This window comes from Coregonus lavaretus (assembly GCF_964263955.1).
Source record: "Coregonus lavaretus genome assembly, chromosome: 22".
NCBI lineage: Eukaryota > Metazoa > Chordata > Actinopteri > Salmoniformes > Salmonidae > Coregonus > Coregonus lavaretus.
Genome location: NC_140009.1, coordinates 32,486,812 through 32,558,900, shown reverse-complemented (window position 1 = coordinate 32,558,900; position 72,089 = coordinate 32,486,812). Strand labels below are relative to the sequence as shown.

Below are 72,089 nucleotides of genomic sequence, written 5' to 3'. Positions count from 1 at the left end.
ATTATTTATATTTTTTAATAATGGATTTAATGGTGCTCCGTGGGATGTTCAAAGTTTCGGATATTTTTTTATAACCCAACCCTGATCTGTACTTCTCCACAACGTTGTCCCTGACCTGTTTGGAGAGCTCCTTGGTCTTCATGGTGCCGCTTGCTTGGTGGTGCACCTTGCTTAGTGGTGTTGCAGACTCTGGGGCCTTTCAGAACAGGTGTATATATACTGAGATCATGTGACAGATCATGTGACACTTAGATTGCACACAGGTGGACTTTATTTAACTAATTATGTGATTTCTGAAGGTAATTGGTTGCACCGGATCTTACTTAGGGGCTTCGTAGCAAAGGGGGTGAATACATATGCACGCACCACTTTTCCATTATTAATTTTTTTGAATTTTTTGAAACAAATTATTTTTTTCATTTCACTTCACCAATTTGGACTATTTTGTGTATGTGCATTACATGAAATCCAAATAAAAATCAATTTAAATTACAGGTTGTAATGCAACAAAATAGAAAAAAACACCAAGGGGGATGAATACTTTTGCAAGGCACTGTATACAAAAACCTCAGGAAATATATACACTACCAGTCAAAAGTTTGAATACACCTACTCATTCAAAGGTTTTTCTTTATTTTAAATTTTTTTGACATTGTAGGATAATAGTGAAGACATTAAAACTATGAAATAACACATATAGAATCATATACAGTGGGGAAAAAAAGTATTTAGTCAGCCACCAATTGTGCAAGTTCTCCCACTTAAAAAGATGAGAGAGGCCTGTAATTTTCATCATAGGTACACGTCAACTATGACAGACAAAATGAGGGAAAAAAATCCAGAAAATCACATTGTAGGATTTTTAATGAATTTATTTGCAAATTATGGTGGAAAATAAGTATTTGGTCAATAACAAAAGTTTCTCAATACTTTGTTATATACCCTTTGTTGGCAATGACACAGGTCAAACGTTTTCTGTAAGTCTTCACAAGGTTTTCACACACTGTTGCTGGTATTTTGGCCCATTCCTCCATGCATATCTCCTCTAGAGCAGTGATGTTTTGGGGCTGTCGCTGGGCAACACAGACTTTCAACTCCCTCCAAAGATTTTCTATGGGGTTGAGATCTGGAGACTGGCTAGGCCACTCCAGGACCTTGAAATGCTTCTTACGAAGCCACTCCTTCGTTGCCCGGCCGGTGTGTTTGGGATCATTGTCATGCTGAAAGACTCAGCCACGTTTCATCTTCAATGCCCTTGCTGATGGAAGGAGGTTTTCACTCAAAATCTCATGATACATGGCCCCATTCATTCTTTCCTTTACACGGATCAGTCGTCCTGGTCCCTTTGCAGAAAAACAGCCCCAAAGCATGATGTTTCCACCCCCATGCTTCACAGTAGGTATGGTGTTCTTTGGATGCAACTCAGCATTCTTTGTCCTCCAAACATGACGAGTTGAGTTTTTACCAAAAAGTTCTATTTTGGTTTCATCTGACCATATGACATTCTCCCAATCCTCTTCTGGATCATCCAAATGCACTCTAGCAAACTTCAGACGGGCCTGGACATGTACTGGCTTAAGCAGGGGGACACGTCTGGCACTGCAGGATTTGAGTCCCTGGCGGCGTAGTGTGTTACTGATGGTAGGCTTTGTTACTTTGGTCCCAGCTCTCTGCAGGTCATTCACTAGGTCCCCCCGTGTGGTTCTGGGATTTTTGCTCACCGTTCTTGTGATCATTTTGACCCCACGGGGTGAGATCTTGCGTGGAGCCCCAGATCGAGGGAGATTATCAGTGGTCTTGTATGTCTTCCATTTCCTAATAATTGCTCCCACAGTTGATTTCTTCAAACCAAGCTGCTTACCTATTGCAGATTCAGTCTTCCCAGCCTGGTGCAGGTCTACAATTTTGTTTCTGGTGTCAGCTCTTTGGTCTTGGCCATAGTGGAGTTTGGAGTATGACTTTTTGAGGTTGTGGACAGGTGTCTTTTATACTGATAACAAGTTCAAACAGGTGCCATTAATACAGGTAACGAGTGGAGGACAGAGGAGCCTCTTAAAGAAGAAGTTACAGGTCTGTGAGAGCCAGAAATCTTGCTTGTTTGTAGGTGACCAAATACTTATTTTCCACCATAATTTGCAAATAAATTCATTAAAAATCCTACAATGTGATTTTCTGGATTTTTTCTCCTCAATTTGTCTGTCATAGTTGACGTGTACCTATGATGAAAATTACAGGCCTCTCTCATCTTTTTAAGTGGGAGAACTTGCACAATTGGTGGCTGACTAAATACTTTTTTTCCCCACTGTAGTAACCCAAAAAGTGTTAAACAAATCAAAATATATTTTATATTTGAGATTCTTCAAATAGCCACCCTTTGCCTTGATGACAGCTTTGCACAATCTTGGCATTCCCATTAACCAGCTTCATGAGGTAGTCACCTGGAATGCATTTCAATTAACAGTTGTGCCTTCTTAAAAGTTAATTTGTGGAATTTCATTCCTTCTTAATGTGTTTGAGCCAATTAGTTGTGTTGTGACAAGGTAGTGGTGGTATACAGAGGATAGCCCTATTTGGTAAAATACCAAATACTAACAGTGGTGTCTGTTAGTAGCCCACGGTTCGAACCGTGGGCTACTAACAGACCCCACTGTGGAAAGGGGAGATTCTCACAAACACGATGGTGTTTTCCGTTTTGCTCTACGACCCCCAAAAGTGTCACAGGACTCACCTGAAGGTAACCAGTACCGGTTTAACAAAACAAATGGAAGTACAGTATGAAGGTAGTTTTGTGCCGACCCCAAAAAAGGGGTTAAATATGTGTAAAAAATAAATACAGTACCAGTCAAAAGTTTGGACCCACCTACTCATTCAAGGGCTTTTCTTTATTTTTTACTATTTTCTACATTGTAGAATAATAGTGAAGATATCAAAACTATGAAATACCAAACAGAAGTTGGCACATCGATAGTACTGACTTCAGACGAGTCTCCTGACACTTGTGGGGGTTGTAGTGCAAATCTGAGTCTCCCCTTTCCATAGAGTGGTCATAATAGTTTATAGGTCAAACCGTTCGGACACTATAGACATTTTTGTGAGAAGACCGATTTTTGGGACGTCTCATGGTCTGACAAACAACACCCAAGCTCTGCCACCTTTCACTACAGATGTGGAAGTGCAAAACTGGCAGGTGTGGTGGATTGAGATGCTTCCAATGCAAAAACACAGATCTTTAGCTTAAACTGACGGATTTTGATGTTATGTAACTTAGATTGATGCACCAGTGATTAATTACCTGCTGTTCTACACATTTTGCCATTGTTTATTACGTGTTCATATGATATCTGGGGGTGGGCCTGACCTCTAGCCCCCCTCTATTCCTTTACAGCTGTGGACTATATTATACAGTTTAGAATGTGTAATGTAGACTATATAAACTTTATAAGCTTTTCTGCAAGGTTGATAATTAAATGAAACAGGCAAGGAATACACAGAGCATGACACCCCCAACAGTAGGAGAACCAAAGGAAATGGAAATGTTGTCTATGTAGGAGTAAATGGCCTTCTCTCACTAATTTGACTGTCCTGTCTTCTCCTATCAGTAGAACACAGCCAAGAACACATTTGTCAATACATTTTATTTTGTTCAGAATCAGTCAATTGAAAAATGACAAATGACAAATTGTCAAACCATCCACTATCAACCACTAATTAATCTTCCTTTTTGGTGTTCAGCTAACAGCATCTGGTTATGAATATAAATTGTATATTTTAATAATGCATGGAGTTCAATATACTACATTGCATGATGATTTCACAGAAAGGAGAAGAAGACTAAGTATGTGGGCGGTAGACAATGGCCATCATTACCGGTTAGCTGGGAAGCACGTGGCTGGAATAGAAGATACAGTCAGTCACTGTTGTTGTCACCTTAATTTCCTGGACAGACTGAAATCTGAGAGCCTGTAAGGATGTGGCAGAGTTCATATAACGTAATACTGGGCACTTTGGGCTGTCACAGTTGTAGGATCTTATTTTGATCACCCAGTTGCAAGAGACATTTCCTGCAATGCAACTTGAGGTTCAAAAGGCTTCTGAAATTTGTAATTTCCACTTTGAAATTTCAGACTTAATTTTCCATTACAAAAAATGTATCAACCCCTACAAAAATGTATATTGATTATAATCCACATAATAATTCATAGTTCCTGTTGATGCAGGATTATTTTCTTGCTGTAAGAATCTGGCTCAAATTAAGATCCTACATCTATATTTATGCCGACACCACTTTCCTTATTACAGTGTATGCCAGTATTACTGTTGTTATGACTTGCCCTCATGGGTTGAGGATCAAACATTCCTGCTAGGCAAAGGTTTGATCACCCCCTTTCCTGGGGGCCAGTTTTATGACTTAACAGTCGGTCATAAATAGTTTGCAGAAAAGGACTCCTTTTGGTCTCTAGTATGGGAAGAAAGAAGTTCCCTGTGAGACAAAGGAAGTCTTCCCGCCAGGACTCCAACATCCAAAAGTGGATAATGAAACAATATTCCTACTTAAAAGAATGTGGGAAATGGTCAGTGGGGATCTAAAGAATAATCATGTCATATTGTTTATTATTTTGTGATGTCATTAAGGATGGTATCAAGTAATAACTGTAACTCGGAAAGTGTACATATTCTATCTATCAAGTTTACATCTAAATGTTGTATAAAATATATTATTAAGTATGAGAGTATTTTGGTGAAGATAGGAATGTGATTTTAGTCTTCTAATGAGATTAGCGTTTTTCATATAAACTATGCACAGTGACTAGCCACGCCCCGAGTGACATCAGAGATTGTGTAAACATGATGGAACGCCCTTTTACCCCGAGTGCATAAAAAGCCTTGAAAAAGAAATCAACCTTTAGACCAGCAGACGTGAAGCGTGAGCTAAACGTTGCAAATGGTTGAAACTCTACAGACCAGCAGAAGTGAAACGTGAGCTAAACGTTACAAAATGGTTTAAAACTACAATTCCATTACCAAAGGAAGACCAGCAGACATGAAGCGTGAGCCAAACTTTGCAAATGGTTGAATTTCTACAAGACCAGCAAGCCCCACGGCTTAAAATGGTGGAAACTCATTAGACCAGCAGACGTGAAGCGTGAGCCAAACGTTGCAAATGGTTGAATTTCTACCTGACCAGTAAGCCCCACGGCTTAAAATGGTTGAAACTCTACAAGACCAAGAAGCGTGAAGCTGAAGCTACATGTTACAAAATGGTTTGACTAGAAAGACCAGAAAACGTGAGACGTTAGTCCACACGTTTGAAATTGAGAAACTCTGAAACTCTCAACCTCTACACGAGGTGAAGAAGAAGACAATGCACTAGACCTTATCATTTCAGTCTGCAGCTGGCATGTATAGTCGTCTAGAGAACTTTCACTAAAGACACGAGTTGGAAAGGACAATCCCTCTCCGACAACCGTTGGTACATCTGAAGTATCCAGCCTACGACAAGAAAGTCTACCAAGGACATTGTGATCTCTGGTGGGCAAACCAGAGTCCTACATCATCAACTCAACTATCGAGGTCAGCTACACGTAAATACATGTTGCATTTCTAATCCGAATGAGCGTTATTAGGGTGCATAAGTATTATGATTACTGTGAGCATAGTCTCCAAAGTCACCACGATAGTTTGAATCTCTCTCTCCCTTCCACTCTGTCCCTCCTTCTACCCAAGCATTCATGCTATCGTTAGTCCACTAGGGACCTGTTTTCATTGTATTCCGTTAGTAATCAATAACCTATGTGTGTTTGTATTGTGTTATTATTTAGTAAGTTATTAAATAAATAATTAAGCCAATTTGTGTATAGCTGATTCATCAATAAGGTTAGGGTTCTTGCAGGTTCAAGGATTATGCGACGTTCAGAATGAGACTGATAAGAGGTAATTATTTAATAAGTGACTGTTATCGATATATATAACATATATATCTTCTAAGAGTTTAATTCGGGAGATGGTAACTCGTTAAACAACTTCTTCCATGGTGCCCCAAATTCCTAATTAGTTAATTTTTACACGAATAATTTAATCGAGTGACAATTAAACATAGTTAGGTGATTCAATAAATAACAGTCGTACATTAAAGTAAGTCACGTCACGACACTGTACACTACTTGGAGGAGGATGACAAAACTTATTGGCAAACAGACACATTCATTCACCACACTTCTGTTTTCCCTGCACTGCCACTATGGCATCTGGTAATCAATAAAAAATATGTTTAAAAAAGCAACAAACTCAAGTAGCCACAGATACCAATCATTCAGCCAGCAGCCAGCAGAGGAATGATACATCAGGCTATCTTTCTGTTTGCACTGTGTAGTAAAAGCTAGATGTGCTATCTCTTCCTCTCTTGCTCTCTTGCTCTCTCATCCCTCTCTTCCTCTCTTCATCTCCGTTAGAAACCATATAGGTCATCTTCTCTGGTTAAGGCCATCAGCCACAACTCATGTTGTTTTCACTTCCCTCATCAACTCATCCCTGACCACTGACTGTGTCCCCTCTGACTTCAAAATGTCCCGAATCGCTCCCCTCTTCAGGAAACCAACACTCGACTCATCTGATGTCAAAAACGATAGACCTGTATCCCTTCTTTCTTTTCTTTCCAAAACAATGGAGCATGCTGTCTCTGATCAACTCTCTCGTTATCTCTCTCAGAACGATCTTCTTGACCCTAACCAGTCAGTCTTCAAGACTGGTCACTCAACTGAGACTGCACTTCTCTGTGTCACGGAGGCTCTCCGCACTGCCAAAGCTGGCTTTCTCTCCTCTGTTCTCATCCTCCTAGATCTATCCGCTGCCTTCGACACCGTGAACCATCAGATCCTCTTCTCCACCCTCTCGGGGCTGGGAGTCTCAGGCTCTGCACACTCTTGGACTGCATCCTACCTGGCAGGCCACTCCTACAAAGTGATGTGGAGATCTGCTCCTGCAGCTGTCTGCACCACGTACTCACACTGCTGGTGTCCCCCAGGGCTCTGTTCTCGGCTCTCTCCTTTTTTCTCTATACACCAAGTCACTCGGCTCTGTAATATCCTCACATGGTCTCTCCTATCATTGCTATGCGGATGATACTCAACTACTTTTCTCCTTCCCCCTTCTGACACCCAGGTGGTGACACGCATCTCTGTGTGCCTGGCAGATATCTCAGCTTGGATGTCGGCCCACCACCTCAAACGCAACCTCTTCCTCCCGGAGAAGGCCTGCCTGCTCAAAGACCTCTCCATCACGGTTGACAACTCCAATGTGTCACCCTCCCACAGTGAAAACATTGGCGTGACCCTGGACAACACCCTGTCGTTCTCTGCAAACATCAAAGCAGTGACTCGCTCCTGCAGGTTCATTCTCTACAACGTCCGTGGAGTACAACCCTATTCACACAGAAAGCGGTGCAGGTCCTAATCCAGGCACTTGTCATCTCCCATCTGGACTATTGCAACTTGCTGTTGGCTGGGCTCCCCGCTTGTGCCATCAAACCCCTGCCTGGTTTTCAACCTTCCCAAGTTCTTCCATGTCACCCCGCTCCTCCGCACACTCCACTGGCTTCCAGTCGAAACTCGCATCCACTACAAAACCATGGTGCTTGCCTACGGAGCAGCAAGAGGAACTGCCCCTTCCTACCTTCAGGCTATGCTCAAACCCTACACCCCAACCTGAGCACTCTGTTCTGCCACCTCTGGTCTCTTGGCCCTCCCACCCCTGCGGTAGGGCAGCTCCCGCTCTTCCCAGTCCAAGCTCTTCACTGTCCTGGCACTCCAATGGTGGAACCAGCTTCCCCCTGAAGCTAGGACAGCACAGTCCCTATTACAAATTCCAAAAGGAGTGAGGAGCTAGAGAGCTGACATGCAACAGTGTGTTTTATTGCAGAGCAACATGTCCACAAGAAACAGTTGAACCCAAGGAGTGTTAGATTGATACTCAAGCAGTATAGCATGAGTACTACTGATCTTAGATGAGGGACCTATGGTACTGGGAGAATCATGTTATGGCACCAGCGAGCTGAAAGGTCATCCCTTACACTCACAAAAGGCCAAGAGAACCATTATCTCAAGACAGAGCCGTGCTGTGAGACATTGTGCAGGAGGATCCATCTCTGGTGTATGATGTAGCTGGCATAATGGTGATGCCTTTGTCATGAGCAAAATGCTCAGTTGATTCTCATTGGCAATGGGTCTCAATCTGCTGGTCATAATCTGCTGGAAATATTTTATTGTACATAAAACTACAGAGTCATACGCTGCAGGGAGAGGCCCCTTGAAAACTGTAGCTTCTGAGATCTGAGAAGCATAATACAACATTGAAATTCAATTGTTATAGCAGTGTTTCCCACACCGAACAAGCCAGAAAGTTCCAGTCTAACTGTGCTCCCAAACCATTCGCGTGGCAGAAAAGTAGGCTGCAGTACCATTATGTAAAACATGGAACTCTTAGCTACAACAGGAGCAGGGGACTACAGTATATAGATGAACTATCTCCAATTGAAGCTAGGTGGGCGGCAGGAATATTTACAGTGGTAGGCCTATTGTTCCATCTGCTGTAATGAGTCTGGCTCAGAGATTAGGTTAGCACTTCAAAGCTACTGTCAACTTTGACCTTTTTTGTTGTTGTTGAGGGAATGAGACTTTACTGAATGGTAATAATAATGAACCATTCTAACAGCATACATATCTGGTACAGCCGTAAACTGTGGCCATACTGTAGATAGACAAATGCAATAGCACAGGGGATAAATTGTGTGGAATTTTGCGTTGTGGTTAGGCCTAGGCTACTCTTCCCATGTGTTCATTTCTGTATGTGGAGATTGCACATGCAGTACAGTACTCTGAATGATTTTTGTGTTTGAATAGGCCTACTTATTTTGACTGACAGATTATACAGTGCAATTGTATGTTCTCATACAATCTTCATAATTTCTGTTGTCAAAATGTTCACGGTAATTACATTTTGCAAAGTGCAGAATTCAATTCAGACCAATAGAAGCGCTGGCATATGCAAACAAAAACAAACAAAAAAGATGAGAGAATATACAATGAGACATGACACAAATAATGTCACCTGGCAATCCTTTTACTATGCTTATTCCATAGAAGTGAATGGCCTCTGCGCTAACAGCCATATTGCACAAGTTCACATCTCCCTCTACTGGGCATGTTCAGAATATATGGTTCCTTTTTGCTCCTCCCTGTATTTTACACTAGTAGTCGCTGTAACACAAGGTACAACCATGCCACACTACTCCCTTTGGAATTGCATTTGACAGTCTGTCAGTGAAAAAAAAAAAGTGTAATCTCACTTTTGATCTAGATTTATGGAATTTGTAGAAAAGTCATAATCTGCATTTGAAGGGTCCATTGAAGCAATATTCTACATGACTGAATGTTAGAAGTATTCTTAACCCTCAAGCTACCAACATATTTTACATACATCGATTACCAACTATTGGAAAAAGCAACAATCACAGCAAAATATCAACTTATTTCTTATCAAAACATCATTATACATGTAATTAATGGTATCTGAAAAAAAGACCAAAATAGAAAATGTACTTTTTTATTTTATATAATGTGCATTTGTTTTCTCCAAAGTACAATAAACATTCATATTATAAGCTAATTTACCATCATTTGATTATAGTATCATTTAGTATTCAGAATTTTAAAGAAATTATAAATGTTGTCATATTTATGTAGTAAAAACTACTGCCATTTAAAGGGGCAGTACACCAGAATTTGAAATATACTTAATTTTATTGACAAAAAGTGATTCAATTCACTTCAAAAAGTGATACTGAGTTTTCTTTATTTACTTACCCACAGCCAGCATTAGCATCACTGTTAGTGAAACAATGGGAGTGGTACTGTAGGGGCTATCCCACTGGGCTAAAACTGGTTGAATCAATGTTATTTCCACATCATTTCAACCCAAAAAATCTATTTGATGATGTTGAATCAACGTGGAAAACTGATTGGATTTGCAAAAAGTCATCAACATAAGGGTATTTCATATTTTTTCACACAACTTTTAACCTAAATCCAATGAAGTGGTTACATTTTTTGTTGATTTCACGTTGAATTCACGTAAGTTGACAACTCAAATGTAAATCAAAACTAGACGTTGCACTGACGTCTGTGCCCAGTGGGATGGCAGCATGCTTAAAAAAGCATATCCAAATCCTTTAAGTTGCTTTAAACCAAATGGTATAGCACCCAAAATATCATAAATTGCAAATAAAGAATACTGGAGGATATTATAGGAATTCTGGTATTTACAGTATATAACATTTTCAGTATAATTTTTCTGATAATACACACCAATACAGCACTATGTGTACATTCAGAGGGTAGCTAGTTTCTGTACTACAGTTCTACCAAGTATTCATACCAATGACAGACTTTTATGAGCTGTTTTGACTGCAACTAAGCATATACAGTGGGGTCCGAAATTATTGATACCCTTGATAAAGATTAGCAAAAATGACTGTACAAAATAAATAATTCAAATACTGAGCTATATTGTATGCTAAAATAAATGGATAAATTATATATTTTTATACTAATACAATTGCTCAGAGAAAGAGATTTTGTTTAACAAGTAATATTTCTTCTGAGCTCTTCAATTCAAAGCACAGGTTTTCAATGGGTTTCAAGTTCGGAGACTGAGATGGTCATTGCAAAATGTTGATTTTGGGGCCAATTTACAATTTCTTTGCAGATTTTGATGTGAGTTTGGGGTTATTGTCTTGCTGGAAGATCCACTTGCGGCCAAGTTTCAGTCTCCTGGCAGAGGCAACAAGGTTTTTGGCAAAAATATCCTGGTACTGGGTAAAGTTCATAACAAGGGCCCCAGGACCAGTGGAAGCAAAATAGCCCCATAACATCAAAGATCCACCACCATATTCTACAGTAGGTATGATGTTATTTTCTGCTAATGCATTCACATTTCGATGCCAAACTCACCACTGGTGTGCGTGGCCTAAGAGCTCTATTTTTATGTCATCAATCAGTTTGCTAAACAGCATTGGCATTTGGATTAGAACCGGTGCTTTGGTCAGATGACATGAAAATAGAGTTCATCATTATAGCGCAATAGAAATGTAAAGGTAATTTTCGATTGAGTTGACATATGCAGCCTTTAATGCGTAAACAGTCTCCTCTAACATGGCATTCAGTTTTTAAATTCAATATTCAATATACAAATTTAATATTTGTATATTCAGTTTCAATATGGTAGATTGCATTCATTGTCTGTGTATCAAGTTTACAAACTATAATTTAATATATTCAACTTCTCAGATGTATTCAGATTCAGTTTTCAAATTCAGTTCTCTAAATTCAGATTAAAAACCAGAGACAACATCCTGGTAAAAAAAAAAATATATATACCTTAAGGAGTCTTAAAATTCAAAATCAAATAGCTGAATAATCCTTGGTATGACCATCTTAAAACAATTCCATATGTTAGCTTAGAACCCCCCCAAAATGGCATGTTTAATATATTTTCTTCCTATGAATTTGGCTCTAGCGTTTGAACCGTTTGGGCAATAAGCTATTATGACCCCATTCCTGAATGCTGGAACATAGTCGTGCCTTCTGTTCCCCGCTCTATGACGCTCACAGGATGAGCAGGACACATTAGTAGGGAGTTTTCAGGAAGCTAACACAAGTCTTTAAGTCTCTAGCAAGGTTACTCATCAAAAGTGTGGACCTCGGTTACATTTCACCCTTCTTTGATTTCATACTCTTACCCAGACAATGTTACTTTTCAGGTCTCTACATTTTCTGGCGCATAGGAGACCTGGGTAAGAACCCCATGAGTCAAACTAACACGTATTCAGGTCTCAGGCAAGGTTGCTCATCACATGCATTGATCACCAAACCACCTCTGTTGCACTCTCATTAAATGGGGTGCATAGATCCTTCTGCTTCTGAAAGTGTTGATGTTGTGCAGTAGGCCTCAGTTTGAACCCAGTGAGTTATATTGGTGCCGTGGTCTCTGAGTATGAGGTCAAAGGGGGGGTGAAATGTAACCGAGTTCCATGCTCTTTTGATGAGTAACCTTGCTGGAGACTTGAAGACTTGTTAGCTTCCTGAACTCATCCCTATTGGCTTTAGCTAAGTGGACTAACACAGTCTTGAGACATGCAGGAGATCCGGTTCGAACACAGTCAGTCACAAGAGCTAGATTAAATAGGGAGTGGAACAGCTATCCTCAGAAGGGCTATGACAGGGCTATTCAACTACCGGTATATTGTTATGGGGGCCAAATTGCATTTTGTCACACTCCCTTCTAATGTGTTCTATGAGCATCATAGAAGGGAACAACAACCATGTTCAAGAGAGTCCAAGCTTTCAGGAATGGGGTAATAATAGCTTATAGCCCACTGTTCAAACGCTAGAGGCAAATTCATAGGAAGAAAATAATGTAATATACCACACCGGCTTCAGAAACCACCAGAAACCTGTTTAAGAAAGAGAGCATTTGATTCTATCTGTACTCTTCTACCATTCCTTGCTGGCAAAGTACCAGGATGTTGTCTCTGGTTTTGAATGTGAATTTAGAGAACTGAATTTGAAAACTCAATCTGAATGCATCTGAAAAGTTGAATATATGTAACTTTGGTGAACTTGAAATTATAGTTTGTAAACTTGATGCACAGACAATGAATGCAATACCTACCATATTGAAACTAAATATATAAATATTGAATTGGAATATTAAAACTGAATGCAATATTAATTCATTCAATTCAGTTTTAAGTCATGAAATATAAGTTCAATGTATGAATTCAATGATTCAATTTGTGCATTACAAATTCAAAAATATTGAATTTAAATGATATATCTTAATACAAATAAAAACATATTTTATTCAAATACAGCTTCTGTTGGCACTGAAATCGCTCCATACTATAACACTAAACAATAATTTAGATTTATTAAGAACAGGTTGATTGACAGTCATAAATGTGAAGAATTTAATAAACCACCTTTGGACTATGATAGAAAATATGCCTCTGGGGTCAAAATGACCACAGTTGGAAGCTTGAGGGTTAATAATGTTTTATTTTATTTTGATTAAACATGATTTGACATCCCATTGGTAAACTCTCATGGGACGTTCATTGATGGGCTGCCATGGAGACCCTGAAGAAGGCACAGGGAGTTTATACATAGAGTGTGCGACACTCTTTATTTGTTTTTACTGGCATAGAGACCTGACAGCAGACATTGCCATATTTAAATTTTCAAAGTTAAATTTAAGGATATAATTAAGGAAAATGCATGAAATGTTGACATAACAATGTAGGCAAATGTATGTATTCATAAGGGATCATTTATGTATTTCTACATAAGTCTATGTTAATTAAATCAGATGTGGAGGCTAACTAACTTCTCCACAGTTTAATGTTGTATTTGTACACGTCTTACCTACGTGTGTTACCTATGCCTGTAAGCCCTGCAGGAAACTGACTAACATCTATGAGTGAGAAAATCATGCAGGTCTTTGAGAAGTGTGTCTGCCACTGGACAATCCCAACATTATTCAACACCAACAGACCATCACTGTTGGTCAAGGGCCCTGACATTTTTATAGAAGGAAATTCTGGTTTCTGAGTAGTAACATACCTGACCAGTCGTTAGCAAGCTCTGATAAGCACAGAAAATGTACTATTGATGGCCATTGACAATCGTATAAATGTCTGTTTTACATTAGTTAACTTAATTACTTAAATTTAAATTAGTTTTTAAATGGTTGTTCCTTAGCTCTTAAGGTTACTTTAGAATTCTAAAAGGTTCTTGAAATGTATGGAAGCCTGTGGATGTGTCCATTTCATAGCACACAGCAAATTGGCCAGTGTTAACTAGTGTTGATTTTTCAGTGTAACATTTCTAGTGTTGATTCAAGAGTTAAATTAACATTGTAAAGAGTGGTGTAAAAGAACCCAAGTGTTGGTGTTAATAATCAGAGTTTAACCAAAACCATGCCCATTATTATCACATTTCACAGCATGCTCTATTGCAGGTAGATTTTTAGAATTGTTTCAATATACAGTATATGTTTTTGATTGAATCATTAATCTTATGCTACTCTAATATAAATAACATATATTTTTCTAAACTATTTTAATCTGTTACTTGGACTTATTGTACTCGTCACTGAAATGGTTGTTCGAGTTTAGATGTTTAAGGTTGTCTCATATCTTAGTCTTCTCAACCCTAGCAGTCACTTTGAATGCAGGTTGCAGGTCAATAAAAATTCCAAATGTTAGATATCCCGACTCTGGCTAGATTCCAATAGGAATTACACATCACCTTGCAAGCCAGCATAATGTGACTTGCAGGCCAGATGTGGCCTGTAAACTATGAGTTTCAGGCCACTGCATTAGGGTAAAACTAGGCCCTCAAAGCAGGCCTCATGAAATATGTATTGTATTGTCTTAAAGAATAACATTTTAATGACAACATATTAACTTAGGATCTCACTTGGTGAAGGCCACAGGACTGGAAATGAATGAATGCAACAACCATGTCTCTGTCACAAGCAAACATAGTCACGGATGGTACTGGTAACTCTAAAATTAACTCGAAAGGCACCCTGGAAAATATGCAAATAAGGCTTAAAACACTACAGCAGGGCTATTCAATTCCGGTCCTGGAGGGCTGAAACATATATAGTTTTGGATTTTTGTATGGTTCTTTTAAGAACTATCCCATTTTTGGTTCTTCAGAGAACCTAAAATGGTTCCCCTATGGCATCGCTCTCAAGAACCTTCTTTGGTTCCAACTTGCACCTTTATTTTTAAGAGTATCATACCAGGCACACGAATCAGGGACAGATTTTTCTATTTAATTTTAACTGAAAGTGACATTGATAATGGTTGTGTATTATCAATTTGGCGTAACTAAGGCTAACTCAATACAGTCTACTGAGTCTAGTAATGACATCAGAGTGTAGTGAATGAAATTCCATTTCACATTAAGGCTCATGTTTTTTTGTTCTGGGTCAATCTCACACAGTCAATCAGTACTATAGCAGTCTGACCTCATTATTACCCCATTTGGAGAGAAAGGGCACATGAGTCATGGGCCACAGCATATCTCTAAGAGTGGGGTGAAAAACACTAATCTAGCAGTCCATCTAACCCACGTGCTGTGTTTTTTCATCCACGCTATGAGGTCATAGGCAGAGACTTCCTGAACACAGGGTTCATTCACAGAGTCCTCCAGTACTCCAGCCACCAGAATTAGGCTCCAAACATGCTGTCTCCTGGCAACAGGGCTTACAGGGCTATAGTCAACTCCCTTGTTGTTATTTGTTTGAGGGAGGGGTGGGGTTGTGGGGTTGTAAGTGGGTGTGTGTATGTGTGTGTGTGGTGTCACTGAGTTTGTATGTAATAGATGAAGCTGTGGTAAAAACGAACATGAAGAGAAGATAACAGAAACGGTCACCCCATTGATGTGCCAGGCAGGGGGTACAGGTATGGGGTAGTGTAGCATGAGTCAGTGACTGTTAGGGTCTCCCTCACAAAAACCACAAGCAGTCTAAAGACAGACATCAGTGACAGTATTACCTTGCCAACAACCAATGGAGGAAGCAAACATAAGGAAAATCATCAATAAACTTCAGGATAACGATGACTTGGAAGTATTCAAATGTACCTACTGTACATGTCAAATTAACTGCAGAAAAGCCTTACACAAAAATGGCAAGAACAGTAGTTTTATTGTTTTATGATTTATTGCTAGTTTAAAAATACAAGTTTTGCTTCTGGAAAAATAGATCAGAAAATTACACCGTTTTAAGGAACATACATACATACATCAGATATAGAACAGAAAACGTACAATATCGATTATTAAGCAAAATGAAGACTATGGGGGAAATGATTGCCTGCACTCAAGATGCAGAGATGTGTAAAACATCTGAAACATAAATATAACCTGTTTCTCAAATGCAAACTTCATTTCAACATCACTTATATTAACACAGACAGAGTATAATACCACGTTTAGACAGCTATTTATGGCTTTTTGTATATTAATAAGACACTGGATTAACAAAACAAAAGAAAAAGCAAGAAAACAACTGATGCAGTTCATAAAACATATTTTCTACCATACTCTATAACTTTGAAATTAAAAAAGAGGTTTAACAGAAGCATTTATACAGTTGTAAGCAATTATCTATTTACAGTTAAAGGGGGAAAACTATTCCTTAAAGTATACATTCAGGATATTTCAAACATACTGTATGCTGTACATTGAGAGAATGGCTCGTACAGGCAGATTCAGTCTCTGGATCATTAACTTTTAAATCTCAGTACAAACAGCAATGGCGTGAATGACTGGACACTGTTCAGGTTTACACTTTTTAAAATATATATAATCTAAGTAAAGCATATTTTCTAGGTTTTCAATGGGGTTCATGTCTGGAGAACGAGATGGCCATTGCGAAATTTAGATTTTGTGGTCAATTAACCATTTCTTTGTGGATTTTGATTAGTGCTTGGGCTTATTGTCTTGCTGGATGATCCACTTGCGGCCAAGTGTCAGCCTCCTATTAGAGGCAACCAGGTTTTTTTTGGCTAAAATGTGCTGGTACTTGGTAAAGTTCATGATGCTGTTGAACTTAACAAGGTCCCCAGGACCAGTGGAAGCAAAACAGCCCTACAACATCAAAGATCCACCACCTGATTTTACAGTAGGTATGAGGTACTTTTCTGCATATGCTTCTGTTTTTCAACGCCAAACCCACCACTGGTGTGTGTGTCCAAAGAGCTCTATTTCCTGTCATCTGACAGTAGCACCGGTTCCAATCCAAGTGCCAATGCCGTTTATCAAACTCCAGTCCAGACTTGATCCCCATTGATAATCTGTGGTTTGAATTGAAGAGGGCAGCCCATTAGAGCAAACAAAGCATATCAATGATCTGAAAATATTCTGTATGGAGGAATGGTCTAAGATCCCTCCCAATGTGTTCTCAAATCTCATAAAACATTTTTGAAAAAGGCTGTGTCATTATCCTTGCAAGGGGAGTGTGCTAGAGTATTGAAAACAGGGGTGGCAATAATTTTGACCTGTCTTTTTATTATTTTTTATTATTATTTGTTAAACAAAATCTCTTTCTCTGAGCAATTGTATTATTATAAAATAATATCATTTCCAAAAAATGTTAGCATACAATATAGCTCGGTATTTGTATTATTTATTTTATAACGTCTTTTCGCTCAGCTTCATCAACGATGTCAATAGTTATGGACCTGACTGTACATGCAGGAAATCCTATTGATTATTATGCAAAACCCACCATTTTGCTCAAAAAAGCCTTTTCATGTTTGAATGTACATCAAAATACACGTATAATGACACTGAACAAAGAAATCACAACTCATCTTCGAAATGTAGGATTATCTTGGAAATGTAAGGCACAGTATGTACAGTACAGGTATGAATACTTGGGATGTTATTGTATAGGCAGACACTTATTAGCACTGCCTATACTGTATATTGTTGATTGTCATTGCGGAAAAACAAAAAATTATATAAATTACACAAAAAACTATAGAAATAGGTAGGCAATAATATATGTTATACACATATTATGTACATTTTTCTCTCTGTATGAACCAAAAATGCAAAAGATTTTGATAAATGTTACAATCAAATAGGCTACTAATAAGTTGGGCACCCATGAGCAAGCATACAGTGCCTTCAGAAAGTATTCACACCCCCTTTTCCACATTTTGTTGTGGTACAGCCCAAATTTAAAATTGAGATGTTGTATCACTGGCCTAAACACAATACCCCATAATGTCAAAGTGGAATTATGTTTTTAGATATATCTTTTTTTAAATTAATTAAAAATTAAAAGCTGAAATGTCTTGAGTCAATAAGTATTCAACCCCTTTGTTATGGCAAGCCTAAATACGTTCAGAAGTGAAAATGTGCTTAACAAGTCACATAATAAGTTGCATGGACTCACTCTGTGTGCAATAATAGTGTTTAACATGATTTTTTAATGGGTACCTCATCTCTGTACCCCACACATACAATTATCTGTAAGGTGCCTCAGTCGAGCAGTGCATTTCAAACACAGACTCAACCACAAAGACCAGGCAGGTTTTCCAATGCCTCGCAAAGAAGGGCACTTATTGGTAGAGGGGTAAACATTTTAAAAGCAGACATTACATATCCCTTTGAGCATGGTGAAGTTATTAATTACACTTTGGATGGTGTATCAATACACCCAGTCACTACAAAGATACAGGCGTCCTTCCTAACTCAGTTGCCGGAGAGGAAGGAAATCACTCAGGGATTTCACCTTGAGGCCTTTGGTGACTTTAAAACATGTACAGAAGTTAATGGCTGTGATAGGAGAAAACTGAGGATGGATCAGCAACATTGTAGTTACTCCATAATACTAACCTAATTGACAGAGTGAAAAGAAGGAAGCCTGTGCAGAATAAAAAATATTCCAAAACATGCATCCTGTTTGCAACACAGCACTAAATTAACAAATGTGGCAAAGCAATTAACTTTTTGTCCTGAATACAAAGTGGTATGTTTGGGGCAAATCAAATACAACACATTACTGAGCACCACACTCCATATTTTCAAGCGTAATGGTGGCTGCATCATGTTATGGTATGCTTGTAATCGTTAAGGACTGGGGAGTTTTTCAGGATAAAAAATTAAGGGAATGGAGCTAAGCAGAGGCAAAATCCTAGAGGAAAACCTGGTTCAGTCTGCTTTCCACCAGACACTGGGAGATTAATTCACCTTTCAGCAGGACAACAACCTATTCAGCAGGACAATAACCTCGAACACAAGGCCAAATCTGCACTGTGTTCCTGAGTGGCCGAGTTACAGTTTTGACTTAAATCTACTTGAAAATCTATGGCAAGACCTGAAAATGGTTGTCTAGCAATGTCCAACAAACAATTTGACAGAGCTTGAAGAATTATGAAAAGAATAATGGGCAAATGTTGTACAATCCAGGTGTGGAAAGCTCTTAAAGACTTACCCAGAAAGACTCACAGCTGTTATCGCTGCCAAAGGTGCTTCTACAAAGTATTGACTCAGGGGTGTGGATACTTATGTAAATTAAATATTTCTGCATTTAATATTCAATACATCTGCAAACATTTCTAAAAACATGTTTTCATTTTGTCATTATGGGGTATTGTGTGTAGATGGGTGAGATTTTGTAAAATATTTAATCAATTTTGAATTCAGGCTGTAACGCAACAAAATGTGGAATAAGTTGGGGTATGAATACTTTCTGAAGGCACTGAAAGACTATTGTAATCAAATGTATTGTAGGCATACACTCAAAAACAATCCTGCTAAGACATCTTTATAACCTGCTAATTTTGTAACTGGGAACAATACGCAATTCAATTCCCCCTAATTCTTTCCTGTGTAAGGATTCGCATTTAACTATTTGAATTTAAGCCTTTTGAGGCTAATTCAATATTCAATAATTAATTGAGAAATGTGTAATCCTTTTTCTCTATGGAGTTCAAAATAATAACCTGTATTAAAACACTGGCCCAGATAAGGCCTCTTTGGCAAATCAACTGCTTATACTGTAATATACATTTTAGTTACATTAAGTTCATCACATGACCCAAACATAATGAGGAAAAAAACATTAAACATTGAAATAAAGACAACACACCATGTAAGAATACACATACACAAATATTCCCCTACTAAACAGTGCATATAATAACTTTGAAAAGCAAGAATATGGGGAGATGAAAATTCAATCAAATATTTTTGGGGTTATTAGCATGGCATTGTGCATCTCCTTTAGAGTAGCGAGATGAGATTATCAAAGTAAGCTCAAGAAGAATTTCAGTCGTTAAATTTCATAACACAATACACATATCACAGTGTAATGCTGACATGTTGGCATATTTTATGAATGGTGTCATTGGTTGAAGTGTCAACAAGATGGATTAGAGGGTGAAAGTTCATTGAACGGTTTGCATAAGGTTTTAACACCGAGTATTGCCACAGCTACTGCAATGATTGTGACTTGCTTATGAATTTTCACCCTCTTATACATTACACCAAAAAAACAAGGCACAATCTAGTTTCTGATGACCCTAAAAACTAAGAAGATTGTCTTTGGTAGAACGTTCTTTGGCATTGGATAAAAGGCACTGGATTTTTAGCTGAGAAACAGTTATTTGAAGGAAAGGGACTGAACAGCCACACTGCTGGTAGCTGATAGCTGGCGTTGACAGTTGATATGGAGATGGGCAGTTGGGAACACAGGGAAGAAGAAGTTTCCTTGGCGACACAGAGCGAGCTGCAGCTGTCCACGTCCTGTTTCCTGTCGTCTATGTCTGACCTCTGGCCTGCACGCCAGTCAGATCCTTCCTTATGATCTCGTTTACTACAGGGAGGAGAAGAGAAACAAGTACAGGGTGTTAGTTAGTCAGAGTATAAAAGGTATTTGATGTAATACTGTACTGTCAGCTGTTCTTCCCAGGCAGCATTTCACAGCTCCAGAGGGCAATTTTCACTTATAATAATAATAATATGCCATTTAGCAGACGCTTTTATCCAAAGCGACTTACAGTCATGCGTGCATACATTTTTGTGTATGGGTGGTCCCGGGGATCGAACCCACTACCTTGGCGTTACAAGCGCCGTGCTCTACCAGCTGAGCTACAGAGGACCACTTCTCTTACAACAAATGCTTACAAAGGTATATTACGTCGTAGAAAAGGGCATAACATCTTGACAAAAACATACTGATCCTACAGTAAAACATCACCAAGTGAAACAATACCAAGAACTACTGATTACTCTGTTTCCAGGTTGGCTGTAGCAGTGATAACAGAAGATGCCACAACAGTTCATGAGCTGCATTGGCACAGAGTGTCCACTAGGAGGAGACCCTCATTGTTCCATTCTACCACTCTTTTTATTCCCCATTACTTCCTGTTGTTCTGCTGACAGCCAGGTGACACACAACACAGTAAACTTTCACAGCTTCAGCGTTCTAAAAATAGACTCAGTCAAGGTGTGTGGAGATATGTGTGGAGTGCTTACACACGCACCACGTCGTGTATAAGGTGGGGGAAACACATTTTACACACATTGTGATGTGATGAAATCTGTCCAAAGTTAATGTCTGGGAGCTCTGTGATGAGGGTAAATAAATATGTATTAAATACAGATGACCATCATTAAAGGCCCAGTGCAGTCAAAAACATGATTTTCCTGTGTTTTATATATATTTCCACAAAGTTTAGTGATAATGTCATTTTAGTGTAGGAGCTGTTTGAATTTCAACCTGTTTTGGTTGGATGGAGTTTTGTCACCAGGCGGTAAATTAGTTAATAGACCAATAAGAAAGAGAGTTCCAAACCTCTCTTGCAATAACAGCTACTGTAGTTTTCAGTTTTCCCCTCCCCACTCAAGACCACTCCCAGACAATTCTAGAACAATTCTTGCTTGAGAAATTGCTCTTTGCTAAGAAGCTATTTTTGTTTCTTTTTGACAATTTTATTTGAAAACAATCATAGTAAAGTACTTAATTGTTACCCAGAAATGATTTGATATTGAGATAAAAACAGCTGCATTGGACCTTTAAGTAATTCAGATATATTACTATTTGAAAAAGTCTACAAACATTGATTGTAAGGTTTCTCATTTAGCTTTACATGATCAGTTTGTATGGGGACCATTACAACATATTTATAGGCCTATCGTGAAATATAAAAAATTATGCCTATACTGTGGCTATTCTAGCAAGGTGTCAAACTGAATAATAGTGTCAGATTGCTACTGTAGCCGTAGCTTACACTACAACAGTATTTGATCACACTTTGATTCACATTGACAATAGGGAAACCTGTAGTAAGCTCAGAGGAATGTCCAGCATGATGAGAATGTACTCTGTCCAGATAGGCCACATCCTCCGTACTGCAGTCTGTCTGTCTTTATCAGTAACTAACAGCTCCAACAGGCCTGGAAGCACACTGTGTATACTGGCACTATGACATAAGAGCCTGGTGCCATGGCTTCTTGTTGTGACTTTTAGGGAACATTTTAAGGCATGCCCAAAATGGAGGAATAATAATGTGAAATTGGTTGACAATGACATCAACTGAGTCAAAATGCCTTTTATTCTAGTAGATCCTTGATTTTAAAAGCTAACCACATTCATGTTTATGTGTGGTATACTATAGCAAAAATGTTTGAACATTCACAGGGAGGTTGGGTCTCAATTAATACAGTAGTTTCACTGATATGAAGCATCCTAAAAAAAAACTTTTCACTTAAAAGGGATGAATGAGGTAACATAATAAGCAGCACCATGTTCTGTATTGTTTTAGAGTCGGGTTTAGGGGAACTCAATATCCAACAGGCTTTTAGGAGGCCTTTTTAAAGCCTATATAGTGGGATAAGGGAAAGGGTGCTGCCATTAAACAGCAAGTTAAGCGAAAACAGACACCGTCAACCAACCCACACAGACACACTCATCCCTGGCTGAGCAGTGGTGTGTACCAAAGTAACTCCCTCAGAGACTCACAACAGCCCTCACCCTAACTAATACTCAGTGAAACTGGTTGCAAAGTATCCACTAATACTGGCACCCTGTTTGTGTAGTTACAGTTGAGATAAAACAGGTACAGTTAAGATAAAACATGATTCTGTAGTTTTCAATAACATTCTCATGTTATTGCAAGTCACTGAGTTATCTATCAGAGATGCATTTTTTGCCTGACAAACAATTCAGAAGCTGATCTAAAACAGCTTGCCAGCAGAGCAAACTGTAGCCCCACTTCTATCATTAAAAGTAGCTGCTAGTCTATCCTCCTTCCACTCCTCTCAACTCCTTCTGTCTCTGATCATCTGAAAGAGAAAATAAACCATAGCTGTTTACAGCAGCTCAACACTAAGCACACTTTATGGAGCAGAGCAGAGCTGCATCTGAAACAGGGAGGGAGGGCAAACCAACTAGAGCAGCCAAACCAGCCCGGTTGCTCCAGCTCTCTCTGCTGTCGTCAGAACCTCAACGTCCATGTTTATTTGATCCTCTAGTGGAATTCCCTTTGACACCTAATGCCTTAAAGAAACGTTCATCTCCCCAACGGTGCCACAGGATTTTCCTGAGTATAAAAAAGATGGCTTAGAGAGGCAAGTGGTGCTCCAGAGCAAGGCATGCTGGGCAGTTATACAGTAGAGAGCTTTAACTGAGCCTCGTGAAGGGTTGGCACGGCCTGGCCATTTGAGGCTGGCCCAGGGAACACTCAGACTTGACCATACAATAGGTGAGTGTCTGGCTTTAGAGTCCTGTACCAATAAACATGTTTGTTTACCAACCAGGGGTGGGAGAGAGACACACGCAGTACAGTAGCTGACTCAGTCACTTCACACTGCCTCCTATGAGGTGGTGGTGGTGGTGTGTGAGTGAGTGAGTGAGTGAGTGAGTGAGTGAGTGAGTGAGTGAGTGAGTGAGTGAGTGGGAAAAAAAGGGAAATTCTCAGAATACAGTACGCTATAACCCAGTTTAGTTTCTTAACTCTGGTTCTCTGTGTGGGCATGTTGCTATTGTTGTCGTTGATCTGCTCGCTCCTTAGTGGGACGTAAGTGACCTGAAACGAATGTGTGTTCACCAGGCTGTTATTGTGTGCTTTATCTTTGAACAGTAGCTCGCTCTCTCCTTTCAGCTGCTGGAATATTTTCACCTGCTCCGCTGCCTCTGTGGTTAATTCCAGTCAGTTTCACTACAACAACAGCATGAGGAGGCATGGAAAGATGCAGGTACAAGAGTGTATCCCGACTCCCATCCTTCACAAGTAAATCACTTTCTAAGTTGTAGACAGCACCTTCACAGTATAAGACAGTGTAAGCCTTTATCTCGGTCACACCACAGAGATTACCAAGATGATACAGTTCTATAATCGAAACCACAGAATCATGACACTCCAGAGTTTAAACCTTTTCGAAATGAGCAAGGTGTGAAAGAGACATCTGAGTGACTCATTTGAGAATCTTATTTCTCTGAAAACGTCTTTGTGAGGTTCAAATAAATGAATGTTTAGGGCATAAACCACACCTTGACATCTAAGTAGTGAAAGACAATGGGACTTTTTGCACTCTCCATCTTCCTGTGCTTTGTTTGTAGAAAGGGTTTGAAGGTGGAGCGGGGGTGGCCCCTAGGTTATGTGTACAGCTACAGTACGTAACTACAAGTGGCACTGGGTGGGTGAATTCACACCCTACAACTGAAGGATGTGTTTGAGAAAAAGTATTCTACTGATGCTCTCTCAAAACTGCACCTATAGCCAACACACTATCACAGATTATCGTGAAATACAGTAGACACAAATGACTTATTCAAAAGTCTTGACAGGCATGCAAAAAAAATACAAGTGTCCACCACACGATTTTCTAAATAACAAAATGTTTGTGTCCACCACACAGTTTTCTTCTTCATAATGCATTCGTGTCCAGTACACGATTTTCTTCATAACGAATTCCAATTTGTTGTGGCTAAAGTTAGCTAGGTTAGCTAAGTGGCTAACGTTAGCTAGGCTAGGGGTTAAGGGTTAGGAGCTAAGGTTATGGGTTAAGGTTAGATTTAGGGGTTAAGGTTAGGGTTAGGTAACATGCTAGCTAAGTAGTTAAAAATTAGAAATAAGCTAAACCTGAGATATGGCTTCATCCACCTGGCAAAACTCATCTTGACCTTCCAGAATACAACACACACGTTTTCTACTGCCAAGTAGGCTCAAAACTTATTCGATAAGCACATCAAGTCCAACACACAAGGGGAAGAGGTGACAGATCTAGGCTAACCCCAATTTGGCTGGCTCAATATTCAGGTATGCTATCCACGCACAATCACACAGCCTAGCCTATGGCTATGATGCTGCCCTCAGCATAAGACAATGACGAGAAAACCCTCTCAATTGGGTAAAAGGAACACTATTATTTTTCTTGCTGAACATTGGACTTCGTTATTATTATATTGCCTATGTTCCTGGACATTTAGACATTGATGACTCCATGCCAATTAATGAAAAATTGACAATATATTGAAGTGCCATACATTGAAGTGCCATACAGACTGGGGTTGCTTCCTTACGGGGCAACAGCACATTGCATCCCTATGGGCTAAACTGTTCAAGATAGATGGCCAGTCCCATATGGGCTTCCACACAATTCCTTTTTGCTAGTTTTTTTTTCTTCTCCCCTATGTTTAAGGTAATTTAGAGCATATTGCTAATAATAGTGAGGATATCTGACTGTTTAGGCTTGCATTTCTGTTGCTATATTTAGTCCCCAAAAAATCTTCATTACCCACCCTAATTTATCAAGTCTGCAAACTCAAATGTAAAGGTCTGAAGGAGTAAATGATTAGTTATTTTATCTTTTATTTAATTTACTTTTTACAATACCTTAAGACCCCCCAAAATATATGCTTTTAAGAAATGTAATAGATAAGGGGAGGGAAGGGGGAATGACCATTTGCATTTCTAGTTATAGCCTAATGTTAGCTAGCTAACATTTAAACTAGCTAGTTGGTTAACTTTAGCAACCTGTAGATTCATGCAGGGTAGTAACGTTACAGTATAAGTTGGGATTATGGTTCATTGTTTAGCTAGCTAGCTACCTATATGTCTAAACAAAAGACTCCAATATGCAAGTAACCATTTCAATGTACCGTTTACACCTTCTGTATCCTGTGCATGTGACAAATACATTTTGATATAGTGTGTTTACCAGAGACGGTAATGTGAAGAACAACATGACCTGCACCAAAGTCAAATTAGGATATAATGTTAGGCCAACGAGACAGATTCTAAAATTCTCAGGTAGAAAACCCTGCTTTTATTTCAAAACACTCACAACCATAAGCTATTTTCTATAATTAGCTCGCAATTAACTTGTAAATAATGATCTTGTTGTGAGTTTACTTTCCTGTAATAATGAATACAAATTAGCTAAAGTTAAGACGTTGTCAGCTATATGATATGGTCATTATTTTAACTGGCTAGCCAGTTAACTTAACGTTTGTTAGCTCGCTAACAAGCTAGAAACTAACCAAAACATTGTTTAGAAAGTTGCTTTTAGTTGCCTGGTTTGCTAGATTGACACATACTAAATTCATTTTTAAAAGGATGGGTTTATTGTTGTTAAAATACACCAGTTATGCTATTTTGGAACACCAGGCAGCTGATGTCATGCAGCCTGTCGTTTTTGTGATTATACTTTTTCATAACGACAATGACAAGTTTGATGTCGGACGACAATAGAATGTTCATGATGTCACTGCGACAACTGTATACAGACATGTCAAAAGACGTACAGTTGAAGTCGGAAGTTTACATACACCTTAGCCAAATACATTTAAACTATGTTTTTCACAATTCCTGACATTTAATCCTAGTAAAAATTCCCTGTCTTAGGTCAGTTAGGATCACCACTTTATTTTAAGAATGTGAATGTCAAAATAATAGTAGAGAGCTTTTATTTCTTTCATCACATTCCCAGTGGGTCAGAAGTTTACATACACTCAATTAGTATTTGGTAGCATTGCCTTTAAATTGTTTAACTTGGGACTTGTGGAGGTCTACAATTGTTTTTTCTGAGGTCTTGGCTGATTTCTCTTGATTTTCCTATGATGTCAAGCAAATAGCCACTGAGTTTGAAGGTAGGCCTTGAAATACATCCACACCTCCAATTGACTCAGATTATGTCAATTAGCCTATCAGAAGCTTCTAAAGCCATGACATCATTTTCTGGAATTTTCCAAGCTGTTCAAAGGCACAGTCAACTTAGTGTATGTAAACTTCTGACCCACTGGAATTGTGATACAGTGAATTATAAGTGAAATAATCTGTCTGTAAACAATTGTTGGAAAAATTACTTGTGTCATACACAAAGTAGATGTCCTTACAGACTTGCCAAAACGATCGTTTGTTAACAAGAAATTTGTGAAGTGGTTGAAAAACAAGTTTTAATGACTCCAACCTAAGTGTATGTAGACTTCCGATTGAACTAAATTAATTCATAATGATCAATACAAATTTGGTAGATGACCCCCGGATTCTATGGGATGCCGCCAAAGATTAAAAAAACAATGCAACTGCATTTGCATCTGGGTTGAATAAATAACAATTAAAGAAGATTGCAGAATTGGAAATGTTTTTAACCGTGTTAGAACGTTCTCAACAAACTATTTTCAGACCAAGTAGCTATAACTCTTTCCAAAGTCAAGACAGAATTTAGTTTATTGATAAGACAGAGAGAAGAATTTGCCATCCTTCGAGTAAGACTCAACCATTACTTCTATGGTAATTGTCCCAGTCGTTTACTGGCCAACAAGCTAAGCTGTAAAGATCAATTAGCTGATATAGCAACTATTGAAAAAGGTAAGGATGCCACCCAGTGTTCTCACTATCACCCCCTACCTTTGATAAACACAGACATTAAACTGTTTCCCAAAATGTTGTCGTCCTGTCTCGAGACTTACCCAAATTGATCCACACGGACCAAAGCAGGTTTGTTAAAAAGCATTTATCCTCGCATAACCGTTGACTATTACATATCACAGATGCTTCATCAGAAACAACAGCTCCTTGGGCTGTTTTATCTCTCGATGCAGAAAAAGCTTTTGATAGATTAGAATGGACATACTGTATCTCTGGTCTGGAACATATGGAAATTGGCTCCAATTTCATTAATATGATTAAAATACTATATGCCAATCCCTCAACCATAGTTGTAACAGGCAATATCTGCTCTGCTCCATTCAGAATCACTAGAAGCAGCAGACAAGGAGATCCAATTTCACCTATGCTATTCTTATTATCGATGGAACCTCTGGTGCAGGAAATTTGTCAATCGAAGGAAATAACACAAATTATCTCATATCATTATACGTAGACAATATTTTACTATATCTAGACAATGTATCTCAATAGCTCCCAAACGCATTGAAGATCATAGATAAATTCAGTTTCCTCTCAAGTTATAAAATGTATCTAACCAAATCAGCACTACTGTCTCTCAAAACCCAGATGGAGGACTTCATCCCAATCGTTTCCCATTTTAAATATTTGGGAGTAGATCTACTTCTTTAGATAAAACCATTGACAGAAACTTTAACAGAACGCTTAAATTAATTCAATGTGACCTCAGTAGATGGAATAATATCCCAGTTGCTTTAACCAGCAGAATATCTATTGTCAAAATGAATATATTGCCACGGCTGAATTTCTGTAGTTCAATGCTTCCCATGGCTCCCCCTTCCGGCTATTGGGATAAGATTCATAGTGCGTTTTCAAAATGTATATGACAAGGTAAATGATCCTGGATAAAATGTATACATTTACAAAGAGGGAAAGTCATAGGAGGACTATCCGTACCAAACTTTAAATTGTATTTCCAGGCTCTAGCATTTCGCCCCATCCTAAATTGGTTTAGACATGATTATTCTGCCCCCTGGCTGAGTATAGAGAGACATATGGTGTCTCCTATTGCCCTGGAAGAGGTGGTCTTCACTGATATATCCCTTAAACAATGTAAACTATGCGTTGGTCCTATTATTACTCACACAATTTCTATTTGGCACAAAATTGAAAAACAATGTAACTAGGAATCAAAATGGCATGCACATACTCCAATATTACACAATAATGCCTTGTGATCTGGAGGGCGGACTTTTGCAACCCCCTCAATGGTCCAAATGTGGAATCCATACCCTTACCGATATTATGGACAGTAATGGTTTGAGAACATTCCAAGATTTGAAAGATACATACACATTACCAGGCAACTCCTTTTATCGATATTTACAATTTAGGTCAGCTATGCTGGCCTATGGAGTCCCTTGGGAAATCCAACTACCTAAACATCCAATGATGGGATTTATAAATAAATTATCTGGGGCTCCCTAAAGGACAACTTTTGTAAAGCTCATATTCTGAGCTAGCCATTAAAGTATGGTCCACAGATGTAATTGAATCTGAACCACGCTTTAACTGGAACAGAATATGGAAAAAAATTACTTCATGCATCCTGTAATCTGAACCATCAATTTATACATTATAAGTTTGTTCACAGACTGTATTTAACACCAAGTAAACGTTTTACGATGAAAAGCATGGTTTCCGGGTGGGCAGGGAGGATGCGGGTGGGTGGATTGGGACTGTCACGACTTCCACCAAGGCTACCCCCCCTCCTGGTTTGGGCAGGCTTCGGCGTTCGTCGTCACCGGAGTACTAGCTACTGCCGATCCCATTCTCATCACTCCACTTGTCATTTCTTGTCAATCACACACACCTGGTGCTCATTCCCCTAATTAGTATGTGTATAAGTGTTCCCTCTGTTCCCCTTGTCTTTGTGAGTGATTGTTTGTTGTGAGAGCGTGTAGCTCGGTTGAGCTACTATTCTTAGTGTTTATGCCAAGGTGGATGTTTACCCTTGTTAGTTTCGTTTTGACGCTTGGAGGGTTTGATTTATGTAAACGGAATAAACTCTGGACTTCGGTATTTTACCTCCTGCGCCTGACTCCTTCCTTCACACCTCGTCACAGAATCACTCACCCGCTGAATGGAGTCAGCAGGAGAAGACCGCATGCCTGGAGTTGTGGCAAGGGTCCAGGAGCACTCCTCGATGCTGGCCAGCTTGGGGGAAGCGATGTGGAACGAGGGTGGTACCGCGTTGGAGGACTACGGGGAGTTTGCTCGCCTCTTTTGGGCAGTTTTTGATCACCCGCCTGAGGGTCGAGAGGTGGGCGAAAGACTGGTTCATCTGAGGCAGGGGACGAGGACCGCTCAGGACTACGCGCTGGAGTTCTGGCCGCTGGCAGCGGGGTCCGGGTGGAACGAGCGGGACCTGATCAACCATTTCCGGTGCCACCTAAGGGAGGACGTCCGACGGGAGCTAGCCTGCCGGGATGCCATGCTATCGTTCTCCCAACTGGTGGACATGGCCATCCGGCTGGACAATCTGCTAGCAGCCAGAGGACGTCCTGGTAGGGGTCTGCCTGTTCCCACTCTGGACGACTCTGACCCCAAGCAGATGGAACTGGGGGGAGCCACCGGTCGAGAGAGCGCAGGAGGACAGCGACAGTGCCACTCTGGTGGCACGAAGGGACAATCCACCTCACGTCGCAGTCAACGTTCTTTTGGGTCTAGAGGCGGTAGGCAGGGTACTCACGCATCACCCCAGGTAACGAACACCCAAACGTGTTCAGAGCCCTTTGCGGCGCACTGTACTTTATCTATCTCCTTTCCAGATCACCTGAGGCCGTTTGGACGTACTGCCAAGTTCTCTAAAACGACGTTGGAGGCGGCTTTTGATAGAGAAATTAACATGAAAAGATCTGGCAACAGCTCTGGTGGACATTCCTGCAGTCAGCATGCCAATTGCATGCTCCCTCAATCGAAGGAAATAGCACCAATCTGTGGCATTGTGTTGCAACAAAATCTGTGTCCCCAGCACAAGGTGCACCTGTGTAATGATCATGCTGTTTAGTCAGCTTCTTGATATGCCACACCTGTCAGGTGGATGGATTATCTTGGCAAAGGATAAATGCTCACTAAGAGGGATGTAAACAAATGTGTGCACAAAATGTGAGATAAATAAAGTTTTTGTGTGTATGGTAAAGTATTCTGTGCTGATAAAGTATTCCTTCTAACCCCCCCCCCCCCAAATTGTAAAGTGGTTATCCCACTGGCTATAGGGTGAACGCACCAATTTGTGAGTCGCTCTGGCTAAGAGTGTCTGCTAAATGACGTTAATGTGCCCTTGAGCAAGGCACTTAACCCTAATTGCTCCTGTAAGTCGCTCTGGTTAAGAGCGTCTGCTAAATGACTAAAATGTAAATGTAAAAATGTATGGAACATTTCTGGGAACTTTTATTTCAGCTCATCTGACGTTGTTTCAAAGGTACAAATTCAATATATTTGTCTATGTTGAAAATTCGTTACCATGATGACATAATCCTGTGGTTAAAATTTCACACTCAAAACAACAGTTTACGTAGACTTTTTCAAATCCAGTGTATTTCCCACATAGATTCCACATCACAATACGTTGACAAATTACGTTGAAACAACATCGATTTACCAGTTTGTATGTTTAATGAGATTTTTAGGGAGATGGTGAATTGTTCTAGTAGCTACCAGAATAAAAGTCCAGAATAGAGGGAAGACATTAGAGAGAGAGATCTTGGTAGGGAGCTCTCAGATCAACACCTTGTAATAGGGAGGAGCAAACACAATCCACCTCTCCCAGTTACTCTGTGTTGAATCAGAAACAGTAAACGGTGTTGCTGTTTACCGAGGGAAACCCTGTTAGGCCATCTAAAACAAAATTCAACTCGTCCACTGCTGGCCCCTATTCTCAGTTACATTTTTTCCATCCGAACTCAGCCCTTTCCTTTTTCCTGCTGCTGCTGCCTCCCGACTCCCACCCTTAGCGCTATCTTATGGAGATCAGACCGGATTTTCTGGAGGAGAGCAGCTGCAAATAGGATTTTCTTGTGCCAGGTTGGCAGAATCTTGGGCCAAGGATGGAAAAAAGCAAATCCTCCAGTGGGTTCCCCACAGAATTGAGGGGTGTGGGGCCAAGGGAAACCCCAGCCAAGTATAACAAACAAAGAGGCTTTCCTGGGCTCTCTGAAGCAGCCCATTCCACTGTTTGACAATGGTTGCCATGGAACTTGTTTTTCAGATCATAACAGTGTCAACCCATCCAGGCGGTCGGTCCAGAGAGCTGGCTGCTTAATTTTGTCATTTTCTTCTGTGTCAATTTAAAAAAATATATAAATCAGAAGTCTTATTTCCTGGTGTGTGGTGATGCCAGAGAAATCCCCCTCTCTCTCTCTTACTGGGTTGTGCTGAACTGAACAACAGGATGATCCTTCAAACCACAGATCACCAGGGTTACAACACTTCCACATGGTCTGGGACATGACCTGTCACTGACGAGGACTAGCTACCTCCCAAACCAAAGAGTGGTTTAAAGGGACAAAATTATCAGGTCTGGCGATCACACTGCAACAACATGTAGTATGGATGTGGTCTGTTATTCTGATCTCACAGGGTAATAATGGGGCTGACATGGGTAAGTATAAATATATGATTCATAATCCATGTTATTTCCACCTTGAGTGGAAAACTTAAGAGGGACATACGTAACTACATCTCCTGGCCTGGCAACTTGGGAAGGATTGTTGTTAAAGTGCACGTGATTAGTGAAGAATTTATGTTTGTCCATAATTTGAACAGGATTGACCTGTTATGTGAACCAAACTTTCGTTTTATGGTGAAACTATTTCTTTAAAAATATTTTTTCCTAAAGAAACATTGACATCTAATAGTCAAATCATAGTTTAAAAGCAGGTGAGCTGCTTCTAATATTTTTGGCAATTTTCTGGTAGAAAACTGAGCTCGTCAAGCATAACACGTCAACCCTTCTAACCATAGATAGGCTAGGATGTTATTCTTTTAATTTTTTTGTATGCTTGCATTCAATTGTCCCTCCCTGTTGCACACAACAAGCTTCCATTCCCCCTGTCACAACGGGATTAATGGCTGAATTAAAATGAAATTGTCAACCCTGTTACGGTAAACCTTGTTACGGTCAACCCTGTTTCTTTAATTGGCACTTAATTGGCACATACTATAGTATTTTTTTATTTAATAATTTTTTACGCTACAGAGGTTTTGTTTAATTTCAGTGTGCCAGTAGTTTTTAAAGTAGCGGTCACAAGCCAAAGTGGGTCTCAGAAAAGTGTGCACAATTGTGTACAACGTCATCCATTTCATATGATATGGTACAGCCTGAATTTTTTTTACATAAGAAAATGAATATATTCCTGCTATTCGTATATGTTATGAATTCCAATTCATACAATAGGTTACACTTTTGTAAGTGCTTAACAAACGTTTGGACACACCTACTCATTCAAGGGTTTTTCTTTATTTTTACTATTTTCTACATTGTAGAATAATAGTGAAGACATCAAAACTATGAAATAACACATTTGGAATCATGTAGTAACCCAAAAAGTGTTTAACAAATCAAAATATATTTTATATTTGAGATTCTTCAAAGTAGCCACTCTTGGCATTCTCTCAACCAACTTAATGAGGAATGCTTTTCCAACAGTCTTGAAGGAGTTCTAACATATGCTGAGCACTTGTTGGCTGCTTTTCCTTCACTCTGCGGTCCAACTCATCCCAAACCATCTCAATTGGGTTGAGGTCGGGTGATTGAGAAGGTCAGGTCATCTGTCATCAAGGCAAAGGGTGGCTACTTTGAAGAATCTCAAGTATAAAATATATGTTGATTTCTTTAAAACTTTTTGGATTACTACATGATTCCAAATGTGTTATTTCATTATTCATTATAGTAAAAATTAAGAAAAACCCTTGAATGAGTAGGTGTGTCCAAACTTTTGACTGGTAATGTATATATATTTTTTTTATCAAATTACACTACCCAAAAGGCACTCTATTTGTGGAATGACCCGAATACTGTATATGAGATTTAGATTTTTTCACTGGGAATGTTTCACAACACTGACCAGACGGGAAACAGGGCAGAGATTACTACACATGTCTCATCTCACATTCAGGTTACATGTGTTTCAATATTCAACAGCTACATACAATTAATTGGTTACAACCTATGCTGTTGTGATTCAGATAATAAAAATAACATGGATGTTACACTACCATGCATCATTCAAGAGCATTAATTATATTGATGTATAAAAGCCTGGCACTAACTTACACTCACCGTCATCAAGGTACATCTGATCCAGGTTCTCCTCCTTGACTGTGACCCGTCCTCCAGGGAGGCTGGCTCTCTGCTCCTCTCCAGGGGGGCATCTCTGGGCCTCCATCCCACCAGGGGAAGACCTGCCCTTGGGCACCCCCTTGGGCACGTAGGGCTGCTGCTGGATCACCGTGGTGGGGTAATGTTGGGGGGAGTGGGCCGAGATAGGGGAGTGAGCTTGGGCTCCAGACTGCTGAGGGTAGCCATCACAGTAGATGATGTGCTGCTGCTTGTCAGGCTGGAGAGGTGGAGGGTCGCCTCCCCGGAGCAGGTGTTGGTTGGTGGGGGAGAACTGGATGATGGAGGGGTGCTGGCCCTGGCCCCCTCCATGCTGCTGCTGCTGGGCCCCCAGCGGGGACGACTGGGCTGGGGAGCCCGTGTGGACCAGGACGGTGCGGTGTGGGTCAGGCATCACCCCCATCTGCTGGTAGAGCCCTCCAGGACTGCCACTCAGACTCTTGCCCCCACGGGAGTACACAATGGCTGGGCTCTGCTGCTGGAAGCAGGTGTCTGGGACGGGGGTGGGGAGGCCTGAGCGGACCTGCTGGCAGGAGGCCATGCTGGAGACCAGGCCGTTGTCTGGGTGGATGATCCCACGGAACCCAGGGCTGTGGTGGTAGTAGGACTGGGGGGACACACCCAGAATCTGGGTCATGGATAAAGGATAGTCATCCACAGGCTCTGTTTTAATGGACGGGACTGTGGGAGAGATGGAAGACAACAGAGATATGAGTGGGGGTTAAGTTATACTGCTTAAAGTAACTATAATATACTACACCATGCATATATCTTAGTGACATATTACTGACATGGAATAACATATGACTTGATATCATTCCTACATCATTGTATTGCTCTTTCACAGAAGCACCTAAAATAGCACACAGTTCTCTCAGACAGTCACAGTCACATGATGGGTATTGCCTCCTTATTGCTGATGCTTATGGTACCATACCTGCCAGTGGAGTGAATGTGAAGTGCTGTGGCTGGCTGCGCTTCCTCTTTCCGTTGATGACATAGAAGTTCACTTTGGCAGAATGGCAGATCGACAGGTCGCGATAGGAGGGGATCTCAACAAACAGCAGACTCTGCAAAATGACATCATTTTCATTTCATAATAATCTGTCACATTATTAGTATAGATTATATTCAGAGTTTAACCACTGTAGATGTGCAAACAATGAAATTGGTGACAAAGTCTGACATTATTATCATAAAAAAAATAAGAAAAAAATAACAAACAATCCACTCAGTATAATCAGTGCACTGGTTTGACCACTGTTTCAGACATTGAGAAGTGGGACATCTGTAAAAGGACTGATACTTACAGGCTGACATTTATCTTTGTCAACGGTTGCCTCCATCTCCCAAATCTGCTGTCCATCTGCAGGGACAGAGAAGGGAAGAGTTGTTTCAGGTCATATACATAATTCAGGGTGAATTACAACATCATGTTGGACACAGCAAAAACAGGAACACAGTACAGGGAGAGGTTATCTAAAACCAATGGTGAGAAAATGTGTGCCATTGCTACTATGCTTTTGATTAATTGCAAACATGCTAAGTTGCAAACCAATTAAAATTTAATTCTAACCAGTAAGAATGTATATCTCAGATGTATCAGTGTGTTTATAGTGAATTAATGAGCTCTATTGTCTCTTCAGCAGGTTGAGCCTGCGTGGGAGGGGATTCTCCGCTTTGTCTCAGAACACAATGCCTTGTTTCAACCTTCACGTCACTGTCTGCCTGCCACTAACCCATAGGCCATATGATTAACATGCAAGAGGAGTTAGAGGACTCTTTGTGTCACATAGATTATATATCTACTCTCACCACTTCCTCTTTCACCACTCTGCTCAGCTACAGCCAAAGACAGCTACAGATTTATCATGAAGTGAAACCATTACCTGAACCTATATTTACCATAATATATTGTAAGAAATCATACATAAAATCACATATTTACTGTGTGTCTAGTAATATTGGAATTATTTTAGAGGTAAAGAAAAGTTAGATTCTAAAAAGGTACACTGCTGGAGAGCTTTGGCCCAATGGTTGATACGCACTGGTGATCAAAAATAGGCCAAACCTGTCTGGGTATGAAGGGATTTAGAGGATACTACCCCACTTTTATTTATTTCATTTTTTATTTCACCTTTATTTAACCAAGTAAGCCAGTTGAGAACAAGTTCTCATTTACAACTGCGACCTGGCCAAGATAAAGCAAAGCAGTGCGATAAAAACAACAACAACACAGAGTTACATATGGAATAAACAAAAACAAAACGTACAGTCAAAAACACAATAGAAAATCTATATACAGTGTGTGCAAATGTAGTAAGTTATGGAGGTAAGGCAATAAATAGGCCATAGTGCAAAATAATTACAATTTAGTATTAACACTGGAGTGATAGATGTGCAGAAGATGATGTGCAAATAGAGATACTGGGGTGCAAATAAGCAAAATAAATAACAATGTAAATAACAATATGGGGATGAGGTAGTTGGGTGGGCTAATTACAAATGGGCTGTGTACAGGTGCAGTGATCAGTAAGCTGCTCTGACAACTGATGCTTAAAGTTAGTGAGGGAGATAAGTGTCTCCAGCTTCAGAGATTCAGTCATTTGCAGCAGAGAACTGGAAGGAATGGCGGCAAAAGGAGGTGTTGGCTTTGGGGATGACCAGTGAGATATACTTGCTGGAACGCATACTACGGGTGGGTGTTGCTATGGTGACCAATGATCTAAGATAAGGCGGGGATTTGCCTAGAAGTGATTTATAGATGACCTGGAGCCAGTGGGTTTGGCGACGAATATGTAGTGAGGGTCAGCCAACGAGAGCGTACAGGTCACAATGGTGGGTAGTATATGGGGCTTTGGTGACAAAACGGATGGCACTGTGATAGACTACATCCAATTTGCTGAGTAGAGTGTTGGAAGCTATTTTGTAAATGACATCGCCGAAGTCAAGGATCGGTAGGATAGTCAGTTTTACGAGGGCATGTTTAGCAGCATGAGTGAAGGAGGCTTTGTTGCGAAATAGGAAGCCGATTCTAGATTTAACTTTTGATTGGAGATGCTTAATGTGAGTCTGGAAGGAGAGTTTATGGTCTAACCAGACACCTAGGTATTTGTAGTTGTCCACATATTCTAAGTCAGACCCGCCGAGAGTAGTGATTCTAGTCGGGCGGGCGGGTGCAAGCTGCTTTCGATTGAAGTTGGGCTCCCGAGTGGCGCAGCGGTCTAAGACACTGCATCTCAGTGCTTGAGGCGTCACTACAGACCCCCGGTTCAATTCCAGGCTGTATCACAACCGGCCGTGATTGGGAGTCCCATAGGGCGGCGCACAATTGGCCCAGCGTCGTCCGGGTTTGGCCGGTGTAGGCCGTCATTGTAAATAAGAATTTGTTCTTAACTGACTTGCCTAGTTAAATAAAGATACAATTTTAAAAAACAGCATGCATTTAGTTTTACTAGCGTTTAAGAGCAGTTGGAGGCCACGGAAGGAGTGTTGTATGGCATTGAAGCTCGTTTGGAGGTTTGTTAACACAGTGTCCAGTGAAGGGCCAGATGTATACAAAATGGTGTCGTCTGTGTAGAGGTGGATCTGAGAGTCACCAGCAGCAAGAGCGACATCATTGATATACACAGAGAATAGAGTCGGCCCAAGAATTGAACCCTGTGGCACCCCCATAGAGACTGCCATAGGTTCAGACAACAGGCCCTCCGATTTGACACATTGAACTCTATCTGAGAAGTAGTTGGTGAACCAGGTGAGTCAGTCATTTGAGAAACCAAGGCTATTTAGTCTGCCAATAAGAATGCAGTGATTGACAGAGTCAAAAGCCTTGGCCAGGTCGATGAAGACGGCTGCACAGTACTGTTTTTTATCGATCGCGGTTATTATATTGTTTAGGACCTTGAGCGTGGCTGAAGTGCACACATGACCAGCTCGGAAACCAGATTGCATAGCGGAGAAGATACAGTGGGATTCAAAATGGTCGGTGATCTGTTTGTTAACTAGGCTTTCAAATACTTTCGAAAGGCAGGGCAGGATGGATATAGGTCTGTAACAGTTTGGATCTAGAGTGTCACCCCCTTTGAAGAGGGGGATGACTGTGGCAGCTTTCCAATCTCTGGGGATCTCAGACGATACGAAAGAGAGGTTGAACAGGCTAGTAATATGGGTTGCGACAATTTCGGTGGCTAATTTGCTTTACACCATGTGATATGTACAGTATGACAATAATCTCACTGTATACCAAAACTCTCATAGTATACTGTAGGACATTGCTTTTTTGTTTGATATTTTTCAAACAATATAAACCATACATAGACAAAAGACAATAGGCAGACACACACAAACATTGATAAAATCTATAGAATTAGTGAAATGTGTCTCTTGCATAATAAATTATGTACATTAGTCTATACTGGATAAGTGTACGTTTTTGTTAACTGTAATTTCGTTAGTCATGTTCCAACACTCCCTCCATCTTGTGCCAATATCAGTTATTTTTAGGTCTTGGTTCCAAAAGTTTATAAGAGATTGTCAGTTGGATAGGCTTTCTGCAAGGTTTTGTATATCTTACCTTTCATGTATCATTTCTGACTCAAATAAAATTCCCTCAACAAGATTTCAGCTCGAGATTTCGTGATATAAAACTTTTAAGTTGCATGTATTTGAAAATGTCTATATTGGTCAGTACAAAATTGCTGTTTAATTCTGTCATTTAAGTTTCTATGCCTTTAGTCTCTATGTGGGCCAATTTATCTGTGAATTCTGAAAAGCTATCCAAGGATTGTTCCATAGGGGTGTGTTTTTAGGAAGTGATATTGGTTCTTGTTGAATACGTTTAATTTTCTTCCATATTGTTATAGTGTTCTTAACTATGAAGTTGTTAATGTTCTTAGCTACATCCTTTCAAAACAGACACATTAAAATATTCTGGGGAGGTGCATACACATCTTCGATAGGTACCCATTGTTCCTCTTTAGTGCATTTAACAATATGTCGCAAGTAAAAGCTTTGGGTGGTGAGATACAAATCCAAGTTTGGAAGGTTAAAACCACCTTCAGACTTAGGGACATGTAAAACGTTCCTATTTATTCTATGAGTTTTATTTGCCCATGTAAAGTCTTATGGCCGAGTATACTTTTTTAAAGAATGTCTTTGGTGGGGTGATTGGTATTACCGAAAATAAATATAAAAAGCATGCCATTCTAAAGAGTTTTATTATACATGTAAGATTTATGGGAAGATTGCTCCATTTAATCAGATCTGCTTTCATGCTGTTGAGTAATGGGATAAAGTTATCTTTATATATTTGTTATCACTTATTAAGCTTCCTAAGTATTTAATATTTTTTGTGGTCCACTTGAAGGATTGCTATAGATCATGAGTTATTATTTTTCCTATTGCCATTATTTCAGTTTTTCCACGTTCATTTTATATCCTGAGATTTTAGAGTATTCTGAAAATATTTTTAACAAGGGGGGCATTGAGTTTTCAATATTAGTCATTGTATATCAAGAGATCGTTGGCGAATAAGTTTAGTTTATATTCATGTTTACCAATACTGATACCTGTTAAGTTTGGGTCCTGCGCAAACAGGAGGGGGGAGAGAGGACATCCCTGTCTCGTGCCCCTTTCTAAAGCAATTTCAGCAGATTATATTCATATAATATTTTTTATGAAATGTATTATTTCACAGGAAAGTTAAAGGCTTCCAAAGTTTTGAATAGAAAAGGCAATTCAAGGCTGTCTAAAGCCTTTTAGGCATCAACAGCCATTAGTGATAAATCTACATCTTGTTCTTTAGCGTATTGTATTATATTGAAACTATTTTTTATAAACCCTGTTTGATTAATATGTATCAAGTCCGGTAAGACTTTTGCCATTCTGTTGCTTATGAGTTTTGTTATTATTTAATTGTTGAAATGTATTATTAAATTTATGGGTCTTGTAATCTGCAGGGGACTCCCCAGATTTTCCTGGTTTTAATATAACTGAAATAACCGTTTGATACATTTAACTTGGAAGCACTAAACTGAGTGACATGTGTGTTGTCATTTGAGTAAATAGGGGTGCTACTTTATCCCAGAAAGTCAAATAAAATTCTATGGGAAAGCCATCCATACCTGGAGATTTTCTCGGCGCAAATGTTTTAACAATGGTTAATATTTCATTTCGGGTGATTTCTATTTTTAGTGATTATTTTTTGTCTGCTGGGTTATTGAGTCTAAGAAGGCTGTAGGATCAGTCCAACTGTTATTTAATTCTGATTTATATAGATGTTCATAGAAGCTTTTAAAATAGTAATTAATAGTGTTGTTGTTTCTATTTAAAGCATGTCCCCTTATCTTTTAAAATGAAAACTGGTTTGGCATGTATTTGTTTTGTGAGGGCTGTTTAACAGGTTTATTACATAAATAGTATGCTTTTTTTTGTTGAACCTGTAGTTGTTGGCTCTCTTCAAAAGTAAATGATCATATTCTTGCTTAAAGGAAAATTGCACCCAAAGACTATATTTTGGTATTTGTTTCATTAGTCCAAAATGTTGTGCTTGTCAGCAATCAAGTTTTCAAGATATGTAACATTCAAAATAAAGAAAGCATCCCCGTACGATGCATTTTGCATCATATGATGCAAAACGCAGAATCATATGATGCAAAATGCTTCATACAGGGATGATTTCTGTATTTTGAAAGTTACATACAGTGCCTTCGGAAAGTATTCAGACCCCTTGACTTTTTCCACATTTTGTTAAGTTACAGCCTTATTCTAAAATTGATTAAATAAAGAAATGTCCTCATCAATCTACACACAATACCCCATAATGACAAAGCAAAAACTGTTTTTTAGATATTTTTGCACATTTATTAAAAGTAAAAAACAGATACTTTATTTACATAGGTATTCAGACCCTTGCCATGAGACTCGAAATTGAGCTCAGTTGCATCCTGTTTCCATTGATCATCCTTGAGATGTTTCTACAACTGGTTGGAGTCCACCAGTGGTAAATTCAATTGATTGGACATGATTTGGAAAGGCACACAAATAAAATAAAATGTTATTTGCCACATGCGCCGAATACAACAGGTTTAGACCTTACAGTGAAATGCTTACTTACAAGCCCTTAACCAACAATGCAGTTTGAAGAAAAATACGTTTTAAGTAAAGAAATGGATAAGTAAAAAATAATTAAAGAGCAGCAGTAAAATAAAGTAACAGTAGGGAGGCTATATACAGGGGGTACCGGTACAGAGTCAATGTGTGGGGGCACAGGTTAGTCGAGGTAATTGAGGTAATATGTACATGTGGGTAGAGTTAAAGTGACTATGCACACACCTGTCAATATAAGGTCCCACAGTTGACAGTGCATGTCAGAGCAAAAACAAAGCCATGAGGTCGAAGGAATTGTCCATAGCGCTCTGAGACAGGATTGTGTCGAGGCACAGATCTGGGGAAGGGTACCAAAACATTTTTGCAGCATTGAAGGTCCCCAAGAACACAGTGGCCTCCATCATTCTTAAATGGAAGAAGTTTGGAACCACCAAGACTCTTCCTAGAGATGGCCGCCCGGCCAAACTGAGCAATCGGGGGAGAAGGGCCTTGGCCAGGGAGGTGACCAAGAACCCGATGGTCACTCTGACAGAGCTTCAGTTCCTCTGTGGAGATGGGAAAACATTCTAGAAGGATAACCATCTCTGCATCACTCCACCAATCAGGCCTTTATGGAAGAGTGGCCAGACGGAAGCCACTCTTCAGTAAAAGGCACATGACAGCCCGCTTGGAGTTTGCCAAAAGGCACCTAAAGGAATCTAACCATGAGAAACCAAGATTTAATTATTTGGCCTGAATGCCAAGTGTCACGTCTGGAGGAAACCTGGCACCATCCCTACGGTGAAGCATGGTGGTGGCAGCATCATGCTGTGGGGATATTTTTCAGCTGCAGGGACTGGGAGACTAGTCAGGATCGAGGGAAAGATGAACAGAGCAAAGTACAGAGAGATCCTTGATGAAAACCTGCTCCAGAGTGCTCAGGACCTCAGACTGGGGCGAAGGTTCACCTTCCAACAGGACAACGACCCCAAGCACACAGCCAAGGCAACACAGGAGTGGCTTCGGGACAAGTCTCAGAATGTCCTTGAGTGGCCCAGCCAGAGCCCGGACTTGAACCCGATCGAACATCTTTGGAGAGACCTGAAAATAGCTGTGCAGCGATGCTCCCCATTCAACCTGACTGCGTTTGAGAGGATCTGCAGAGAAGAATGGGAGAAACTCCCCAAATACAGGTGTGCCAAGCTTGTAGCGTCATACCCAAGAAGACTCGAGGCTGTAATCGCTGCCAAAGGTACTTCAACAAAGTACTGAGTAAAGGGTCTGAATACTTATGTAAATGTGATATACATTTGCCAACATTTCTAAAAACCTGTTTTTGCTTTGTCATTATGGGCTATTGTGTGTAGATTGATGAGTGAAAAAACCCAATTTAATCAATTTTAGAATAAGGCTGTAACGTAACAAAACGTGGAAAAAGTCAAGGGGTCTGAATACTTTCTGAATGCACTGTATATTTTGAGACTATGTCAACAATGGAATAATGAAACAAATACCAGTTTTCCTTTAAGTTCAGAAATGTTATTTTCTTCTTTACCTTCTAAGATAGAAATTAAAATTAAATAAAATGTAACACTAACTCAACTTTTGCAGAGTATGAGATTATCATTCCGTGTTTTGAAGATGCGCAGTAGGGCATTACTTGATACCTCAAGGTTAGGTCTTGCTCAACAACGTAACATTAATTACATTTTAGTCATTTAGCAGACGTTCTTATCCAGAGCGACTTACAGGAGCAATTAGGGTTAAGTGCCTTGCTCAAGGGCACATCGAGAGATTTGTCACCTAGTCGGCTCGGGGATTAGAACCAGCGACCTTTCAATTACTGGCACAACGCTCTTAACCACTAAGCTACCTGCCGCCCCATTAATGTGTTGAACATATTTGATGTGCTGGGAACATCCCAACACAGGTGTTGTTGCTGCTATCTGCATTTAGCTGTGTCATTTAATGTTATTACATTACATTGCAGTCATTTACAGTTAACTGGAAAAATAGTATAGGTCAACAACTCAGGTGTTAGAAATTACGCTGATGATGACTTCTTGTCATTGATGATCATAAACTTTCAAAAGCAAGATAACAAACTGACATGTCAACCGAAACACACAAATAACCCCAAATGTTTTTTTGTTATCATCACCATTTTAGACATTTAAACTAGATTTGCTCTCTATTAAAAAGAAACAGCCTAAGTATTTTCTCAAAAGGAAAGAAATTCACTGTTTAGCAGCCTGATATCTGTTTAATGCTATGTGGGAAACTTTTATGTCAGACTGCAAATGAAACGCATATGGCTGAAATGAGTCAGAAAGAGAATGGGGGATTCCATACGTCTTGCCAAGATTTCTTTATTTTATTTTTCTCTCGTTTTATGATCAACTCGCTCCATTTCAGTACACAGTAATGACAGGTGATGACTGTTGCTTTCTTGGCGTTTTACATTTGTTTGTGTTTTGTTCCCAAACTACTCTACGGGATACCCCTTGACTTTTCTTTTTTCTCTGTTAATTAGGAATGGAGGCAGCCAGAAAAACTTGAAGAGGCCCAGCTTGGCTTGACTGGGGGAATCCTCGGTAACACTTTATTTTAAGGGTCCATAATAAACCATGTATAAGGCATTTACAAACCGTTTGCTCACCTTTTATTAATCATTACTCCCTAATTTGTAAGTGTTAGTAAGCTAGTTATTCATATACAGTGGTGTGAAAAAGTGTTTGCCCCCTTCCTGATTTGTTATTTGTTTGCATGTTTGTCAGACTTAAATGTTTCAGATCATCAAACAAATTTAAATATTAGTCAAAGATAACACAAGTAAACACAAAATGCAGTTTTGAAATGAAGGTTGTTATTATTAAGGGAAAACAAAATCCAAACCTACATGGCCCTGTGTGAAAAAGTGTTTGCCCCCCCTGTTATAACACAACTCAGCTGTGGTTTATCACACCTGAGTTCAACTCCTCTAGCCACACCCAGGCCTGATTACTGCCACACCTGTTCTCAATCAAGGAATCACTTAAACAGGACCTGCCTGACAAAGTGAAGTAGACCAAAAGATCCTCAAAAGCTAGACATCATGCCGAGATCCAAAGAAATTCAGGAACAAATGAGAAAGAAAGTAATTGAGATATATCAGTCTGGAAAAGGTTATAAAGCAATTTCTAAAGCTTTGGGACTCCAGCGAACCACTGTGAGAGCCATTATCCAAAAATGGCGAAAACATGGAACAGTGGTGAACCTTCCCAGGAGTGGCCGGCCGACCAAAATTATCCCAAGAGCGCAGCGACGACTCATCCAAGAGGTCACAAAAGACCCCACAACAACATCCAAAGAGCTGCAGGCCTCACTTGCCTCAGTTAAGGTCAGTGTTCATGACTCCACCATAAGAAAGAGACTGGGCAAAAATGGCCTGCATGGCAGAGTTCCAAGATGAAAACCACTGCTGAGCAAAAATAACATTAAGGCTCGTCTCATCTTTGCCCGAAAACATCTTGATGATCCCCAAGACCTTTGGGAAAATACTCTGTGGACTGACGAGATAAAAGTTGAACTTTTTGGAAGGTGTGTGTCCCATTACATCTGGCGTAAAAGTAACACTGCATTACAGAAAAATAACATCATACCAACAGTACGATATGGTGGTGGTAGTGTGATGGTCTGGGCCTGTTTTGCTGCTTCAGGACCTGGAAGACTTGCTGTGATAAATGGAACCATGAATTCTGCTGTCTACCAAAAAAACCTGAAGGAGAATGTCCGGCCATCTTTTCGTGACCTCAAGCTGAAGCGAACTTGGGTTCTGCAGCAGGACAATGATCCAAAACACACCAGCAAGTCCACCTCTGAATGGCTGAAGAAAAACAAAATAAAGACTTTGGAGTGGCCTAGTCAAAGTCCTGACCTGAATCCTATTGAGATGCTGTGGCATGACCGTAAAAAGGCAGTTCATGCTCGAAAACCCTCCAATGTGGCTGAATTACAACAATTCTACAAAGATGAGTGGGCCAAAATTCCTCCACAGCGCTGTAAAAGACTCATTGCAAGTTATCGCAAACGCTTGATTGCAGTTGTTGCTGCTAAGGGTGGCCCAACCAGTTATTAGGTTGTAGGGGGCAATCACTTTTTCACACAGGGCCATGTGGGTTTGGATTTTGTTTTCCCTTAATAACAAAACTGCATTTTGTGTTTACTTGTGTTATCTTTGACTAATATTTAAATTTGTTTGATGATCTGAAACATTTAAGTGTGACAAACATGCAAACAAATAACAAATCAGGAAGGGGGCAAACACTATCACACCACTGTAAGTATAGTTTCTTAAACATCCTGTGTTGTGTGCTTGTTCTTTTACCAGGTACAGCAGGAATGTCTGCCAATGGCATGCCCATCTTTTTGTGAGAAATTACACTGGTCACGCAAAACATTTATAGTATAAATAGCACTCACTTTAGATTAGGGACTGCAAAAATACTTTACGAATGATTAGTAAATGGTTTATGTGGGAGTAACGATCAATAAATGGTGAACACACAATTTATTAATGCCTTATAAATGGTTTATTACGGACCTTCAAATAATGTCTTACGGAACCCTCCTCTCCTCCCCTCGTGGAGCCATGTCCATGAGATGGAGCCAGAGGAGCCCCAGCCAAAGCCAGCTGTGTGTGTGTGTGTGTGTGTGTGTGTGTGTGAGAGTGTGTCTGCTAGAGCCAGAGGAGGCCCCAGCCAAAGCCAGTTGTGTCCCATTCAAAGGGATTTCATAGTCTCACTGTTCCAGAACTCTGGGTCACATGGAGAACCTCTCCAAAACAATGGCAATCCCTATTCTACGCAGATAGAATTTTTTTATTTCCGTCTCCAATACTAGCCATTACTGCAGTGTGTCGTAACCCGACAGCAGGGAAGCCTTGATTTAAAAAAATACTCTGGACAGACACAAGGTCCAAGTTCTAGCTGAAGCAGCCCTCTGGAGAGCCCACGTATCATAGCTCCCCACACTCAGCCCCCTGGAGAGCCCACGTATCATAGCTCCCCACACTCAGCCCCCTGGAGAGCCCACGTATCATAGCTCCCCACACTCAGCCCCCTGGAGAGCCCACGTATCATAGCTCCCCACACTCAGCCCCCTGGAGAGCCCACGTATCATAGCTCCCCACACTCAGCCCCCTGGAGAGCCCACGTATCATAGCTCCCCACACTCAGCCCCCTGGAGAGCCCACGTATCATAGCTCCCCACACTCAGCCCCCTGGAGAGTCCATGTCTCATAGCTCCCCATACTCAGCCCCCTGGAGAGCCCACGTATCATAGCTCCCCACACTCAGCCCTCAGACAGGCCATGGATGTAATGAGTCACAACCATATGCTAACAGACTAGTAACAGATAAAGCATCTAAACACTAGGCTACTCTGTTGACGTCCCATGCAGTCCAGAGACTTCTGAGGGCTATTAACAACAACAACTAGAGGCAAACTATCGAGAACCACAAATAAAAACCTAGATGTGATTTATGGAAGGTTATAAACAAAACCTGGATGGCCAAGCTATATATAACAAAAACATAACACAACAGCTAACCAGGAATAAATAGTTACATTAAAATAGTCCCTAGGTTGTGCATCTGGCTTTATAAGAGCTGGTGTTATGGTTAGTGTTTGGGTGACGACTGCCAAGGTAAACCAAGTAGCTGCCGTAAGTGCTGTAGATGGATCAATGAGGGCCACTCTTCCCTCTGGACTCAGTATTGAGGATATTGAGGTGCAATGAGGTGACATAAATTGTACATCCCTCACTACACAGACAGTCTGCAAAGAGCAGCACAACAAAGACTGTACTGAAAACTGTGACTGACAACTATGACAAAGTACATGGTGCTTGCCTACGGAGCTGTGAGGGGAACAGCACCTCCTTACCTTCAGGCTCTGATCAGACCCTACACCCAAACGAGGGCACTATGTTCATCCACCTCTGGCCTGCTAGCCCCCCTACCTCTACGGAAGCACAGCTCCCACTCAGCCCAGTCAAAGCTATTCGCTGCTCTGGCACCCCAATGGTGGAACAAGCTCCCCCACGACGCCAGGACAGCGGAGTCACTGACCACCTTCCGGAGACACTTGAAACCCTACCTCTTTAAGAAATACCTGGAATAGTATAAAAGTAATCATTCTACCCCTCCCTCCCCCACCCCCCCATAAAAAAAAATAAAAAAAATAAAAAAGTGGTTGTCCCACTGGCTATCATAAGTTGAATGCACCAACTTGTAAGTCGCTCTGGATAAGAGCGTCTGCTAAATGATGTAAATGTAAATGTACATCTCCTCAGCATACAATCCTGTAAGCTGTCAAATGAAGCACATGAACAATCTGCACAAGATACTAATACTGTAGTAAGCTTGCTGAATAATTGGGTGATGTTCTAAAATAAACCTACAATAAAACCTCTGTTGCTGTGATAAGCTTCTTATCCTAAAAAGGTTGGCACTGTTTAGTATCAGGAGGAATTGGAATGTCATGCAAATATCTGAGTGGTGGGTGAGGAGGAAAGGTCAGGATTCAAATAACAGATCGAAAGTATGGTGTCCTTTGTCACTATTACTCAGTCACATTGATTAATACAGCAATATCTGAGACTATCTCGTAATGGTGATTCTGCCATTCCATTGTACAAGTTAAATAGTTGTGTCACAAGGCCGAACTATGACTGGATAGAGCAGACCAATAAGAATGCAGTAGTGCACATGAGTTAACGCGCACTTTAGGTAGAATTCTGGTACTGTGATTTCACAAGTAAGCTTAGTATCACATTTCTAGTTTCCTAATGTACTGAGGTATTTGAAGCTGTCTACAGGTTTGTGTAGGGAAAGGAGATACCTAGTCAGTTGCACAACTGAATTAATTCAACCGAAATGTGTCTTCCACATTTAACCCAACCACTCTGAATCAGAGAGGTGCGAGGGGGCTGCCTTAATCGACGTCCACATCATCGGCACCCAGGGAGCAGTTGTTGTTGGGGGTTAACTGCCTTGCTCACCTTGCCTGCTCTGGGATTTGAACCAGTGACTTTTTGGTTACTGGCCTAACTCTCTTAACCACTAGGTCCTATTCCACTAGGTCCTATTCCTTAACAGAAGTCCTATTCCATGCACAACAAAAGAAACAGCATAATGATAACATAACACATGGATAACAGGCGGGGAGGAGAGGGCACAGGAGACTGAGGCTGCTGCCTTATCTGATGGATCATGCAAATTATTCATAGGTAAAACGTAGCATGGTAGAGCTATACATTCAATTCAAAGTGGTGCTGTGGCACTAGTGAGATTGAGAAACTGTGTAGCAGAATTTGTGGAGGCATGATCAACCAGCGTAATAATAATAATATAGGGCTGTAAAGTAAATTGCCTCCAAATGGGCATGGGTAATAACTGTCTACATCTGATTATCATGGCTGGTTTATGAGGGTAAATACTGGCAAAAATTTAAAAAGTGAATAAATTCCCATATATTCCTATGTAAAGTTTTCCACATTCCCACAGTTTTGCAATGGAAAATTCCCAAAATGCTTGCAACGCTACTGGCACATATTGTATGAGGTTGTTTTTTTCAACAGAATCTAACAACGGTCAGAAGAATACTGGCAAACATTTCACTCTAGCAAAATAACCGTAACATTTTTCATAGATGAGGCGGCACAACATACAGAATATCGTCCATACCACCATCATTCACTTCCTCCCCCAGAGGTGTTGACTCATATTGAGTAATACTCACCATGGGTTTTCTCCATAAAGATGACCTTGGAGTCGGAGCTGAAGTTCCGTCCCGTCAAGATCATCTGCTGACCTCCCAGGACAGAGCAGCTGTCAATGTCTTGTTTATCCACCATGGGCAGCTCATGGGCGGACCGCTGGGCTGTGAGATGGAAGAGAGAACATGACATTATGACATGACGTTACACACTGTGGTACTGACAGCTCATGTTGGCGTAGTGGGTAGAGGACTGGCTGTAGGACAGGAGATGGAGCATGGCATTATTAGAACATAATGTTACACACTCTGCGGTAGGTCCTTTTGAGGTAGTCAGTTTGATCTCCGGTTGATGTTTGCTTTGAAGTCACAAGGTAATTGTTGACTGATTAGAATGAGGCTCGAACCGACTAATTTAAAAAACATATTTCCTCATTGTGTACTTTAAATATTTGTCTGAATATTAGATTTGTGTAGATATTAATATGGGGCAATTACTTGGTACAGTACAGTAAACCTGGTAGAGTGGGGGGATATGAATGAAGAGATTTTATTTGAATTTGAGGTTGTAATGTAAATTGCGGCTACACGCTACAGGCCTGGACAAACAGAGCACATCATGGAAGTGGGACTCGGTCCAGTGGAAACATATGACAGCGTGCGGTAGCCTACAGTACAGAAAGGGGCGGCGGGAGGAGGGGGAAGGAACATGGAGGGTGGACCTCTCCAACACTTTCATCATTACGCAATGGAGTGTATGTTGGAGTATGTTCAACAAACCCTGTGACCTGTCCATGAAGTAGACACTGATTGGCTGCTGTACTGTATTCTCTCCCGGTACGGTAGATTTCCTGGACTGATAGCTTAATCGAGGCAGTGGGCCTGAAGTTGCAGCCACAGAGACAGAGGCAGCCATAGAAATATAATTACTAGAACGAGCAAGCTCCTCAGACCATGGCAATTCAACTGGAACACCTTTGGGTGCACTCAATATGGCCACCAGTCCACCCATTACAGACCCAGTGACTTAAAAGGGAATTTCAGTTCTAGTAATTATATTTATATGGAGGCAGCCATGTTTAGGGAACCAATACCCGACTACAGCAAATCAAGGCTTGACTCTCTGCTCTTATCTTTTAGTGACTGACCTTATTATTGGGGATCGACTGTCAGCAATGCCAGCAGAAGGGGTTACATAAAGGCCAAATGAATCACTTGGGGAATGGACGGCAGATCATGTTTACCACTAGAGTAGTGTGTGGCAATTAAATCTAAAAACATTTTGTACACATGATGAGATTGAGACCAAATGAACGAAAGTTACTTCCTCAAGCTTATCATTATCCCGCCTGAAAATCTATCTCCAGTGAGGCGTGTGAAGTGTAGACAAACAGTTGTGACCTTTGGACAGCCTACTATACTGTGAGTCAACACAGAGGATAATACCTGGAGGCTAGTCTCTTCAAACACACACACAACTGACACAGTTTAGTTTGCTTATTGGCCATTTTAACAGATGTGTTGGGGGTGTTCTATTATGACTGTGCAAACACAATTTTGCACTTGACTGCATGACTGCATACAGTATTTTTATTTTGCTCATCAGACGACAATGTTCTGACACTCCGGAGTGAGATTGCATCTGAGTGTTGGACTGCACCCATTACATAATCTTGCATAGCACAGTGAAGTGCAGTCAGGGTAGGAAGGGTAGGCAGTGCTTACCCTGTGATAATCTAATAAAAAGCCAAATAAAATATATAATTCTATAAATAATTGACATTCTTTTTTGTTATCTAATGTTGTTGTTTTTGTTATCTAATATTTTTTCATAAATGGTTTTTATGCTCAAAATCAACAAATCTGCTAAAACTGCATCAAAACCTCAGGACCGGCGCCAGGGTATTCATGTCTTCCTCTCCATCCATTCAAATAGTGGACGCTGCGGCCATTCCTGACTCCAGTCACTGTTTATGGACAGGGTCTAGCTTGAAGTAGCTTCATTTATTGCATTGAGCCGATTTCATATTTTGCGCAATGCGTATTGCCTAAACATGTTGTGTGGGTATTGCCTGGGGTAAGCTACATAATTTGGCGCTCACATCCCTTGAACTGAACGAACTCAAAATGTAGCTACCAAAAACAAACTGACAAATGGACACTATACTGCACCTCAAACAACATTCCAAGTTGGAATACTGTAAGGCGCTCTTTGGAGGGTTTGAAGAGTGGAACGTCAACAATAATGAAAGTTTAGACCAAACAGAGGCAGCATACCTCTACGACGTGACTTTATTCATGACAGGCAACCACCATCTCCCTTACTGCTAGCTGTCGGGCAGGCGAACAGTGAGTACAGGACTGTCCACTTGTCTGAAATGTCATTATGAATTAATACTTTTTACCCAGACTTTTACACATCTTGGACATTTACGCGGTCACTGAGAGGTTCACCCTAAAGTAAAGGGTAGGCCTAAATGCATTTTCCTTTGCAATTTGCGGGTTGTACTGTTGAATCATGAGAATAGACAGCATCCCCAGGTAATGTAATAACACAATGTTCCGGTAATGTTCTTAGGGACTGTCCCGGGATCACGCTTCACATTTCCCGAAAAAAACGTGACAAGACCTGGGAAATTACAACATTTTCCCCCAATGTCGCACTAATGCAATTCCACAAAATACACAACATGCACAGCAGCAGATTGGCAAAAAATAAAATAGCACATTATCCAAACAGATTGTTGCATGGAACCTAGCATATTTACTTCAAACAAAGTCACCATAAATTCAAAGCAAACACATAATTGACACTGTCAGACTGCACACGAGCCCCGAATGCAGTTTAGAGTTCTCATCAGAATTGAAAATTTGATCCTGGTCCGACCCAAGCCTGGTGAGCTGAAGCGTGAGCCCAGGCCTAGTCCGACATCACAAAAATGAAATGAGCCCGAACCCGAAAAAAAGCCTGATTTCTAGAAAACAGTAGGCTATATTGATTTAAACTGGTGTTGAGAACAACGCGGCGGAGGCGAGCGGCAGTGGAGTGAGGACATGAGGAAACAGTGATTGGGCCTAGAAAAAGCGCAGATAGAGGAAAAATATTGGAATAAAGTAATGCAATTGAAGGCTTGTATCAAATTCTTGCTTATACTGAAACTCCCAACGTCATATCCAACCGTTATACTAATTTAAAGCAATACTCGTGTGTGGTCACCTATATTATCATTTAAGCACAGTTTTGATTGGGACAGCGCCATCACGCTGCTTTGAGACAAGCGTGGGGGACTCGTCGAGATAAATCAATCAATGTCAGATTTTACTTTTCACTGAATCTCAGTTTGGTAACAATTAGGCTGGGGAAATGTTCGCTAAATTGAGGTGATTGCTCATTATCATCTTTATTCTAGTTTGCTCATATATTAGCTGATCAGAACATTTTGCTAGCATGTTATACCTGTGGATTTTGCTCTTCATTCGTGTAGTAGCCTGTCTTACTCCCGATCAAAAGCCTGTGACTTTCAATCAATGTGATTTTGTATATTTGGTTAATTGATCTCTGGCTGGACAAGTGGAAGTGGTAGCTCATTTATTCGTTTGCTCATCTATCACTGATCAGAAACATTTAGCGTGCAATAATGTAGACTAAATCAAGTGTATTATTTATCTATTGACTCACGTAGTAGTCTTATATAGCCTTATATAGAGCCTAGGCTAATTTCCTATCGTCCCAATCCCACTGAAACCCAAAATCCTGATTCCTGTCTCACATGGAAATTCCTAACTTTATTCTGTAATCCATTATTAAAGCACGTCTGGCCTATGCATGTAAAAATACCGCTATAACATTTCCCCCGCTTCTCTGCAGTCTCTTATTGCTGTCCATATGAGAGCGTCGGTAGAGAATGCGTGATCAACAAATGGTATGAGAGTACATATGGATTATTCTTTTTTAAACAGAGTTGGTCCCCGTTAAGATACATTGATATTTAAACAATTTCCTCTTTTCATCTCTCCGTTATTCATGAGCTGATCTGTTATCTGTATAATCGTCAACTCAATTTTGCCAAATCTGAGATATTCTGTCATTTGATAGTTATCTATCAAGCTTAGCAACTTTGGTCATTTGGCTTTTGTTTGACTGCCGTTACAAAGTTTGTATGATTCGACAACACTACAGCCTACTCGGGGTGCGCTCTGTGCATCCTGAGCGCGCTCTGTGTCGAGATAGCCTACTGATGAAATGCGCTGAATTAATTGAGAAAATTGATGATGCTCTGAATTTATGAACGGCCTGTTTCGCAATTCACAACAATGTCATTGGCAATCAAAGTTACTCTATCATTACTACATATCAGTTTCACTTGCTGTGAAACCTTTGCATAGTGGCGCAGCCAAGCCGGCAATGTGGTGCAGCAACAATCTTATTTTGGGAGAACCCTGGCATAGTGACCATATCTTGGTTTTAAACGCTTTAAATTGGCGGTATTTCCCGGGACTCTCTGGATAAATAGGAATTATTCCCGGTATTGAAACTTGGTAGATTTTCGGGAAAATAGTCATCCCTACTGGACACCTTCTTGCAACGTCAGGCAAATGTTTTATACAAACATTGTATAATAATCAGCACAACTGGACAGTGTTTGTGAAAATGTGTGTTTGTGAACATTTGCTGCCAGCAAACGAATGTTCTGGACATTTTCACAGAACCAATGTTAGTTTACTGGGTTATTTATTATATACAGTGCATTCGGAAAATATTCAGACCCCTTGACTGTTTCCACATTTTGTTACGTTACAGCCTTATTCTAAAATTGATTAAATTCATTTTGTTCCTCATCAATCTACACACAATACCCTATAATGACAAAGCAAAAACAGATTTTATAAATGTTTGCAAATGTATTAAAAATAAAAACAGAAATACCTTATTTACATAAGTATTCAGACCATTTGCTATGAGAAATTGAGCTCAGGTGCATCCTGTTTCCATTGATCATCCTTGGGATGTTTCTACAACTTGATTGGAGTCCACCTGTGGTAAATTCAATTGATTGGAAAGGCACACACCTGTCTATATAATGTCCCACAGTTGACAGTGCATGTCAGAGCAAAAACCAAGCCATGAGGTTGAAGGAATGTCCGTAAAGCTCCGAGACAGGATTGTGTCGAGGCACAGCTCTGGGGAAGGATTGAAGATCCCCAAGAACACAGTGGCCTCCATCATTCTTAAATGGAAGAAGTTTGGAACCCCCAAGACTATTCCTAGAGCTGGCCGCCCGGCCAAACTGAGCAATCGGAGAAGAAGGGCCTTGGTCAGGGAGGTGACCAAGAACCCAATGGTCACTCAGACAGAGATCCAGAGTTCATCTATGGAGATGGGAGAAACTTTCAGAAGGACAACCATCTCTGCAGCACTCCACCAATCAGGCCTTTATGGTAGAGTGGCCAGGCGGAAGCCACTCCTCAGTAAAAAGCACATGACAGCCTGCTTGGAGTTTGCCAAAAGGCACCCAAATGACTCTCAGACCATGAGAAAGAAGATGCTCTGGTCTGATGAAACCAAGATTGAACTCTTTGGCCTGAATGCCAAGCGTCATGTCTGGAGGAAACCAGGCATCGCTCATCAACTGGCCAATACCATCCCTACGGTGAAGCATGGTGGTGGCAGCATCATGCTGTGGGGATGTTTTTCAGCGGCAGGGACTGGGAGACTAGTCAGGACCTCAGACTGGGGCAAAGGTTCACCTTCCAACAGGACAACGACCCCAAGTACACAGCCAAAACAACGCAGGAGTGGCTTCGGGACAAGCCTCTGAATGTCCTTGAGTGGCCCAGCCAGAGCCCGGACTTGAACCCGATGAAACATCTCTGGAGAGACCTGAAAATAGCTGTGCAGCTACGCTCCCCATCCAACCTGACAGAGCTTGAGAGGATCTGCAGAGAAGAATGGGTGAAACTCCCCAAATACAGGTGTGCCGAGCTTGTAGCGTCATACTCAAGAAGACTCGAGGCTGTAATCGCTGCCAAAGGTGCTTCAACAAAGTACTGAGTAAAGGGTCTGAATACTTATGTAAATGTGATATTTCAGTTGTTTTTTTATATATGTTTTGCAAAAATGTCTAAAAACATTATGGGGTCTTGTGTGTAGATTGATGAGGGGGAACAATTATTTAATCCATTTTAAAATAAGGCTGTAACGTAACAAAATGTGAAATAAAGTTGAGACGTCTGAATACTTTCCGGATCTACTGTATGTGTGTGTAATTATATTTCACATCATAATATTATTGTGTGTGTGTGTGTGTGTGTGTGTGTGTGTGTGTGTGTGTGTGTGTGTGTGTGTGTGTGTGTGTGTGTGTGTGTGTGTGTGTGTGTGTGTGTGTGCACCGTGCATTGGAAGAATTGTAAATCCAACGTGAAAAGCTATGGAGTTTGCGTTGTGAATTATTCGGATGAATATTAGGAATTTTAGTGCCACCTTTCAGTTGTAACTGTGGATGCTACATTGGTATATGGCTGAGCTGAGTTGAGCAGTGTGTTATTTTGTCAGATGATATGAAATATCCTGCCATTGGAGGCTATCGCTTGGCTACATTGGTATTTACATTTGGTGAAAATTGTTTGTCAATTTTGGTTAATAGCATATGTCCCTCTGGTTGTTGGAGCTATCTGTTGTATGGTGAACTTGGGCTTCAATGTTTATTTGCGAATAAATCGGGCTTTGATAATAGCCATTGCCTACAAAGCCACCAACCTCAACGCACGTCACTGGCATAGCATATACAGGTACATGGACTTCATGTTCCCTGGACATGTTCGCCTACATGTATGTAATGTTTAGCTTTTAACTAGGATTCAGACACACACACAAACACACACCCACTAAAAGAGTTGAGGTTTGAGAGCTGCCAGCCTAATCATAAAAGAGTCTTTGTATGTCCGTGTGCCTGGACTATCAGCTCTACTCCAAGCTTTAGCCATGTTTATTAATTCTGTGTGTTACCTCTGGTTAACATCAGTGCAATGAAAACAGGGAAGAGGAAACATAAATGGAAATGTACTGCATTGTGTAAAATGAAAATACAGTATAACCACATGTTAAACCTAAACCACATTATAAATCGGGTACTTTGGGTCCTGGATGCTGATTGGCTGAAACAGCATGTACAGCTGTTTCAGCATGTACAGCCATGTGTATATCAGACAATATATTATGGGTATGATGCAAAAATACCTGTTTACTGATCTATTTAGGTTGGTCTCCAGTTTATAATAGCAATAAGGCACCACAGGGGTTTGTGGTATGGCCAATATACCCCTCAGACCTTATTGCTTTAATTATAGCACATCTATAGAAGGAAAGACACCACATAGAATCACAGACTATATGTTTATCACACTAAAGAGCACAGGTAATATGTCTGCCTTTGAAAATAGGTATTCTGGTCTCAATGGGACCTGGTTAAATACATTTTACATTAATAACTATTACAGTGTTGGATGTACTTACAGCACTCAATAGGATGGGAGGCGGTTTGCAGTGAGATGTGTTGCCCATTAGGTTGGGGTATATGCACACGGAACACTAGACGCACACGAGTGTTCTTCCGTCCGATGTCCGTCTCGCCTTTCCTTAGCTCAATGTCAGCATTCCTGAGCTTCAGGATCCCAGCACAGTCGATTCTGTGAGAAACACACAAATAGGAGAATTAACTACTGTAAACCCTGTACAGGTACGCATGTGTTGCATTATGATTACAACTGATATGGTTAATGAGATCAGACCTGGGTTCAATTAGTATGAGTTTTATTTCAAAAACTTGATTGAGCATGCCTTGCACAATGGAACCAATGGAATATTCCCATCAGTGCAAATCCATCCCGCCCATCTGGTGGCACTGGAGACAGGCTCAGTAAACAGGCTCAACGAGTTTAAAAGAAAACAAATACAGTTTGAACCGAAGTCTGCAAAGGACACTGCTCCGTATGAGTGGTGTTTGGCATGAATCACTACTGTAGCTACTCTCACATTGCTTTCATGTCGTTCTTGGGCTCCAGAGGGATCTCCAGGACTTTGGTGGAGTTGATGATCTTCTCGTAGCTGGTGGTGGTGACCGTCTTGCCCGTGATGCGGTGAACCTGGTAGAAGGCGTGGGGCTTCAGGATCCTCTCATCTGCTGTCCCGATGAAGATCTGCAGGCCCAGTGGCTCCTTTCCCCTGTAGCCATGCAACTGGAAGAAACACCAGAGGAAACTCCACTAAAAAATTGTTTTTACATGAAGTCAAGATGTTCACACTTTTCATAATGCGTAATTTTTCAAGTTTCTATTCTGCCTGTTCCACCCCTCCCCCCCCTTATATATGCCCATTGGTAGGTAACCAGTGTTTCATTGCATAGTTGAATTTATATAATGATTGGTATTTGTCATTATTTTGCCTATAGGGTCATTCAATTTCATTTCAGCAAGCTATGACACCCATCATCTCAGATTGTCCTGAAATGGTTTCTGTAGTTAGAAATAAATACATTTTGTTGAAATACAATTTGCATCCAAATTGGCCATTTCAAGTTTATAGGATTCATATAATATTCAATAAATATAAAACCCAACATCCGATTTGAACCAAAACTCTTCTTAAAAATGATTTTTAAAAATGACCTGAGGAATCCACCCCAATGTCCAGTATACAGTATCAGTTATCTGTGTTTGACAAGTGGTATGAAGCCGCGGCTTGGAGTATTGTTTATTCATACTATGTAATGTATTCTCAGTGAATTTGGTGATATCTTCTTCCCCTGTTCAGGGATATCAGCCATTGAAGTAGCTCACATTTCCCCCATAAATGAGTGTGAATGCCAGGTTTTGCCCAAAAGATGATGCTGTTCCTTCTACTGCCACACCCTTTTATCAAATTCAGCTGGTTTCTTGTGTTTACTAAATGGATCACAATAGTTATGTTGCAACTTTGAGTAGAAAACCAATAGCAATTCAGTTGGTCCTTCTCTTAGGCTTAATCTGTGTCCAGGAAACGGACCCTGTGTGTGTGGTTTATTCCCATCCAAAAAAGTCTGGATTAGACCATTCCTGTTGAACAAGCAAACGATTAGGCTACAGCAGTGCTAATGGTTTCAATGTTATGTTCTCTAGCTAAGGGTGTTCAATGTTAAAATTCCCAAACACACACTGTATGGTTTTTTGCAAAGGTAACGGAATTGGGTTGGATTTAATGGTAAAGATGTTTTCTAATAATTGTATTGACTGCCATGCAATGGTTTAGAATTGTATTATTTTATTAGGATTGTCACAACAGTCACTAGCTCATTTCTCCATAAAAAAATTGGGCTTGTAGGAAAAGTCTTCATATGAGAATTTCACCATAGGGATAGCCCTCTCAGAGAGCTGCTATTTGTTGGACTATTCAAGGAGAGTTGGATGAGGCATTAGTTGCTAAGAGAAGGACAAACTGAACTGCTTTCATGGAGGACTGGCTTAGTAGCTTAGTGGTTAAGAGTTAAGAGCGTTGTGCCAGTAACTGAAAGGTCGCTGGTTCTAATCCCCGAGCCGACTAGGTGAAAAATCTGTCGATGTGCCCTTGAGCAAGGCACTTAAACCTAATTGCTCATGTAAGTCGCTCTGGATAAGAGCGTCTGCTAAAATGTAAACACAAGAGACCAGAAAAAGGGATAATAGGGTGGCAGTAGCATGAATAGCGGCCTCTAGTGGGCAAAACCTGGTACTTTCACACTAATTTACTTTTTCTTTTTTTTAACTTTTTTTTTGTCATTTAGCAGACGCTCTTATCCAGAGCGACTTACAGTTAGTGCATACATTTTTCATACTGGGGGAAAATGCAAGCTACTTCAATGGCTAATTTCTCTGAACAGGGGAAAAATCCCCATCAAATTCACAGAGAATACAAAACATAGTATGATTAAACTGTACTCCAAGACGCAGCGTCATACTACTTGTCAAACATAGAGAACTGATACTGTATACTGGCCATTTGGGTGGGCTTGGTGTGGGGTTTTGGGGTGTCTGTTGGTGGCTTTTGAACATTTATTTGGATTTCTCAAGCCTTAATCATTGTTAAGAAGAGGTTTGGTCAAAATCAGATGTTGGGTACTATATTTATTGAATATTATATTAATCCTATACATTTAAATTGACAATTTGGGGCCAATCAATTAGCTTAATTTCTCAGAGTTCAAATTATCTTTCACCAAAATAATGTTGCAGGCATGCTCATATTATCTGTTATCTCGAAACAATCTGAGATGGTGGGTGTCGAAATCCTCTTTCTTTAGCTTTTTGAGGTGGAATGACTCTATAACTATGTCTTCTTTGACGGTTTTCTGCTAACAGCTTTGGCTAAACATAAAGCCTGGTAGGATACCTTAGCCTGGTGTAGCCTGGTGGGCTCCCGTGTGGTTCAGTTGGTAGAGCATGGCATTTGCAACACCACAGTTGTGGGTTTGATTCCCATGTGGGACCAGTACAAAATATATATAAAACATTAAAATGTATGCACTTGCTCTGGATAAGAGCGTCTGCTAAATGACTAAAATGTAGATGCTAGCTTAGCAGACACACTCACTGCTGGAAACATTAGTGTCCTCAACCTTGAATATCAGCCAGCAGCTGTTTGTTCTAAAGTAGCCGTCTTTGGAATTCAAAAGAACTCCATAGGAATCACTATCATTCATTGGCACGCTTATTAGAATGTGACTGCCAAAGCCTTAGTTTGGCCACATGTGCCACGGATACCTTCAAGACAAAAGAAAGACTAGGTCTACGTTAATTCCAGTACTTCTACAGTGGAGTGGTCTGGAGAATTGGATGTGGCCGCATACTAAATGTTTATAACATGATGGGAAACGCCTAATCATAAATATTCATCAAAATCATTGCATACAACTGCAAAGTAGGCGTAGTTGTCGCCAATATTCAGTTAAATAATCAAAGTATGCTTGTAACCTTGTCAGGCGTCTACACTTTACATAGTTTTCTTATCTCACCACTAAAACCCTCTGTCTGTCTCTCACACACACACACATTTTCAATCTCATGATTTTTCAGACAGATAGTTTTATTTGCAAGTTCACGCTTTGTGGTTTTTACATGCTTCCTTCCGAGGTAGTCTCTGGTCTCTCCACTAATCTACGTCTGTTTGTCTCTCTCTGTGTGTGTGTGTGTGTGTGTGTGTGTGTGTGTGTGTGTGTGTGTGCGTGGATGATACTTTAACAGATACTTTTATTTTCAAGTTCACGCTTTGTGGTTTCTGCATGCTTAATTGTGAGATAGTCTCTGGTCTCTCCACTAATCTCTCTCTGTGTGTGTGTGTGTGTGTGTGTGTGTGTGTGTGTGTGTGTGTGTGTGTGTGTGAGTTTTACGACAGCCGAACAGGTGAGAAGAGTATAGTGAGGGGGCAGGGTTTGGCTGAAAGAGGCACGGCAGAGATCACATCTCATCTACTTTCCTTGTTGCTCAGACAGACAGACAGCCACAGCAGAGAAACAGACGTGGAGGGACTGACTGAGAGAAAGAGGCACATCCTAGGAAGCTGAGTAGCCTACAGCATAGTGTGCGGTTCCTCTCTAAAGTCAAGTGAGAATTACAAATATTCACATTCACTGTTGTAGAACAGAGCTTTTTCACTGGTGGAACTCCTTACAACTGTTGAATGTAAGCAAAAACTAGAGTGGTGTTGAACACAGCTAGCTGAGTCTGACACAATGAGTAAAATAAAGGAAGTCTATAAGAGAACAGGCCATCTGAGAAGCCGGTTGCCATGGTTGCAGTGAGTGAGTCAGAGCGAGTGGGACTAGGAAAATTAAAGTGGAGGGAGTTCAGAGTCTGGGACTGAGAGGGAGTAGTTTGGCCGTGCCTAGCCAGCCACGTGATCGGACGACACCAGGCACAGCTCACTGACCTCAGCGAGAGCCAGAAAATGGAAAGTGAGAAATGCTTAATTTCTACCCGGCCAGGTTCTGACTATCAACAACAACAAGTAAGCTTTCAAGACGTTGCCTTGGAAACATTAAAATATGAACTGAAAGTTATATTCCCTACTTAACATATACGAAACGAAGTGGAAATGCCTTCTATTAAGTTCAGCTTAGATTGAACATGTAAAGAAGTGATACTAGCTCAATACAGCATGTATAACAAAACTTAACATTTCTGTTTTTTATATGTTCATATGAGTATGCCTGACTAAAGCTCACCACTCCTGTCTCCAGTGATCACTGGAGTCATGGGACCTGTGTGTATATAGCCAAAAAAACTGAAATCTGCTTGTGGTTAAAACATTGGGCTATGAGGGGCAACGCAGTGGTGTATTTTTTTGCAAGAAGACAAGCGTTCTCATGACACTTGGTTTGAAACAATTAACACAAAAGCTGTTGCTCATAGTAAATGAAGGCAAAAACAATCATCTGCAAGGGGTTTACTGTAGTAATGGCTGGAATTCAAGTCTGGGAGTTGACTTGAGGAAACAGTAGCTGCCATGCGTAAGATATCAGTGCACATTATACCTCATTTCAGTGAGTTTGGCAGGCTGCTAGGAAGAAGAGCGAGGAGGAGGGAGAGAGATAGGGAGAGATAGAGCGAGAAAGGGAGAGATAGAGAGAGAAAGGATGAGGTAAAGAACATATACTGTAGAACATACACAGTAACACACAGTAGTCATTTTCCTAAGCCAGGCCCTGGGGTAGTAGTAGCACAGCTGTGTATTGACTAGGAAATACCATTACACGCAACAGGCCTTTCTATTAGGGCTGTCCTACACTAAAAGGGGCTACCTAGAACCATAAAGGTTTATTCGCCTGTCCCTGTAGGATAACTCTTTTTAGTTCCAGGAAATGTATTATCCTTTTTGGTTCAAGATAGATTCCTTTCACCAAAGGGTTCTTAAAAGGTTATTTGAGGGTTCTTCATTTGGTGAAAAGATTCTACCTAGAACCAAAAAAGATTTCCATAAATCAACTCATTTTCTAAGAGTGATACAGAGCCATTCCACTGGGCACATACTGGTTGAATCAACGTTGTTTCCATGTCATTTCAATGAAATGACATTGAACCAAAGTGGAACAGACGTTGAATTGAAGTCTGTGCCCAGTGGGATGCAGCATACCTGGACGACAGGATGACCACCAGTGGGGGCTTTGACCGCACCCCTGCTCCCCTCTGTCTCATAGTGGGCTCGGTGGTGGGGCTTGGGCTGCACGTCAACGTGGAGCTTGTACTGGTCTGTACAGCTGGGGACAGGCCATTCCAGAGGGGGCAGAGAAGACACTGGGATGCTACAGGAAAAAGTGTTAATTTGTCTTGTGCAATGATTAGGCTAGCTAAATTGTGGGTCCTAATGGGTCATGAAAGCTTGGTCATATAAGTCATGTAATACAATGTAATAAACAGATTAACAACTAAATCAGATTCATAATAAAACTGCACGATACACCTATACAGTACAGGTTTCCTACACCATTCACCTGCAGAGGTTGGGGACCAGCTGCTTGGTCCAGATGGGAGGGATCACAAAGAAGGATTCGGCCCCAGTTTTATTCTTAGCATCTTGCTCACAGGACACCAGGTAGTTGACCTCCCTGTGGTTCTCTGGGTAGAAGGCATACGCCTGGTTGGCCGTCTTCACTATCTTGGTGGGGACTAGACCAGGCTGGACAGTGCCGTAGCCGTTCATGGCCTCAGCCAGACTGTTGGGGGTCCCGTAGTGGGCCCCTGCGTTCTGTTGGGGGTGCTCCTCGTGGCCCCTATGGGGGGAGGGACTGCGGGAGCGGATCCCGGTGACCAGGCTGGGGTTCCTGTACATGTCGTAGGTGCGTTTTCCCTGTGGGGAAGCGGAGCGGGATCCTGGCCTGAGGGATGGAGAGGGCGAGCGGGGGCCGAGGCAGCCCTCCTCGGTGTGGGGGGAGGTGCCTGGGGAGGTGCGGGGGGAGCCGGTGTGGATGTTCTGGAAGCGGGGGCAGAGGTCCCCGGCCCCGGTCTGGCCACTACTAGGGGACACGCAGGGGGAGGCCCAGGGGGAGTAGCTCTCCGAGTGCCAGCTGGTGGAAGAGTTGCTGGAGGCCGGGCTCAAGCACTGGGGCTCACGGTAGGCCAGGCTGTCGTGGCCCGGGACGGTCAGGGTGGGCCGGGGGCTGATGTTCAGAGTGTGGTTCTGCAGGGAGTCTCGTCCATGGCTGTAGTGCTCACGCGACGGTGTGATCTCGATCCTGGGGCTCAGGGCGATACCCCCAGGCCTAGAGTGGTCCAGGTAGTTTTTGGCCTCCAGGTGCTCATAGCCAGAGAGGCACTCTGGGTTGTGCTCGCTACACTTAATGCTGTAGGGGGAAGCCTCCTCCAGGGTGTAGGCCAGACCAGATGCAGGGCTGAGGACTCTCTGTGAGGAGAGATTTGGCTCATCTACAGAGGGAGATAGGGAACAAGGAAGAGAAAACACATGAAAGTACAACAAAAAATATATAATTTATAAAAGGGACTGTAAAATAATTTTTCACTAAAGATATTCACTTTCCCCAAAAATCGCACATCTTACAAAACGTCCATGTTTTCAATACACATTTAATTGAAATTATGTGTTTATTGAATTAATCAAATAACCATTTCAAATAACCATATTGTTAATCATTTTTATTCAATCCCTTTGATCAGTTTGATTAACAATCATAGAAAACAAAAGGCTTAGATTTGGGAAAATTACAAATTCATGTTTGATCAAAACCACTCAAAACCACACCCATCATTATCATATTTCCCAGCATGCTCTGTTGCAGGTTGATTTTCAGAATTGTTTGTTTCAATACCTGTGTTTTTGCATGTACATTGATTGGTTGATTCATCTTATGCTACACAAACATAAATAACATACATTTTTCTAAACCAATCCAATCTGTTAATAGTTTGACTTATTGCACCCGTTGCTGAGATGGCTGTTCCAATTAATATGACTTATGTAGTCTCAAACCAAACATTCCTATCTGGGCAGTCATTCTCAATGCATGTTGCAGCCGATTGATAGTTCCAAAAACAGGTGGCTGGTGGCTCCTTAATTGGGGAGGATGGGTTCAATGTAATGGCTGGAATGGAATAAATGGGAATGTATCAAACACATACCCACTGGGCAAAAATTAAACGTTGTTTCCATGTAATTTCAACCAAAACAATCAACGTGATGATGTTGAATCAACATGGAAAACTGATTGGATTTGAAAAAAAGTCATCAACGTAAGGGAATTTCATATTTTTCCCCCCTAACTTTTAACCTAAATCCAATGACAGTGACATTTCTTATTGATTTCACGTTGAATTCGCGTTAGTTGAAAACTCAACCAAATGTAAATCAAAACTAGATGTTGACTGACGCCTGTGCCCAGTGGGTAGTTTCCATGTGCTTGATCCCATTCCATTTATTCCATTCCAGCCATTATTATGAGCCGTCCTCCCACAACAGGCTCCTGTGGTTGCAATTGTTGGATATCTTCACTCTGGCTGGTTTCCAATAATGTGACTTGCGAAGTGATGTGGCCTGTAAAGTAGTGATGGGAAGTTTGGCTCTTTTTATTGACTCTGATCTTTTCAACTCGTTCAGTCAAAAGATCAAATCTTTCAACTCATTTTGTTCATTTGATTCAGTAATGCCCAGATCACGCAGGACCCCCTACCGGTGAACGGTGAACTAAAAACTAGAAAGAATCATGATTCTACAAGCCTCTCGCTCACCATAAGGGGCTTATTGGAGCAGTAATTTGTGGCTATTGGAGCGGTAATTTGTGGCTGAGACTGTGTGCTTCAAACAATGTACATTTGTGATTGCTAACCACTGGACACACCACGTAATTTCAGCGTGGAGAATTGGGTCATATTTGGTTGATACGTTGATCAATGAGATTCCAACCTCAAAAAGACAGTCAAAAGTTTGTTAAATTCCCAATGCTTTCAACCATCTAAAAGCACAACCAAATTCCAATTGAAAATCAATGTCTGATTTTTGGTTTAGTTGTTACCTAAATGTGATATCACTGTGCTTTCAAAAATTGTTTTAATGGGAATACAATGTCAGATATTTTGTTTATTTATACAACAACTTAATGTGTTTTCACTGTGCTTCATCTACTAGCACAACCAAATTACCTGGATTGATTATTTAAGTACATGGTGCAAGTGGTCAATACCGTTTGAGATTCTGTGCAGATTGTTTTATCAGTTGTGAAGATCTCCACAGACCTGCGACATTTCCATGCTATCTTTAACATGCACGGTTTCTATTATTACATAAGAAGACATTTATTGTTACAGTAACCTCAAAATGTGTCCAGGGATGTGTTACTCATTTTAAAGCTGAATAAATACTGTAAGACTTTAGGCTATTTACTGTATTACAAAAGTAATATTGAATTGGTGTTTTGTTGACAACGCAACCAAATATCAACATTTAAAGAAGATGTATCTACTGCTTGGAAAGTTTTATCTGAGCCACTGGCTTAATCCTATTCTTTAACTTTTATTTTAGGTTGAGATGGTTCTGAATCCAAACGTATCATTTATTGACTGGTCAACACGTTAATAGTTCACTGAGCAAAAACTGGTTGAATCAATGTTGTTTCCACGTCATTTCTATCAAAAAAATCTATTTGATGACATTGAATCAATGTGGAAAACTGATTGGATTTGCAAAAAGTCATTAACGTAAGGTCATTTCATATTTAACCTACAGTGCTATGAAAAAGTATTTGCCCCCTTTCTAATTTTCTTTACTTTTGCATATTTGTGATACTGAATGTTATCAGATCTTCAACCAAAACCTAATATTATATAACAAAACAAGGCTATGCCATTGCGTAGGCTTCTACAAGCAAGTGCCACTGCTGAGGTTACTGTCCCTTTTTTAAAGATTGTGTTCCACAATATATTATAATCAGTTGATATTACAGTTTCAATAAATCAATCTTATGCCTGGAATTCATTGCGGCCAGCAGGTCAAACAAATGACTAAAATGAACGAGTCACTCAGCAAAAAGAATCAAGAATCTAGAGTCAGTAAAAATAGTTGTTAAAAAAAAATGAATCGTTCGCGACCTGCACATCACTACTGTAAACCAGTAGTGAAACTTGAACCAGGAGTTTCAGACCACTGTGTTAGGACGCACAGTGAGGGGAAAAAGTATTTGATCCCCTGCTGATTTTGTACGTTTGCTCACTGACAAAGAAATGATCAGTCTATAATTTTAATGATGGGTTTATTTGAACAGTGAGAGACAGAATAACAAAAAAATAATCCAGAAAAACGCATGTCAAAAATTTTATTAATTGATTTGCATTTTAATGAGGGAAATAAGTATTTGACCCCTCTGCAAAACATGACTTAGTAATGGTGGCAAAACCCTTGTTGGCAATCACAGAGGTCAGACGTTTCTTGTAGTTGGCCACCAGGTTTGCACACATCTCAGGAGGGATTTTGTCCCACTCCTCTTTGCAGATCTTCTCCAAGTCATTAAGGTTTCAAGGCTGACGTTTGGCAACTCAAACCTTCAGCTCCCTCCACAGATTTTCTATGGGATTAAGGTCTGGAGACTGGCTAGGCCACTCCAGGACCTTAATGTGCTTCTTCTTGAGCCACTCCTTTGTTGCCTTGGCCTTGTGTTTTGGGTCATTGTCATGCTGGAATACCCATCCACGACCCATTTTCAATGCCCTGGCTGAGGGAAGGAGGTTCTCACCCAAGATTTGACGTCCCTTTGATGCGGTGAAGTTGTCCTGTTCCCTTAGCAGAAAAACACCCCCAAAGCATAATGTTTCCACCTCCATGTTTGACGGTGGGGATGGTGTTCTTTGGGTCATAGGCAGCATTCCTCCTCCTCCAAACACGGCGAGTTGAGTTGATGCCAAAGAGCTCCATTTTGGTCTCATCTGACCACAACACCTTCACCCAGTTCTCCTCTGAATCATTCAGATGTTCATTGGCAAACTTCAGACGGGCATGTATATGTGCTTTCTTGAGCAGGGGGACCTTGCGGGCGCTGCAGGATTTCAGTCCTTCACGGTGTAGTGTGTTACCAATTGTTTTCTTGGTGACTATGGTCCCAGCTGCCTTGAGATCATTGACAAGATCCTCCCGTGTAGTTCTGGGCTGATTCCTCACCGTTCTCATGATCATTGCAACTCCACGAGGTGAGATCTTGCATGGAGCCCCAGGCCGAGGGAGATTGACAGTTCTTTTGTGTTTCTTCCATTTGCGAATAATCGCACCAACTGTTGTCACCTTCTCACCAAGCTGCTTGCTGATGGTCTTGTAGCCCATTCCAGCCTTGTGTAGGTCTACAATCTTGTCCCTGACATCCTTGGAGAGCTCTTTGATCTTGGCCATGGTGGAGAGTTTGGAATCTGATTGATTGATTGATTCTGTGGACAGGTGTCTTTTATACAGGTAACAAACTGAGATTAGGAGCACTCCCTTTAAGAGTGTGCTCCTAGACACCTGGGAGCCAGAAATCTTTCTGATTGAGAGGGGGTCAAATACTTATTTCCCTCATTAAAATGCAAATCAATTTATAACATTTTTGACATGCGTTTTATTGGATTTTTGTTGTTGTTATTCTGTCTCTCACTGTTCAAATAAACCTACCATTAAAATGATAGACTGATCATTTCTTTGTCAGTGGGCAAACGTACAAAATCAGCAGGGATCAAATACTTTTTTCCCTCACTGTAGCTAGGCCCTCAAAGAAAGGCCATATATAATGTAGCTAGGCCCTCAAAGAAAGGCCATATGTAATGTAGCTAGGCCGTCAAAGAAAGGCCATATGTAATGTATTGTCATAAAGAGTTTAATTGTAAAGATAACATATTCACTTAGACACTCACTTGGTAATGCTACAGGACTGAAAGCCATTGTCTCTGTTGCTAACAAATACAGTCATAGGTGGTAAGTACAATTCACTCAAAAGGCAAGGCACACTGGGAAATATGCAAATAAGGTCAAATAAATTCTGAAGTTGAATTGTATGGTCACTCAACCTAAAATTATAAGTAGATTGACCATACAATTCAACTTGAGAATGTATGTTGGTTCAGCTATATGTCCAAATGTTGAGCCAACTCACAATCCTGTTGCAGCTGGTTGCCTTACAATTTAATCAACATCTTATTTTACAGTGTGATTATACAATGTATACAAACATGCATAAGAAATACAGGATCAATCGTATCATTTTTGTCAACGTTTTTATTTATTTTTAGTAATGTTTACTAGAACCACACTACCGGTCAAAAGTTTTGGAACACCTACACATTCAAGGGTTTTTATTAATTTTTAGTACTTTCTACATTGTAGAATAATAGTGAAGACTTCAAAACTATGAAATAACACATATGGAATCATGTAGTAACCCAAAAAGTGTTAAACAAATCAAAATATATTTTATATTTGAGATTCTTCAAATAGCTACCCTTTGCCTTGATGACAGCTTTGCACACTCTTGGCATTCTCTCAACCAGCTTCACCTGGAATGCTTTTCCAACAGTCTTGAAGGAGTTCCCACATATGCTGAGCACTTGTTGGCTGCTTTTCCTTCACTCTGCCGTCCGACTCATCCCAAACCATCTCAATTGGGTTGAGGTCGGGGGATTGTGGAGGCCAGGTCATCTGATGCAGCACTCCATCACTCTCCTTCTTGGTAAAATAGCCCTTACACAGCCTGGAGGTGTGTTGGGTCATTGTCCTGTTAAAAAACAAATGATAGTCCCACTAAGCCCAAACCAGATGGGATGGCGTATCGCTGCAGAATGCTGTAGTAGAGCACGGCGCTTGTAATGCCAAGGTAGTGGGTTCGATCCCCGGGACCACTCATACACAAAAATGTATGCACGCATGACTGTAAGTCGCTTTGGATAAAAGCGTCTGCTAAATGGCATATTATATTATTATGCTGGTTAAGTGCGCCTTGAATTCTAAATAAATCACTGACAGTGTCACCAGCAAAGCCCCCCCACACCATAACACCTCCTCCTCCATGCTTTACGGTGGGAAATACACATGCAGAGATCATCCGTTCACCCACACCGTGTCTCACAAAGACACAGCGGTTGGAACCAAAAATCTCAAATTTGGACTCCAGACCAAAGGACAAATTTCCACCGGTCTAATGTCCATTGCTCATGTTTCTTGGCCCAAGCATGTCTCTTCTTGTTATTGGTGTTCTTTAGTAGTGGTTTCATGAAAGCCTGATTCACACAGTCTCCTCTGAACAGTTGATGTTGACATGTGTCTGTTACTTGAACTCTGTGAAGCATTTATTTGGGCTGCAATTTCTGAGGCTGGTAACACTAATGAACTTATCCTCTGCAGCAGAGGTAACTCTGGGTCTTCCATTCCTGTGGTGGTCCTCATGAGAGCCAGTTTCATCATAGCGCTTGATGGTTTTTGCGACTGCACTTGAAGAAACTTTCAAAGTTCTTGACATTTTCCGAATTGACTGACATTCATGTCTTAAAGTAATGATGGACTGACGTTTCTCTTTGCTTATTTGAGCTGTTCTTGCCATAATATGGACTTGGTCTTTTACCAAATAGGGCTTTCTTCTGTATACCACCCCTACCATGTCACAACACAACTGATTGGCTCAAACGCATTAAGAAGGCAAGAAATTCCACAAATTGACTTTTAAGAAGGCACACCTGTTAATTGAAATGCATTCCAGGTGACTACCTCATGAAGCTGGTTGAGAGAATGCCAAGAGTGTGCAAAGCTGTCATCAAGGCAAAGGGTGGCTATTTGAATAATTTCAAATATAAAATATATTTTGATTTGTTTAAGACTTTTTTGGTTACTACATGATTCCATATGTGTTCTTTCATAGTTTTGATGTCTTCACTATTATTCTACAATGTAGAAAATAATACAAATAAAGAAAAACCCTTGAATGAGTAGGTGTTCTAAAACTTTTGACAGGTAGTGTAGAAGTGGAAGGAAAATAACATTCTGTCAAAATTACTTCCTGTCTATTTGTTTTCAATGACGACATTGAATTAAACGTTTTTGAGAGAAGAACATAGTGTAAGAAGTAATTTTCGTCATTAAAGTACTAAAACGCATATAAAAGTTGAAAAGCGCGTGGGAGACTTGACAAACCTTGATGTTCCCCGGGAATGTTGTGGCAAGGTGGTTCGTATTCAAACAGGTAATCAAACTCCAACTCATCTTGGCAGTTCACTTGACTCAGTTCCTCTTCCAACCCTAACTCACTAGGGTATTTTCCGTCGTAAAACGAGCTCATCTGTCTTATTGAATCAGTTTACTTATGATAAAAACAAAAGGAAATATAGATCGTTTGTAGAATCAATGAAGTTACGCTGGCTGTTGTCTTTATCCACTAAGGCCATGCGATGTCAGAGGCGTTGGAGGTGGAGAGGCTATGGGAGACTATTTACTTGCTCGATTGAAACGATGATGCGCCCCTGATGCATCAGTAAAAAGCTTTGAAAAGTACGAGCAGAAACTTAATAGCAGCTAAAGCTTCCTGTTTCAAACTTTAACCGCATGTTGAGATAAGGCGTGTCTATTTTCATAACATAAATAAATACGATGCAAGGTGTCAAAGGCGGTGTGATCATGCCTCCCTATGATCACTGACAGAACAGCTGCAGGTGCACAACTTCATAGTGACGAGTTGCATCAGTAATGTGCTGCTGCCCCCGGGTGTTTGGCACCAAGCAATTACGCATGACATATATAGGCTATGTATCTTACAGTAACTTTGAATTCAAACTGTAAATATATTGTGCCCAAGTAGGCAAGTAGGTATACTGTAGGCTATTATTGTGCACAATATATTTACAGTTTGAATTCAGTTACAGTAAGATACGATAATTGCCATGCGTAGGGGTTTACTGGATGAGCATCAGAGCATTTTCACCCATCAACACAGATGCTGTATCAATGAGTCAATACATAAAATGAATTATGAATGACTTTTTTTCAGTATTTTTATGTTTGTTCACTGGTATGGTCTATATTCTAATGAATAAATTAATACATTAATTACTTTTAAACCCTTTATAAACTACACTGAACAAAAATATAAACGCAACATGCAACAATTTCAAAGATTTTACTGAGTTACAGTTCATATAAGGAAATCAGTCAATTAAAATAAATTCATTAGGCCCTAATCATGGATCTCACATGACTGTTGGTCACAGATACCTTAAAAAAAGGTAGGTGCATGGATCAGAAAACCAGTCAGTGTCTGGTGTGACCACCATTTGCCTCATGCAGTGAGACATGTCTCCTTTGCATAGAGTAGATCAGGCTGTTGATTGTGGCCTGTGGAATGTTGTCCCATTCCTCTTCAATGGCTTTGTGAAGTTGCTGGATATTGGCGGGAACTGGAACATCCCAAACATGATCAATGGGTAACATGTCTGGTGAGTATGCAGGCCATGGAAGAACTGGGACATTTTCAGCTTCCAGGAATTGTGTACAGATCCTTGCAACATGGGGTCGTGCATTATCATGCTGAAACATGAGGTGATGGCGGCGGATGAATGGCACAACAATGGGCCTCAGGATCTTGTCACGGCACCTCAAATTGCCATGGATAAAATGCAATTATGTTCGTTGTCCGTAGCTTATGCCTGCCCATACCATAACCCCACCGCCACCATGGGGCACTCTGTTCACAACGTTCACATCAGCAAACCACTCGCCCACACGACGCCATACACGTGCTTATAAGGACAAGGGGAACGGATCCTTGATTAGCACGTCGATCCTTCTCTCAGACGCTTTATGCATATGGGCCCTGATCTAAATTAAATTGAGCGAGCTGGCCTGCTGGTCCTGGATCAGTTTGTGGTTTGGCATGACAATGAACATTGGAGATTGTAAAACAGCACAGAAAGATCTAGCTAGGGCTAGAGAAAAGTTGCCAGATTGCCATAATTTAAACCTCAACCTATGCTCCTTCTGTCTAAACAAGTGGAACAAGCTTAAGACCATGTGTAGTTATTACCCCTGCAAACCCTACTGTATCAGCTATAACAACCATTGTATAGTTATAGCATTGTAATAACATCTTGTCATAACACCATACCACAATAGCTATATTGTGAACGTTTAGTGGGGGTCCTAATTGCTCCTAACAGGAATACCTGAACAAGAGTACCATGCAAAAATGAAGGTGCACCCTAATAATGCCTTGATAGCAGAAATGTGTCAAATGGCTTTAAAAAAAAAATAGCCTACACATTTTTATAATTTATGACATGAAGGGCCCGATTCAATCAGATCTGCTTTAGCCCAAATCCGCATAGCTGATGTTTTGAAAGTGT

General features: G+C 40.6%; 1 protein-coding gene across 1 annotated transcript; it reads right to left on the bottom strand.

Moving 5' to 3' along the window:
* Positions 1-20,398: 20,398 nt before the first annotated feature.
* LOC311150071 (nuclear factor of activated T-cells, cytoplasmic 2-like) lies at positions 20,399-70,033 on the bottom strand (the record flags this gene model as incomplete). The annotated part of the gene is made up of 10 exons (XM_084187337.1): positions 20,399-20,454; positions 33,831-34,574; positions 34,831-34,963; positions 35,204-35,259; positions 48,762-48,902; positions 56,251-56,423; positions 56,770-56,972; positions 61,876-62,044; positions 62,234-63,164; positions 69,889-70,033. 10 exons carry the CDS (start codon positions 70,031-70,033, stop codon positions 20,399-20,401), a joined length of 2,751 nt encoding a protein of 916 aa, XP_084043463.1.
* Positions 70,034-72,089: the final 2,056 nt, after the last annotated feature.